At 34.5% G+C, this 72089-nt stretch overlaps 2 protein-coding genes across 2 annotated transcripts; both read right to left on the bottom strand.

The window, feature by feature from the left end:
- Positions 1 to 5868: 5868 nt before the first annotated feature.
- Positions 5869 to 34037, bottom strand: LOC100375260 (copine-3-like). The gene is made up of 15 exons (XM_085500513.1): positions 33894 to 34037; positions 29961 to 30115; positions 26506 to 26685; positions 26088 to 26162; positions 25882 to 25956; positions 25626 to 25712; positions 24966 to 25055; positions 24474 to 24575; positions 23635 to 23721; positions 19128 to 19187; positions 18565 to 18698; positions 14541 to 14647; positions 11223 to 11356; positions 10496 to 10732; positions 5869 to 8016 (listed from the first exon to the last, which is right to left on the bottom strand). Exons 2-15 carry the CDS (start codon positions 30102 to 30104, stop codon positions 7906 to 7908), a joined length of 1623 nt encoding a protein of 540 aa, XP_085356639.1. The 5' UTR covers positions 30105 to 30115; positions 33894 to 34037; the 3' UTR covers positions 5869 to 7905.
- A 6421-nt stretch (positions 34038 to 40458) lies between these two features.
- LOC144344951 (cytochrome c oxidase subunit 7C, mitochondrial-like) lies at positions 40459 to 44706 on the bottom strand. The gene is made up of 3 exons (XM_078006699.2): positions 44550 to 44706; positions 43423 to 43548; positions 40459 to 40688 (listed from the first exon to the last, which is right to left on the bottom strand). Exons 1-2 carry the CDS (start codon positions 44637 to 44639, stop codon positions 43432 to 43434), a joined length of 207 nt encoding a protein of 68 aa, XP_077862825.1. The 5' UTR covers positions 44640 to 44706; the 3' UTR covers positions 40459 to 40688; positions 43423 to 43431.
- Between the last annotated feature and the right edge of the window lie 27383 nt (positions 44707 to 72089).

Genomic DNA, 72089 nt, shown 5'->3' on the forward strand with positions numbered 1-72089 from the left:
AGGTACGGGATCGGGAAAATCACTTATACTTTACAGTCAAATAAGACACACACAACGAAATACGTTTCAGCTCTCGTCTTAGTCGGTCAATCGAGCACTCTGTAAGACACAGCGCCCTGGGGAAAAGTCCCCAAGACTCTCGCAAGGCTGAACCAAGACTCGCCCAAGACTGGACTGCCTCAAGGCTCGCCCCTGGACTCTCTCGGACTGTCGACTGGACTCGACTGTCCAAGGCTGCGTCTGTCGTGGAGTATTCGCCAAGACCAACTCAAACTCTCTTTATTCATTTTCAAAACTCTAACCAATTACAAAACAGTAAAAGACTCTAGGGCGTAACCTTCAATCATAAAGCCAATCAAACTAAGTACTGAATACGTCATATCTTTTGATTAATCGTTCACTACATTAATAACTATGAATGTCAGAATAGCGACGGTATCTTGTAATTAGTTCCAAACCACTGAGCCAAGTTCCGTCCAAAACTTCAAATAGACCTAAACGATGACAGACATAACACAGCAATTCGCTAATAATCAGTTAATTAAGTCGGTTAACAGATACGCAAAAACAAATTCATGACAGTTGTATGTATGCTGCATTAGACATAACAGTGTCTGAGCACACTCTAGTGTAGTATGTATGCTGCATTTGACATAACAGTGTCTGAGCACACTCTAGTGTAGTATGTATGCTGCATTAGACATAAGAGTGTCTGAGCACACTCTAGTGTTGTATGTATGCTGCATTAGTCATAACAGTGTCTGAGCACACTCTAGTGTAGTATGTATGCTGCATTAGACATAACAGTGTCTGAGCACACTCTAGTGTAGTATGTATGCTGCATTTGACATAACAGTGTCTGAGCACACTCTAGTGTAGTATGTATGCTGCATTTGACATAACAGTGTCTGAGCACACTCTAGTGTAGTAAGTATGCTGTATTAGACATAACAGTGTCTGAGCACACTCTAGTGTAGTATGTATGCTGCATTAGTCATAACAGTGTCTGAGCACACTCTAGTGTAGTAAGTATGCTGTATTAGACATAACAGTGTCTGAGCACACTCTAGTGTAGTAAGTATGCTGTATTAGACATAACAGTGTCTGAGCACACTCTAGTGTAGTAAGTATGCTGTATTAGACATAACAGTGTCTGAGCACACTCTAGTGTAGTAAGTATGCTGTATTAGACATAACAGTGTCTGAGCACACTCTAGTGTAGTATGTATGCTGTATTAGACATAACAGTGTCTGAGCACACTCTAGTGTAGTAAGTATGCTGTATTAGACATAACAGTGTCTGAGCACACTCTAGTGTAGTAAGTATGCTGTATTAGACATAACAGTGTCTGAGCACACTCTAGTGTAGTATGTATGCTGTATTAGACATAACAGTGTCTGAGCACACTCTAGTGTAGTATGTATGCTGTATTAGACATAACAGTGTCTGAGCACACTCTAGTGTAGTATGTATGCTGCATTAGTCATAACAGTGCCTGTCAATTGTTGCTTCTAATAAATATATTACTTACATTCATTTGGTTTGATTTGATTTATTCAACCAAAAAAATCTTATCACATAATTTTGAGTGATGAATTTATATAATGACCAATAAGAAAAAACTATTTTTTTTTGTCGCATGTTATGTTACTCTCACATAAAACATGTTTAAAATGATTTTCGTCTTTTTTCCCATTTGTTTTGTTTTGTTAACACAGTAGACTAGACACTGGCTTTCGCATTTGTCTTTCAATAATGTACACATAAAACAATAAAAAGATTTTGCTACAATGTGGCCACATAAAAAACAGAAAATGTTTGACACGTGATATATGGCTCCCTTTTCTGCACTAACTCTCAATGTGGCTGACTTGCTGGCAAAATGATGTAAAACTCCGCTACGAAATCATGACAATGAACCACTGGGGATGGTGAATACATCCTCATGGGTACAGGTAAGTCACTGAGAACCTAGCTTCTTGAGACATTATTAATCACATCAATGGGAAGAAGGATATGTTGCCATGGCAACAGCGTCACACGTTAGCATGGCAGGTGATACAAAACATGTATAAAATATTAATTGTTTAAGTCACGTAATAACTTGTACATATATGTGTTATGAATATTCCCACCTGACTATATACCTCTGGGTGATAATAATCTTACACAAATCACCTTATTAACTAATTCATAACCATATGCCAGGCTTGTTTGCCTTCATAAGGTAGTCATGAGTAAGTCAAGTCGTGGGGATTTTGTATGAAGTGGTCGGCTGTACGTTGAATATAACTATATATGTCTTATTGAAAAGAACACCAGGAACTAGGTTATATTGTATGAATAACAGTCGGAACTTGGGTCATGTATCACAGGGCACCATGAACTGTTGGATGAGAGAATGTAGAAACTGATTCTTATTGGTTGGGGGCACTAGAAATGGATGTTGAGAACTAGGTTCTATTGGATCTTGAATGGCAAGTACTATAGCACAGAACCACCAGAAACGTCCTTCTAAACAACCAGTTCGTACTGGATAGGCGAAAATAGAAATTAAGCTCTACCTAGTACAAACAAGATATACCACAACTAATTGTTATTGCTATTAACTGAACTGATAGAAACCTTATATTTCTTAGGATGCAATATTATTATTATTATTATTATTATTATTATTATTATTATTATTATTATTATTATCACCAAAGTTTTATTATATGGAGACAAAACGAATTAGTTCCTTAGAAACAAAAAAATACTAGGAATCCTGGCCTATTAGACAGGGAACAATGTGAACTAGGTGAATTAAATGAGAGAAGCTATACCAAAGGCATATTTAAATGGGGAACAATTAATACATACTAGGTGTTATTTCTTTAGAAACCTGGACCTATTAGATAGGGAACATTGAATTTGTATTGGAGACCATCAGTATAATTCATAAGATGTACAACTTCCTGATCGAGTGGAAGGAACATGTATACACATAAAGATTGTCCCAACTGATGTCTAGCATAGGTTATGTATCTTTACACTGGTCTTCTGGTGTTCAGTGGTGTGGCAAAGAGATTGGACACTTAAACAGCACTGTGGTGATATGTGGCCAGACCAAGTCCAAGTTCAAGACAGTGTGTCAACTAGGGTGTTGTGGATTCCCCTGAAGTGATTGCAAGATTGATGTTGTGCACACAAAAAACATTTTTCATCTGAAAGCTTGTTGAGAAGTGGTGCCCCTCTTCTTGTTTAGGTAGAATACTGCTATGGCATTGTTGCACCTCATCAAAACAATTTTGTCCTTCACATCTGATAGAAATGTCAATTGATGTTTCTGGGCATACAGCTTGAACGGCACGTCAACCACCAAGCAGTTGGGAATGGTCACCAAAACTGAGCCTCCCTCTTCAGGTAAATTGCCAGTTTAGCTGAAAGCATTGAAGTTCTCTGGTGAGCAGCATAAGGTACCAGAGCTCTCACAGATGTCATCAATGTTTATGATATTTTGTGGTAAATTGCCAGTCCAGCCGAAAGCATTGAAGCGCTCTGGTGTGCAGCGTAAGAAACCAGAGCTCTCACAGATGTCATCAATGTTTATGACATTTTGTGGTAAATTGCCAGTTTAGCTGAAAGCATTGAAGTACTCTGGTGAGCAGCGTAAGGTACCAGAGCTCTCACAGATGTCATCAATGTTTATGACATTTTGTGGTAAATTGCCAGTTTAGCTAAAGCATTGAAGTACTCTGGTGGGCAGCATAAGGTACCAGAGCTCTCACAGATGTCATCAATGTTTATGATATTTTGTGGTAAATTGCCAGTTTAGCTAAAGCATTGAAGTGCTCTGGTGGGCAGCATAAGGTACCAGAGCTCTCACAGATGTCATCAATGTTTATGATATTTTGTGGTAAATTGCCAGTTTAGCTGAAAGCATTGAAGTGCTCTGGTGAGCAGCATAAGGTACCAGAGCTCTCACAGATGTCATCAATGTTTATGATATTTTGTGGTAAATTGCCAGTTTAGCTGAAAGCATTGAAGTACTCTGGTGGGCAGCGTAAGGTACCAGAGCTCTCACAGATGTCATCAATGTTTATGATATTTTGTGGTAAATTGCCAGTTTAGCTAAAGCATTGAAGTGCTCTGGTGGGCAGCATAAGGTACCAGAGCTCTCACAGATGTCATCAATGTTTATGATATTTTGTGGTAAATTGCCAGTTTAGCTGAAAGCATTGAAGTGCTCTGGTGGGCAGCATAAGGTACCAGAGCTCTCACAGATGTCATCAATGTTTATGATATTTTGTGGTAAATTGCCAGTTTAGCTGAAAGCATTGAAGTACTCTGGTGGGCAGCGTAAGGTACCAGAGCTCTCACAGATGTCATCAATGTTTATGATATTTTGTGGTAAATTGCCAGTTTAGCTGAAAGCATTGAAGTGCTCTGGTGAGCAGCGTAAGGTACCAGAGCTCTCACAGATGTCATCAATGTTTATGATATTTTGTGGTAAATTGCCAGTCCAGCTGAAAGCATTGAAGTTCTCTGGTGTGCAGCGTAGGGTACCAGAGCTCTCACAGATGTCATCAATGTTTATGATATTTTGTGGTAAATTGCCAGTTTAGCTGAAAGCATTGAAGTGCTCTGGTGAGCAGCATAAGGTACCAGAGCTCTCACAGATGTCATCAATGTTTATGATATTTTGTGGTAAATTGCCAGTTTAGCTGAAAGCATTGAAGTACTCTGGTGGGCAGCGTAAGGTACCAGAGCTCTCACAGATGTCATCAATGTTTATGATATTTTGTGGTAAATTGCCAGTTTAGCTGAAAGCATTGAAGTGCTCTGGTGAGCAGCGTAAGGTACCAGAGCTCTCACAGATGTCATCAATGTTTATGATATTTTGTGGTAAATTGCCAGTTTAGCTGAAAGCATTGAAGTACTCTGGTGGGCAGCGTAAGGTACCAGAGCTCTCACAGATGTCATCAATGTTTATGATATTTTGTGGTAAATTGCCAGTTTAGCTGAAAGCATTGAAGTACTCTGGTGGGCAGCGTAGGGTACCAGAGCTCTCACAGATGTCATCAATGTTTATGATATTTTGTGGTAAATTGCCAGTTTAGCTGAAAGCATTGAAGTACTCTGGTGGGCAGCGTAAGGTACCAGAGCTCTCACAGATGTCATCAATGTTTATGATATTTTGTGGTAAATTGCCAGTTTAGCTGAAAGCATTGAAGTGCTCTGGTGGGCAGCGTAAGGAACCATGCAGAGCTCTAACAGATGTCATCATGATATTTTGAAGCTAATGTAGGATTGAATACTGAATTGGCATTCGTTGGTATGTCAGTCACTGGGTTGGCAACAATTCGTAATGATCTCATGTGTTTGGTGATTTGTCTCCTTCACTGAGTGATGGAGAAACCAGTCATCTATTATGGGATGTCCCTGGCATGGAATTTGACTCAGCCATTACCTTGAACATCAGAGGTGAACACCAGAGGTGCAGAGCTGAGAACAAAGTAGTAGAAATTCGTATGTCTACATTTACTACAAACTTCAACAGAAGTTGTCTGTTTATATGTATAAGTATGCATTCTTGATAACAATAACACAGTAACAAAACCACTCATCTACTGTGCACTATTAAAAGTGTGATGATAATAGCTCTCAATCTACTAGCTGTTGAATGTGCTAGATAAATTTGAGTTCTGAAATTGAAACAAATTTTCAGGTTAGGTTTGATGATGCCATGCATCAATATGGGCAACCCATTAATTAACAAGTCTGGGCATCAACTGAATTCGAGCGAATTAATTTTAAAAACATCAAAGTGAGATGATTTTAACTTTAACAACAGTGGTAGTAATTGGTAGTCATGAGAATATAAACTAAATCAAACACAGGTTTCATTGATATTTATTTCTCCTAATAATAATATAATTGCAATTTTTGAGTCAAGAATACATGTAAAGAATTACCAAATAAAAATAATCTGCACATAAAAATCTAAATTTGTACATTGAGTGAATTCTGTATTTGCTCTGCCAGGATATTAATGGTTCTTGCATTTACATATTTTAATAATACAAGACAATAAATGCAGTTTTGGTTTGAGTATACTATGATAGTGATATTAAATGATTATAATAACTACAGGCTCAGTAACATTTACCCCATAAAACTTCTCCTCCAGTTTTATTTCTTGAAAGCTATTAAAATGTAAATGAATGTTTAAATTTTAAGTTTTCATCAAATATTAAATTCAATAAAAAGGTTTTATTCGGGAAATATTATGACCTAATTCTGCAGGCACTTGATATAAGGTATCCAGATGAATGATTAGACAATTAGAAAACGGACTGTAATTTTTATTTTACATTATTATAGAAATAAAATGGTCCTCAGCGGAGATTAATGCTGGAGTTCTTTTTTGTTTGATTTTCATTTGAATTGATATTGCTTTCTTAGTACTGTGTTATCACACTAGTATTTGCATAACACTGAAATCATAATATTCTGCCTGTCTGTGTATAATATAGCCCTATGTTGGGAAGTTGGAGTCAAACTAGATCCAACTGGGCATGTGCCAACATTTATGTGTTGAAACGTTTTTAGTAATGATGAATCTAAAACCCAGCAAATACTCACATATATGATGATTGAAATTACTAGAAGATAAAAATGTTTTCAATTTAACGATCATATCTGAATAAACTTATATCCATGACCAGCTGTTCTAAAACACCTATGATATCATGTTGCTATTCATGAAATAGAGCCTGAGCTGAATTCTACTTTCGTTGCTGAATTTATGTTTCGTGATAATAGTAAGCAATTTCGAGCGGTGTTCAAGAAAATTATTATAGTATTAGCATATTCCAAAACTATGCCATGTTCATGAAAATATCTTCCCTACTTTCTCTCAAGTAATTGACCATTGATATGTTACTTCATTACTTTGATCAATGAGTACATGATTTTGACATATGCTGACTAGGTTCTCTTCCTGGTATATAAACATGGCATCAATAATCCTTATACAAACATAAAAGATTAACTATCTTGATCAGAGTTTGCCATTGAGAACATGGATTATTTTTCTCATGAATAGATATTGCAGTCTTAGTATTGTGTTATCATACTAATATTTGAATAACACAGAAATCACAATATTCTGCCCTTGAATTAAAAATAATTCTACCTGCATTTAATTTTCAGGTGCTATTAAATTAATACACTTTGACACAATAAATTTCAAAATATCGCACATGAGTAAATCAATTCTATGAACCTGTTTTTGATTGGCTGAAAGTGCTGTATTTAAACCAATGATGGTTTAATTAAACATTGAAGAGAAATTCTACACAATTGATGTATTCCATGAAATCTATAGAAAACATGCAATCTATAATTTATGATTGTGACTTAAGTTTTTTTTTATTTAAGAGCAGAAACTTCTCTTGCTGACAGAGTTAATGATTTAGGAGAATGGTCCAACCATTCTCAAGATGTTTGTACAACAGCTGTATAATAAAATACTTTTCCTGTAAAGTGCTCATAAAAGTTTTTATTTAGCTTGGCAGTGAAATGAAAAACAGCTGCAATATTTCTGTGTCTACCACTGTATAATTATTATTCAAAGTACAATATTTTATATATGTATTATTTAGTTTTCACATTATTGGAAAGATCAGGTCCACTGAATAATGTTCAGGTGCAAGATAAATATTTATGACATTCTTTTTATTATATAATAATTAAATATTTGTGTGCTTTCAAGAAAAACTGAACTGAACTGAATTTTGATTTATTTTTTCATTTTTTTTTTCAGAACAAAAATTAGATGTTTCTGAAGATGTTTTGAGTGACTCCATAGTAAATATGTTATGCTGCACCTAATCTAAGCAAACTCAAACAATGTCTAGTTACTGTGATACGGTGCGATTATTTGGAGGAATCCCTCTCTTCTTGAAGTAGTCAACCACCTGCTTAGGAACTTCGGCTAAAACTGATTTTGCTAATGCTGCAGGACTTGCCTATAAGAGAGAACAAAAATACTTTTAGAAAGATTTTACACTATTACAGATGTCACAACTTCGTGTTTGAATGAATTATAGATTTTTATAGATTGTTTTTATTTCCAAACACTACATAGGAGGTGTTATATACTGAATATATCCCATAATTTGCCAAGCATAAATTGTGATTTCCATATTTGTTATTTTTCACAATATTTATTAAGCCCATAGGAATCTTGTTATGAGTTGGATTCTTATGGTACATACTTTAGTTGTTTACAATAACTTACAGAAAGACAGACACATGACCTCTATTAGTAACCCATCTATAAACACACTCTGCTAAGAGTACCATTTATTTATTAATGTTTGTAAATTGAATGATGGTGTCCCTGATTAAATAAGACATGGCTTTTACTGTCTCTATGTGGTCATCCTTTCAACAGGTTGCTATGGCAACCTACATACAGCTCATAATAAGTGTATTATTGACTTATCAGTAAACATCAGTATCAAACCTATCAATTTGAATGTTAAATTTATCAAACTATATTTTCTATTAAAGTTAAAATGAAACACACAGAGCACTTAAAACGTCAAGGTTACAAATTTAAGCAAAATGATTATGTTGGTATCCAGGCATCACTATCTATTTAATTGTGTGCGACATTTAAAATAATTACATTTTAGCTTGTCTCACTGAAGACCTGTTACATCATTGCCTGCTGACAATGTTTTTATCCTATTTATTTTTGTCATCTATTGAGGCTTTTAGCAGGTGATATGTGTTATTAATGTCCTTCGTCCCATAGGTGGAAACCACTCTTAAAAACTCCATGAATGTTATTACTGTTGCTATGATAACAAGAATAGCACATTATCATCACTGCGTCACCACTAAAGGTATAACAGTGGGTGATTTGAGAGATTGTCAGTCAGATTGTCATTTTCCATTAACCTTCACATTCCAAATCAAGTTGAAGTGTTTTTACATTTACGAACAAGTGATATTTATAGTTCTTTTGGTAATAAATCTACCTAAAATATTTTTTTGTCAAAGATTTTTCAGAATTGCATATCTTTCTTTATGAACAATATACTAGATGAATTGTATCAATTCAATTCACAAAACCCTGACAAACTGATGTGACTGTACTTTCAATAGATTAAGAATATAGGTAATATGAACACATCAAATGAAATTTTACCTTGGTTCTGACATTTCTATGATAAACCAACAGTAATTTTTAAACTACAAACAAATTTCCACAATAAACTGGTGCAACCAAGATGTAGTAAGATTTAGAATTAGGTGATATTTTATTCCAATTTCAAGACAAACAATACGTGATATTTAAAAACCAAATACATGCAAGTATAATGCCAAATCATAAACTTAGAGAATAGCGACCACAATACAGTACACAGCAATGTTTGCGATTGGAAAATTTAAGGATATTTGCAAGTTTGGGAATTTTTCAGAACTCGCTATGAAAATAGAATTTGAGTTAGGGGCAACAAAAAAATGTTCATTAACTCAAAAATTCTATTACCCCAAAAAATTGCTTGTTATTACCCAACAAATTTTCATATATTTGGTAACTCATTTTGATTGGCCAATTTGTTCTTCTGGTCATACCTAATTGTTTTCTCTATAAAATAGCTTTCTTTGTTATATAACATCCATGATAATTTACACACTAATGTAAACAAATTACAGTTTTCCGAACACCAACAAAACTGTAACATGTATTATATATATTTGGGGGAGGAAGGGTTTTATTACTGAAATGGAAGCGAAATGGAGGAACGCTTCTTGATGACATATGACATTTCCATTTACAGTTATTAACCTTTACACCACCACTTCCCTCTTTTCATCACAAATTCACAAAATAGTCCTGTTTATAGTCTGCATAGTAGTTTATAGTCTTTCCTTCAGAAGATTGCGACAAAAATAGCCACATTTTTTTAGTAAATACTGAAAATTGACTAAAATTTTGTCTGTTGGCTCCAAAATTAGAGTACATTTCCAGGAATATTGAAAATTTTAAGAAAAAAGTGCAGACAAATTTGGGCGGAAAAGTCTGGTGGTGAAAAAGCTTAATCACATTTCAACTTGTGCACAATTATACAATTTTAAAATATTCCTTTTTTGAAAGTATGCAGTGCATACAACATTATACCAGTATTCAAGATAACTCAAATATAAATGAGTTTTAATAATCAAATGTTACAAAGCTACAAATAGGAATTTCCTCTACCACAAAATATTAGAACAATTGTTAATACAAAATTGAAATTTACAACTAAAAAACTATACGGTCAAATTTTGTGTATCAAGTAAATAATGTAATTTTCCCATGTATACCTTTGTATTGGATTCATATCAAACATAACACAGTGTAATGCCTGTGGCGCTTCAATACAAGACACATTCTGTTACAACAATTTAACAGTGGTTGTATTGTATCGTCATGTAATTTAATATACTTACGCTTTGAAAATCTCTGAATGGTACAAACTGCACAATATCCCTAGCAACCTTTTCACCTCGTACAGTTCTGAGAACGCCATCATCACCGTCTAGCACTTTCATATCAGAGAAGTTAGCATTGCCAACACCAATTATAATAACCGACATTGGTAGATTGGATGCATGTACGATAGCTTCGCGCGTTTCATCCATGTCAGTTAATACTCCATCCGTTAACAACAATAACACGTAATATTGCTGGCAAAAAAACAATACATGTTATAGTAGATTGTTATTGAAATTAACACACATTATCACACAAGATACAATTAAATCTCACAAAATGTCTGTGTCTCTCAATAATGAAAACAGTGTAATTTTCACCACTAGGATTTTGTGCAATTTCATGATTTGTTCAAGTTGCTGTGACTCTTTACGACCCATGTCAAATTTTCCCAAAATTTCATGATTTTCAACAATTTGTGAACAATTTTTTTCTCGTAAAATGATAAAGCAGTTATCTATTTTCGTTATCTGAATCACAGTATCCATTTAATGTTAGTATTCCATAAAAATACTCAAGTACTACCTTGACAGTAATCAAATTTCCCCCAAATACCAACTATAATCCTATACCTAAATGCACAGTAATCAAATTTCCACTGAGTAAATTTAAACTGATGTGTACAATTTTCATTGTATGGATATGGCATGTTTTGCATTATTAAGAATGAATGAAATAACATACTGACGCTCCGGGCTGTCTCTGAGCTTCCTGTGCAAATCTAGCCACATGATGTATAATTGGAGAGGCATTGGTTGGTCCCCAGAGTTTTACTTGTCGGATACAATTTTCATACGCTTGTAAAATGCCTTGCACACCTTGCACAGAAAAATAATGTTGTAGAATGAAATTAATGCCAACACTGAATGAAGATTTACAGAAAATAATATTGGACTATAGGCTGAGCAAGTCCATCCATCCATCATAAAATCTATACAATATATATATTGATTTATATGTAAAAATAAAATGCTAATATATGTGTATCTATTGTATGTATAAACATGATTCAGAGAAGCCTGTGTCACCTGTGCCATCTGAGAGAGTAACAATCTCTTTCTCATAGGCATCTGTAATTGGTATTACCTCATTAATATTCATGAGTAGTTGATGTAATAAGACACACAAGCATTGTGGAATGAATGAATGCATGTACTAGACTAGACAGGGCAGTAGACAACAACTGTTGACTCAGAGATTTGAATTCAATTCATCATTGAATGCATAAATACATTTAGAGCCGTGAATTTATGATACCGGTAATTATTGTAATTTTTAGCTCATCCAACAGAACAGTATAAACAACAATGAGTTGTAAATTTCAATAATTACTGGCAATGTAAAAATCATGTCAGTTTTAGTGATTTGTTGTCTGATTCAGTTAAGCAGTTATGTCATAGAAAATCGTTCTCCCTCAGCGTAGCGTGGAATGTTCCAAAACTTGGCGAGTGTTCATGCTTTTGGTTGTGTGTGTTTAACATTCTATAAGGGTATGACACAGCACATTCCATTTTCATTCAAACCATGTAGCCTCTGAGTTGTATTCAAGTTTTACTTATGGCAGTCATTGAGAAGGAACAAACACAAATTGGCCTCAATCATTCAGTAGAAAAAGAGAACATCGGAATTTGTCATTTTTTAAATTTGTTCATGAATCACAGACATAAATCACTATTTTCATCACCATGCAAAATAACGTTTCTTTTTTAGTGGTAACCCGGTTTTTGTTGTAACACTCCTATAAGATATTATTTTTATGAAAAAACAACACAAATAACCAATGGACTGTAAGCAAGACTATCGATATGTTGGAAACTTGCTTGATTGAGCCTGTTCTTCAAACTTTTAAATTGTAACTTGATGTTGGAGGTAGAAAGTATAAGTAGAAGTAGTTGTTTAATGCACTGAATTTAACATTGCAATGACGGAAATCATATAATTTGATAATAAACAATGTTTTTTATTTATTAATTATTTTGCATGCTATTTATAACACCCTCACATTCCAAATATAACAGAAATTTGTACTTCAAGTGGCATTTGTGACATTCAGTGGATAGTAAAAGATTCTATAGTTTCCTGGCTGTGTTGATGAGGTTACAAAATGGTAACATAATAGAATAATGGCCCAGTCTGTGAAAGGTGTCAGTTAAGACAGCTTTCCCTGTATATACTTTACTTGTGTTCATCTTAGAAAGGTGTCAGTTAAAACAGCTTTCCCTGTATGTACTTTACTTGTGTTCATCTTAGAAAGGTGTCAGTTAAAACATCTTTCCTTGTGTGTACTTTACTTTTGTTCATCTTAGAAAGGTCTCAGTTAAAACATCTTTCCCTGTATGTACTTTAATTGTTCATCTTAGAAAGGTGTCAGTTAAGACAGCTTTCCTTGTGTGTACTTTGCATGTGTTCATCTTAGAAAGGTGTCAGTTAAGACAGCTTTCCCTGTATATACTTTACTTGTGTTCATCTTAGAAAGATGTCAGTTAAGACAGCTTTCCCTGTATACACTTTACTTGTGTTCATCTTAGAAAGGTGTCAGTTAATTAAGACAGCTTTGCCTGTATATACTTTACATGTGTTCATCTTAGAAAGGTGTCAGTTAAGACAGCTTTCCCTGTATACACTTTACTTGTGTTCATCTTAGAAAGGTGTCAGTAAATTAAGACAGCTTTGCCTGTATATACTTTACATGTGTTCATCTTAGAAAGGTGTCAGTTAAGACAGCTTTCCCTGTATATACTTTACTTGTGTTCATCTTAGAAAGGTGTCAGTTAAGACAGCTTTCCCTGTATGTACTTTACTTTTGTTCATCTTAGAAAGGTGTCAGTTAAGACAGCTTTGCCTGTATATACTTTACTTGTGTTCATCTTAGAAAGGTGTCAGTTAAGACAGCCTTGCCTGTATATATTTTAATTGTGTTCATCTTAGAAAGGTGTCAGTTAAGGCAGCTTTGCCTGTATATACTTTACTTGTGTTCATCTTAGAAAGGTGTCAGTTAAGACAGCTTTCCCTGTATGTACTTTACATGTGTTCATCTTAAGGTGTCAGTTAAGACAGCTTTGCCTGTATATACTTTACATGTGTTCATCTTAGAAAGGTGTCAGTTAAGACAGCTTTCCCTGTATGTACTTTACATGTGTTCATCTTAGAAAGGTGTCAGTTAAGACAGCTTTCCCTGTATATACTTTACTTGTGTTCATCTTAGAAAGGTGTCAGTTAAGACAGCTTTGCCTGTATATACTTTACTTGTGTTCATCTTAGAAAGGTGTCAGTTAAGACAGCTTTCCCTGTATGTACTTTACTTGTGTTCATCTTAGAAAGGTGTCAGTTAAGACAGCCTTGCCTGTATATATTTTACTTGTGTTCATCTTAGAAAGGTGTCAGTTAAGACAGCTTTGCCTGTATATACTTTACTTGTGTTCATCTTAGAAAGGTGTCAGTTAAGACAGCTTTGCCTGTATATACTTTACATGTGTTCATCTTAAGGTGTCAGTTAAGACAGCTTTGCCTGTATATACTTTACATGTGTTCATCTTAGAAAGGTGTCAGTTAAGACAGCCTTGCCTGTATATACTTTACTTGTGTTCATCTTAGAAAGGTGTCAGTTAAGACAGCCTTGCCTGTATATACTTTACTTGTGTTCATCTTAGAAAGCTAGGTGTCAGTTAAGAAGCTTTCCCTGTATATACTTTACATGTGTTCATCTTAGAAAGGTGTCAGTTAAGACAGCTTTCCCTGTATATACTTTACATGTGTTCATCTTAGAAAGGTGTCAGTTAAGACAGCTTTCCCTGTATATACTTTACATGTGTTCATCTTAGAAAGGTGTCAGTTAAGACAGCTTTCCCTGTATATACTTTACATGTGTTCATCTTAGAAAGGTGTCAGTTAAGACAGCTTTCCCTGTATGTGCTTTACTTGTGTTCATCTTAGAAAGGTGTCACTTAAGACAGGTTATTCTATATGTATTTTCTACTATTTGAAATTAAATATTACTGTTACCTGCACAAAATGGATTGTTCATATCAAAGTTGATGGCAAATTCATGAGAAACAGCAAAATTTGGTGGAATTTTGGCACCAAATCCAAGAGCAGGAAATAACTTGTCACTGAAACAAAAAAACACATAAACTTAAATACTTGGGAAGTTATATTATAATATTAAAAAGTCAATTTTTGAAATGTTTTGAAATTGATTTGACCATTTGATGGTGATTCAACCAGTTGACGATTTTTGATTTTCAGGATGTGCACATTGATTCAAGCAATTAATGGTGTTGGCAGTGATTCAACCACATGATGGTGTTGGCAGTGATTCACCAATATGATGGTTTTAGCAGTGATTCAACCATATGATAGTGCTGGCAGTGATTCAATCATATGATGGTGGTGATTCAATCATATGATGGTGTTGGCAGTGATTCATCAATATGATGGTTTTGGCAGTGATTCAACATATGGTGGTGTTGGCAGTGATTCAATTATATAATAGTGCGGGTAGTGATTCAACCATATAATGGTGTTGGTAGTGATTCAACACATGATGGTGTTGGCAGTGATTCAACATATGATGGTGTTAGCAGTGATTCAACCATATAATGGTGTTGGCAGTGATTCAACCATATGATGTTGTTGGCAGTGATTCAACATATGATGGTGTTGGCAGTGATTCAACATATAATGGTGTTGGCAGTGATTCAACATATGATGGTGTTAGCAGTGATTCAACCATATAATGGTGTTGGCAGTGATTAAACATATGATGGTGTTGGAAGTGATTCAACCATATGACGGTGTTGGCAGTGATTCAACTATATAATAGTGCTGGCAGTGATTCAACCATATAATGGTATTGGCAGTGATTCAACCATATGATGGTGTTGGCAGTGATTCAACATATGATGGTGTTGGTAGTGATTCAACATATAATGGTGTTGGCAGTGATTCAACATATGATGGTGTTGGTAGTGATTCAACCACATGATGGTGTTGGCAGTGATTCACCAATATGATGGTGTTGGCAGTGATTCAACCATATGATGGTGTTGGCAGTGATTCAACATATGATGGTGTTGACAGTGATTCAAATATGATGGAGTTGGCAGTGATTCAACTATATAATAGTGTTGGCAGTGATTCAACATATGATGGTGTTGGCAGTGATTCAACATATGATGGTGTTGGCAGTGATTCAACATATGATGGTGTTGGTAGTGATTCAACCATATGATGGTGTTGGCAGTGATTCAACTATATAATAATAATAACTTTATTACACTACTAAAAAAACCTTCAGAGGGTTTTTGTATGGTAAGGAACATAAATACATACAATACATAAGAGATAAAAATAAAATGTTAGTAAAATAAAATAAAAAAATAAATTAATTACTTTCTGTGGTTTTAAAAATTGTGCTCTTTAAGTATTTTGCTAAAGCTATATTATTCTCCATAATCTTTTTAAATATGGAATTCACATCCATTGTGTAAATATTTATTGAACACTCATCAAACAGTTTTTTTCTTTGTTCTATATAGCCAGTACAAAATAGCAGGAAATGTTTTTCATCTCCTAATGCTTTAGTGTTACATTTATTACAGTGTCTATTTTCTAATTCTATTTTGGGCTTTGTTCTTCTACCTAATTCTATTTCTAAGTTGTGGTCACTCAGACGGAATTTTGAAAGCATTTTCCTGAGGCTGAAATTTGAAATGTTTTGCAAATAATTTTCCATATTATAGCTTACTTTGAATAGTTTGTATGTTCTCAGTTTTGTTCCCCTATTTTCATTGGTTTCACTGAAATTAATATAATAGTGCTGGCAGTGATTCAACCATATAATGGTATCGGCAGTGATTCAACCATATGATGGTGTTGGCAGTGATTCAACATATGATGGTGTTGACAGTGATTCAACATATGATGGAGTTGGCAGTGATTCAACTATATAATAGTGCTGGCAGTGATTCGACCATATGGTGTTGGCAGTGATTCAACATATGATGGAGTTGGCAGTGATTCAACCATATAATGGTGTTGGCAGTGATTCAACATATGATGGTGTTGGCAGTGATTCAACATATGATGGTGTTGGCAGTGATTCAATATATGATGGAGTTGGCAGTGATTCAACTATATAATAGTGCTTGCAGTGATTCAACCATATGGTGTTGGCAGTGATTCAACATATGATGGTGTTGACAGTGATTCAAATATAATGGAGTTGGCAGTGATTCAACTGTATAATAGTGCTGGCAGTGATTCAACCATATGGTGCTGGCAGTGATTCAACATATGATGGTGTTGGCAGTGATTCAACATATGATGGAGTTGGCAGTGATTCAACCATATGATGGTGTTGGCAGTGATTCAACATATGATGGTGTTGGTAGTGATTCAACCATATGATGGTGTTGGCAGTGATTCAACTATATAATAGTGCTGGCAGTGATTCAACCATATAATGGTATTGGCAGTGATTCAACCATATGATGGTGTTGGCAGTGATTCAACATATGATGGTGTTGACAGTGATTCAACATATGATGGAGTTGGCAGTGATTCAACTATATAATAGTGCTGGCAGTGATTCGACCATATGGTGTTGGCAGTGATTCAACATATAATGGTGTTGGCAGTGATTCAACCATACATGTATGATGGTGTTGGCAGTGATTCAACATATGATGGTGTTGGTAGTGATTCAACCATATGATGGTGTTGGCAGTGATTCAACATATGATGGTGTTGGCAGTGATTCAACTATATAATAGTGCTGGCAGTGATTCAACCATATAATGGTATTGGCAGTGATTCAACCATATGATGGTGTTGGCAGTGATTCAAAATATGATGGAAATGGCAGTGATTCAACTATATAATAGTGCTGGCAGTGATTCGACCATATGGTGTTGGCAGTGATTCAACATATAATGGTGTTGGCAGTGATTCAACCATATGATGGTGTTGGCAGTGATTCAACCATATGATGGTGTTGGCAGTGATTCAACATATGATGGTGTTGGTAGTGATTCAACCATATGATGGTGTTGGCAGTGATTCAACTATATAATAGTGCTGGCAGTGATTCAACCATATAATGGTACTGGCAGTGATTCAACCATATGATGGTGTTGACAGTGATTCAACATATGATGGTGTTGACAGTGATTCAACATATGATGGAGTTGGCAGTGATTCAACTATATAATAGTGCTGGCAGTGATTCAACCATATAATGGTGTTGGCAGTGATTCAACATATGATGGTGTTGGCAGGGATTCAACATATGATGGTGTTGGCAGGGATTCAACATATGATGGAGTTGGCAGTGATTCAACTATATAATGGTGCTGGCAGTGATTCGACCATATGGTGTTGGCAGTGATTCGACATATGATGGAGTTGGCAGTGATTCGACCATATGGTGTTGGCAGTGATTCAACATATGATGGAGTTGGCAGTGATTCAACTATATAATAGTGCTGGCAGTGATTCAACCATACAATAGTATTGGCAGTGATTCAACCATATGATGGTGTTGGCAGTGATTCAACATATGATGGAGTTGGCAGTGATTCGACCATATGGTGTTGGCAGTGATTCAACATATGATGGAGTTGGCAGTGATTCAACCATATGATGGTGTTGGCAGTGATTCAACTATATAATAGTGCTGGCAGTGATTCAACCATACAATAGTATTGGCAGTGATTCAACCATATGATGGTGTTGGCAGTGATTCAACATATGATGGTGTTGGCAGTGATTTAACCATATATATATATATATATGTTGGCAGTAATTTTACTATTTGAATGTGTTTGGTGCGATTCTATGGAAGTCAATGTGATTTTAACTGTTACAAAATTAAATGATACTCTTGAGTTTGTGAAAATTCATCTCTCACGTGAATTAGAGCAGTTTCCAGTTTGTGCATAAAAGACAGCTAAATTATTCATATCACTAAGTGATCATTATTGGGTCAAGATGCTAACAATAATGAGATTATATCATCCTAACATACCTGTCATAATCCTGTATAACATTGCCTACTGCTGTGATGGCTTGCGCATACTGATTAGGATAACCTGGATTTATATAATGTAGCGATCTAGAGTCATTTGGATCTCCGTTAGAACCTGTGAAATCAACACCAACCTAACAAAAGATGAAAATAGAATGAACATTTCCAATTTATCTTTCTCGTTCTGTTCTTGACTGCCAAAAATTATAATTTTAACAGTTTTATTTCAACATATCTTGCCTCATATGAAATAAGATATCATTAAATACAATACACATCATTGCATTGTTCTCTCTAAGTCTATTGAGAAATTCTACTATTTTATCTGGGAAATGTTAACATACCACATTAAGTGAAAATTTAAGTTGCTCAAATGATGAAATTTTACTGCACAATGTGGAGTGGTTACTCGGCACAAATAAGACTTAGAAGGAGATTTTTTAACATTGCTACATTTGCAAAAAGGTATCATTCATCACACTAAATCTTGTTACATTGTTATTTTATTCAGCAACATACTATAACGGTTGTAAAACTATTCTCCTATATAACAGTCTACTTACAGTAAAATTTATTTGGCATCCTCCAAGGACGTAATCAAGAAATGAATATTCATGAGTAATCTGTAAAAATATAATTATGCAAATAATCTCATAAATGATCATATTATATTGTTAACAAATTAGAAGGAAATATTTTTTTTGGTCTTGAGATAAAATAAAATAAAAATTGGTGAATGAGCTATTTTAACTGTATTATATATAATAATTATTTTCCGAAAATCTCTCCAAAATAAGCTTGAACAATATTTAAAATTTTCTGCTATTAAGACAGAGATTGGCATCAATAATATGAATTCATAACCTTGATGTTGATGTCGTGTTGTAGTTATGGAATGAAGACAGACTGACATCCAAGAGTCAATTGGGGGAGGGGGGGTGAAAGGTTCTATCAGATCTAGATCATGAAAACAGTTTACACTGTGGTTAATACACATAAAACATTTAGTTACAGAAGATGCATGCAATACTTGAGTGTTTTTTCAATAACATTATATTATAATCTAGATCTTCACATCAGTACATTTAAATTGCTTGACCTTGACTGGAAAACTAGAAGTTCTATTTCAAATTCGGTATGTGTGCAAAGAGTTACCATGGAAATTATATACTTATTACTGATAATATTTGCTGTTAAACTTTGTTTCACTCTCATGATATGTGATAATCTGAGTTTGAGCTGAGAAAAAAACAAGTAATTCAGAACAAAATTGAATCTTTGTGAATCATTAGCAACAGAATTTTGAACACGCTGTCAAATAGCCAAGATACATGTCATTCAGACATGCTGACTTGCATGGAAATATGAATGTTTATAGCAGATATTCCACAATTTAAGACTATCAGAAATGCCACACAATAGTCCCAAGACCCCAATAAAATCCATTAATGCTCTCCATTTCTCTTTACAAATTCAAATAAAATGTTCAGTGCTACAAAATACACACACAAATTTACTTTCATGAAAGATTGACAGAATTATTAGACATATTCTCTGATACCAAACGTTTCAATTCATTTGAGCAAACTAATTTTAGGATACAAAATAGATGTTTTGAGCATTATACATGCATCATTATCGCCTCCAGAGGGGGCTATTTTATTTTATCACCTCGCATAAAAATGTGGTTGAATTGATTTCTTTATGTGATAAGCAAAGCATTTTGAATCTTGGCAAGAAAAATCAATAGTGACTTAATTGGTCTGCAGCATATCATTATTACCGGTATGTTGATTTCAGCCTCTGAATTCAAAACAACTGGACAAAGAAACGAGAGCATATAACAACATCATGTCTGACACCGGCAACTTATATTCATCAGATTTATTGATATGTATATGATCTATTTAGATCGAAATATTCAATATAAATCTTGAATAAAATTGTTTTGGGTTTGCAAATGAGAAGGATTTCGAGCATGGCCACTTGGAGAAGATAATCCTTGATATCAGCCTCAGCCTATAGGTCAGAAGTCAGTGCCATAGTATTTATCATGTTGGTGAGGCGACCATGAACAATCGGTCAGGAGGGACTGACGTTATTCCCTAGATAGGGATGCAAGATTGTAGGCAGAATATATGGCCTCCATCAATAAATATCAGAAAACAAGATTCCCCTACAGATATGTGAGCGATTGATCAATAACTGCTGATAATAATTGCAGATATGGCCTGAGGGGAAACAGAGCAATGAATAAAATCAATACACAAACTATCAAATGGAGTGCATGATAAGAAGCTTAATGATGGCAGATATAGCGATGTTGTTAGATCTATTTGTGGAGGACTTGTATTTCCTAAAGATATATTCACAATTTAGTATTTTCATGCACAATATATTTGTACATAAATTGTTACAATCTGACATTCACTACAAATCTTGATTTAAAAGGTGATGCTGGATTTGTCTCAACTTATATGTTTAGTAGTAAAGTTCCTGTTATTATTCACGATCTGATTCGCATGGATTTGCTGAAGCCGGTCATCAGCATGGCCATCTCTATGAAGCTGTGCGTGACCAGGTTAAGAAAAGCTACATTTGACCTCCGTTAAATTGAATGATTTGATTGGGCGTGCTTAGGAGCTGGATCCACCAATCGTCATTCTTGTAACAACAATTAGCTTCAATTTCAAATTTAAAAATTTTCCTTTCACAACATGTCATAACATTTGACTTCATGTTCCATTTCACCAAAGCATGCACTGTTGTTTCAATTCATCAAGAATTCTGCCAAGGTATAATGGTGCGGTGATGACCAAATAATAAAACCTTGGCTAGCGAAGACAGATACGGTATTATAAAGCAATGTGTAATCATGTAATTTCTAGAACATTCCATTGACGGCTGGTTTTATACCAACAACTAAACTCATGTCCTAAGTAAAGATTAAGATAAAAACCACAGTAGCTCATTCATTGATGGGAGAATTTTTAGGAAATTTTGAGATACTTTTACAACAGTGCCTGATTGATGTCCAATACTCATATTTATGGACATTTAGCAACCATGTTACATCCTTGGTTTATCCACTGTAGAATTGTACTTTACCCAAAACATCTTGTTATATTAAATAATTATCAAGGACTATGATTACTGATACCCGCTACTACTATTTTCTATATTTTATTTATTGGTCCTAGCAGAATGGTACATCCCTGATCGTTAAGGCCAAGATAGTGCATTAAATTGCTGTATTGTTATGGTTTCAAATGTTTAAACTTAATAGCTGAAGTTAACTTTGTGTCTTGAACACCTAAATATGAAGAAAAGGTTACCATATATACAACACTGTTATTTTACAGATTGTTCCACATCATCCTTGTTTTGGGAATACAAAAACCTCTTGTATCAGTGGCTGGTCAAACCAGCCATGAGATAAATAAATGAGGTCAAACAATTTTGAGAAACACAAACTGAAAATCCGGTACTAGTTATTATAGCTAGACTGGCCAGTCGGGGCGTTTTTTCAAACATTGGTGTCAATTTTAATTAAATGTATTTCTCACTCGCCGCGAAATCACCCCTTTCACAGTAACGCTAGTTTTCATGATCACGTTAAAAAGGCCAAATTAACAATTAATTATATTTTTTTTTTGTAAAACAAACAAAGAAGTCCCAACTTTGCCAGTCTATGTTATATATAGCATAGACTTCTCTTTTTATTAGGTTTGGGATTTCATGCAAAAGTTGTTAATCTCTCATGAGGCAGAATTATGAACAAATGGAATTGTTACAGAAATGTTAAAATAAATATTAATTAGTTCCTTGAATATCCACTATTCAGTTAAATGTTACTGGATCACAATTTATAATGGATAGTCAACAAGCATCAATAGAGGGCGCTATTTATCAAAGTATTCAAACAAATTTTTTTTTTCTGATTACATAGCAACAAATATTGGGTGGCTGGGTGCTGAGAAGGAACACTAGAACAATACAGCCCTGTTTACAGTTTATGAAAATGTAGAATTCTTCAATTTATTACTATACTAGCAGTTGAAAGCAAAAGTTTTGATTAATAACATTAAGTCTATAAGTCAAGACATTTAAAAATACCTCTACACATGTACAAATGTTATTCAAATTTACATAAAAATAAAAACAACCACGTATTTATTTTTTATTTATTTCTATAATACAGTAGTACAGAAACGAATTAAACAGATCTTCACTGTGATTAAAACTATGAAATATCACTGTGTCCCAGCATACATATAGTGATGCAGCTAGGGGCTACGTCTTTATGAAGTTTTCTGTAAAAAGAAATATACAATAAGTGATGAATTAGATATAGAATTGGCTGGCATTGTCAAGTTCAAAGTAGATCATGTTTACATGTTCGTTGATGAGAATGAGCACACGAGGTTGAGATGTAATAATTGAAAAGTCAAGAAGATATGAAAAGCACATTTATGAAACATCTTTGAAAGATCATAACGTATGAGACAGAATGACTTGACATTGCTTTGAAAGACAGTTTATTCATATTGTTGATTTATCAACACTAAGAACTTGGTGACTCCTAAAACTATTGTTAATGCATTAGGGATTATGATATGTGAACGACGGGGAGATAACTAACTTGGCTTAACAGAATTATTACAACTTAGTAAAATTTACCCAAACCACAACATACATTTAGGAATTTTACCAATTTACTGAATTGTAGAAATGTTTTAACAAGATTAACCTAACTTACCTGAGTATCTCTGAGTATCTCTTTAACAATACAATATAAAGTATTCGCGCAAGGAAATGCATCATTATTGCGAAAATGTACTGCACGCACTAACTTTAGATTTCCTGACTTCTCCAGAATTATAGTTGTTGTATCATTTGGATGTTAAGAAAAACTCTTCTCTATAAACCTACTATTTATAAATTATGTTAAGATAAAAAAACATGCACATTAATTCTTTGAGAAGCAATGTGCATATAAGCAAACACTTGATATGAAATGAAATGAATGTACACATTGAGTACAACATATTCACTAATTCTTAAAAGTACCTTCAGATTAGTAAGATAGAGTAACCCAGAGTGAACGTAGGACTTCTTCTTTGCCTTTTTTTTGGGATGAACAAGCTTCCATTCAACCTGAGAAAGTATCAAATAACATAGTTTAAGAAAGAACAATAACTGGAAAAACAATATATTGTCAATACAATATCCAACAAGGGTATGTAGACTTTAATAAAGTTTAAAGACTCGTACACTTTTGAGTCACAATAATCTCTTACATAATTTAAAAGATAAAATCACAATAACTCATTTCAGATTATGCAGTCAATGTAACTAAACTAAAGAAGAGTGAAACACTTGTCATGGTAATAAGCCGTGCTGTTGAAACATAAAGAAAGTAAGTTATTTTTGTGTGTACGTCTATAGTGTGCAAGATTTTTCCAGTGTCCCTAGCAATTATGTACTGTCATTTCAATGGTCTAGTTTATTAACAAATCTGAGGTGACCACAACTTTAGAGAACTAAAAACAGCACAATTCTGCAATCAGCCAAAATTAGGAGGTCAAGTTTTTATGGTATGAGTTAAAGAGAAGACATAAACCATGATGGTGAATATTTATACAAAATATTTGAAATCAGAAATAGCAATGTCTGAAATTTACTTTTATTAGTATTTATGTATATGTATATTTTATTACTTTGAAATTTTATAACTATCAAGCAATGAAAATTGCATTTCTAAGAAACAATAAATTTATTATTATTATTGTTATAACTCAGAATGACATTTCTTCTACAGTAAACTATATGTCTTAAATTTGGTATGAAAATAAGTATAAAACTGAATTAATGGTAATTATTTCTTGATTCAAACTAAGAGAGTTTACCTCTTTACCACCGCTGGTTCCATCAATCATTTGTTGTGCTGTTGCCATGGTCTCACCAATCAAATCATGGGATCCATCATCATCCCAATCATGACACAGAATCTGTAACACAGCTTTAGATTGGTTAATCTAATACTACATGTTTTCAATTTGTGTTCTATTGTAATTTTATATATTTATAAACAAATAACATCATCCAACATTAATCTTGATTTTTGCCAGGTACTGTAATGTAGTACATATGTAGTGTCTCCCTATACTCTTTGAAAGTTATTGAAACAGCGGTATTTAGTTGTAATATACCATCAGATACTTAGTAGGTTTATCTTATGGTTGAAAACTCCACCCATTTATTATAGATAATATAGATAGGCAATAATAGGCAATATAGATAATTAAATAATATAGATAATGTAGATAATAAACATTATAGTTATTATAAATAGACAATATAGTTTCTTTCAAAAATCTGGAAGTAAAAAGTATGAATACCTTAATTTGTTTTTCATAGTTACCATTGCAAAGAGACTGCACAGATATAGCAAAAGGCTTCCATGTTGGACTTTGATTGTTTTTGATGACCTGCAAAAAGGGAATTTCATTATTAGAAAAGACATGTCTTATTTTCTACACTGCTAAAAATAATTATTTGAAGGTAACTTTGGTGTATTTTCATAAACTTTACTTGGTCAAAGCACGATCATAACAACAATTAACCACAACAGGTAGAGCCACAAATAACTGAATAATTGCATATTCTTCGCAAATAAATGCATTAGAATGCTTATTTTAATGTCACATGGTATGCATTGAATTATTCATAAGCAATGACAGTTTGGTAATTTCACTGCTAGCTGAATCTTTCCATTCTATCATTTCTTGTAGTACAAGTTCATAGTTCATTTCAAAGTTTTCTGCCTGAACACACTGTCATTGTAAATTCAGAAGCACACACAGACACATGTGCTCATATGGAGAAATTTGTGAAACTTTTGACAGCTGAAACTTGATGTTAAACTATGTATATCTCAAATAAAAAGACGCACTTTTCAAACATGGCAGTCACATCTCACACTAAATGTCTCAAAAGTGTAAAATTCTGGTCATACTATGATATATCATATCACACATGTACTGTACACCATAACTTACCTCTGTTCTATGAACCAAGATCCAATCATCTGGGTTTTTACCAGCCTTAAAAAATTCCAAGAAAGGATCTGATTTTCCAAACATATCCTGGAAAATTTTAAAAAGTTATCATTAAAAAATTTAACAGTTCTTATAGCTTGAATATTGACAGTTATGTTAATGCACTGAATATATCTTTAATCAAATAACAAACAAATTGCAAATTATTATTGAAATGACAGATCTACAAGTGTTTAGTTTATATTTGAATATTTACTTTCTTATCCACTTTGTGAGCTCTGAAATTCAAATTCAAAACTTCCTTAGATTCAGACATCTCTTCTGCAACAATCTGAAAAAAAAATCAAATCATTAAACAGAGGGAATGAGAGATAAAAAAGTGCCAGTATGCAACACAATACTAATATTAATAATAATTATTGATGCAGTAAAGTCAATTAATGAATTAATGTGTGTACATACAGTGATAGTACTATGTCCAGCTTGCTTCCCAGACTTAGTACACAATGGTTTTGTATAGGTACCACTTGACACCACCTGCATAATGCAAAAGATAGGTATTTTAATCATGTTGGTTGAACAAAATATTAACAAGGGCTAAATTAATTGACAATAGAATCAACTCTGAATCCAATATGGCAGTGTTGGTTTTTCATTATTTTATATATGTCATATTGTAATCACTTTAACTACAAGATACAATGTAGATAATAAACAAACAAAAAACAATAAAAAATAAGGAAATTAAAAAAAAATTGGCTATAAAATTGTCTGCATGTTATACATGTACCTACATCGGCTTATAATCAGATTGAAGCAACCATTTCAGTGTTGTTACAACAACCGTATATGTGTACTATGTTACTTGTAGTAAATATACCTGTCCCAATGTACATTCAAGCTGTCCCAGGAAGTCATCATCAGAAAGCTTCTCAGTTTCATTATCAATATCATACACATTAAACACCAATTTCTGAACTTCTTCAAACATATAATCTACTACCAGGGGTTTAGAAAAGTCTGGATCAAGACTGTTCTTGATTTGATCAGTTCTGCCAATCTGAAAGATAACATTATCATTTTCATGTTACTATGGTTTTCTGGAACACCTTGAAAAAATAATGTCCTAATAGCAGATGAGTTTTGAGTTTCCTTGTTGCTTGGCTACCATGAGGATTTGTGGGTGTTGGTCAACATTGATTGAGTCAGCAGAAATACAGTATAGGCAATATTGTTAATACTAAATCTACCATCTGCCTCTACCAAAGTACCACCTAACTCCATCATTAATGAGACACAAGAGTCTTTTTTAGATGTAGTATCTTACTTACCTCAACCATAGTACCACCTAACTCCATCATTAATGAGACACAAGGGTCTGATTTTATAGATGTAGTATCTTCCATACCTCTACCCACAGTCCCTCTATCTCTGGTCTGGAAACGGTCATTGTATTAGATGTGAATTGGCCTCCTTCCCTGGCAAAGGCGCATTGCGGGGTTGGGCAAAGCATTGTCACGTGATCAGTACGCAGCCGGCCACTATTTTTGACATCGTCAGTGTTATGTATCTTTTTACAACTTAGTTGTTTATTCCAGAATTCGTGCTTTTTTACATAATTTTATAATCAGGATGTCTGTATACGGTTATATTTTAGCCGGCCAATTCATCTATTTTACCAGCAGCGACACATTTTCGCAACAAATTTTCATACTTTTACCCAGATTTTTGTCGTTTTTGATTTTGGGGTGATTGAAATGAACTCTATTTTATTTACCATACTTCTCGGCGCGAAACCAATATTTGTCTTCGATTTTGACATTTTATGATCGAAACATATCATTAAAAATTGGTGGGCTGGTTTGTTATTTGTCACACCGCATTTTATTAATGTTAAATTGAGCGACTTTTATGGATGCTTTTTAGATCATAAATGCAAATTGCGACGTTTTGAAATGACAATGTACTCAATTCTGTGCTAAAAAAATCATTTATATACAAGCATTGAAGCATTGTTATATACTTTTGCATAGAATAAAGTCATTAGTTGTTGTATAGTTGACTTGAACTGTTATGAACCCCCAAGAATCAGAAATATCACAGGTTTTTCGATCGATCACGTTAACATGAACGACGCCATTTTGACAAGATTTGTTTAGCGATGTCAGCATGTTGGCACGTGAAGTTTTTTCCCTATTAAAACTAGAAGATGAATATAATTCCCGATATTAATCTTTACATTGTAGGAACTGGATGTTTATGAGCTGGTAGGCTGGTTTTGATGCGCATCACAGTTAAAAAAACTCAAATTTCATAGTGATAATTTTGTTTACATGTTTGTTTACGTTGTGGTTGCCCGAATTTGAAGTCAAAGTGAAGTCATACAATGAGGTATCGCTTTGCATGACGGTAAATTTTCCGATTTTATAGAATATTTTGACAGTATTGTAATCTGTCTGACTTCCTGATCCCCTCGGCCCGGGTGTGAACGGTTTGTTTACCCGCACCGCGGGTCGAGACAAAAGAACGCTAGTCGTTTCCAGATCGGGGATAGAGAGACTGTGCTCTATTATAGTACCACCTAACTCCATCATTATACGAGACACAAGGGTCTGATTTAGATGTAGTATCTTACTTACCTCTACCATAGTACCACCTAACTCCATCATTAATGAGACACAAGAGTCTGATTTAGATGTAGTATCATACCTACCTCAACCATAGTACCACCTAACTCCATCATTAATGAGACACAAAGGTCTGATTTAGATGAAGTATCTTACTTACCTCAACCATTGTACCACCTAACTCCATCATTAATGAGACACAAGAGTCTGATTTAGATGTAGTATCTTACTTACCTCAACCATTGTACCACCTAACTCCATCATTAATGAGACACAAAAGTCTGATTTAGATGTAGTATCTTACTTACCTCAACCATAGTACCACCTAACTCCATCATTAATGAGACACACGAGTCTGATTTAGATGTAGTATCTTACTTACCTCTACCATAGTACCACCTATTCCATCATTAATGAGACACAAGAGTCTGATTTAGATGTAGTATCTTACTTACCTCTACCATAGTACCACTTAACTCCACCATTAATGAAATACAAGAGTCTGATTTAGATGTATCTTATTTACCTCTACCATAGTACCACCTAACTCCATCATTAATGAGACACAAGAGTCTGATTTAGATGTAGTATCTTACTTACCTCTACCATAGTACCACCTAACTCAGTCATTAATGAGACACAAGGGTCTGACTGAGATGTATCTTACTTACCTCTGCCATAGTACCACCTAACTCCATCATTAATGAGACACATGAGTCTGATTTAGATGTAGTATCTTACATACCTCTACCATAGTACCACCTAACTCCATCATTAATGAGACACACAAGTCTGATTTAGATGTAGTATCTTACTTACCTCTACCATAGTACCACCTATTCCATCATTAATGAGACACAAGAGTCTGATTTAGATGTAGTGTCTTACTTACCTCTACCATAGTACCACTTAACTCCATCATTAATGAGACACAAGAGTCTGATTTAGATGTAGTATCTTATTTACCTCTACCATAGTACCACCTAACTCCATCATTAATGAGACACAAGAGTCTGATTTAGATGGAGTATCTTACTTACCTCTGTCATAGTACCACCTAACTCCATTATTAATGAGACACACAAGTCTGATTTAGATGTAGTATCTTACTTACCTCTACCATAGTACCACCTAACTCAGTCATTAATGAGACACAAGGGTCTGATTGAGATGTATCTTACTTACCTCTGCCATAGTACCACCTAACTCCATCATTAATGAGACACATGAGTCTGATTTAGATGTAGTATCTTACATACCTCTACCATAGTACCACCTAACTCCATCATTAATGAGACACATGAGTCTGATTTAGATGTAGTATCTTACTTACCTCTACCATAGTACCACCTAACTCAGTCATTAATGAGACACAAGGGTCTGATTGAGATGTATCTCACTTACCTCTACCATTGTACCACCTAACTCCATCATTGTATGAGACACAAGGGTCTGATTTAGATGTAGTATCTTACATACCTCTACCATAGTACCACCTAACTCCATCATTATATGAGACACAAGGGTCTGATTTAGATGGAGTATCATACTTACCTCTACCATAGTACCACCTAACTCCATCATTAATGAGACACAATGGTCTGATTTAGATGTAGTATCTTACTTACCTCTACCATAGTACCACCTAACTCCATCATTAATGAGACATAAGGGTCTGATTTAGATTTAGATGTAGTATCTTACTTACCTCTACCATAGTACCACCTAACTCCATCATTAATGAGACACAAGGGTCTGATTTAGATGTAATATCTTTGTTTTGAAGTTTTCTGCATGATATTCTCAGCTCAACTTTGCTGACTGGTCCACTACCTGCTGCCACACTTGCCATTATTGAAATTACTGCAATGAAGATTTAGTGATATATTTATAATAATAATAATTATAATTGATATGGTAATAATAATAATGATATGAGGTTATTACGAGGATACTGTAAAGTATGCACAAAGACAGTACAGCGGGAGTATCGACCAACATGCAGTGGAGGTCAATGTGACAGCGTTCTGTCAGAGTGGAATTCGCATTTGCTAATATGGTAGGATGAAATTACCCTGTGAAATACCGCAAAATTTATGGCATTACGGTGTCAAATGTATAATAATAATCTTTATTGCATCTTTAGAAATACAAATCTATCAGTGACTAGCAAATAAAGAAATAAAAATAATTTGAAAACTAATAAGTATCAAAATATAGATAAATAAAAGTTAAACAAGAAAGCCATCTGAGATGGCAGATCTCCCATCTTCATATTGTGATTGGTTCAAGCAATTTCTGTTGATGAAAGGGAGGAGTGTACATAGTAATAAATGTGGGTATAGTCGGCTTATAGTTATTTCAGAATTTGCAATTGTTATTGACGTCACATGCCATAAAACAAGGCTGTGTGATTAGTCCAACATTATTTAATATTTTCATTAAAGATTTAAAAGACCGCCTTGACAAAACAAACACAGAACCACCAACATTGAATAATACACCAGTAAACTCATTAATATATGCAGATGACACGGCTCTCATTTCCACTACATCAGATGGACTTCAACAAGCTTTGAATGAACTTGAACAATATTGCTCAAATTGGCAACTTAAAATAAACATATCTAAAACTGAAATAGTTATTTTCAATAAATCACCACTGCAAAAAGATACTTTTTTTACTATTGGCAACTAATGCATTAAACGTGATCAGCAGTATATTTATTTAGGGATTATTTTCAGTTCAAATGGTAATTTCAATGAGACAACAGCCAATATAGCAGAGAAAGCTGGAAAAGCACTTTTTGCTATGAACAAAATACTATGGGATAATAAAAATATTAAACTTTCTTTACATTTATTTAACATTTTTATAAAACCCATCCTTCTATATGGATCAGAGGTATGGGGACAAAGTTTCATCAACAACAACAAATAGGAAAAAAACACGATAGAAAAAATTCATTTGAAGTTTTGTAAGCAAATCTTGCAGATTAACAGGACCTCATGTAATCTAGCAGCAAGAGCAGAATTGGGGCAATATCCTCTTTTAATTGACATCAAAAAACAAATAATAAAATATTGGCTGCATATCGTAGAATTACCAGATGATAATCTAACTATAAACAAGCATTCTATGAATAGAAAAAGTCATCTATATCAAATAGTTGGTTCATTAATCTTAAAACCATATTACAAGAAGCATCATTAGATTTTCTTCTGAAAAGAAAAATCCTCAAAACACAAACAGCAACAATTTGTAAAATTTTACGATCAAATTTACAAAGCAGGTATGTGAACAAGTGGAGAACTGCTATATCAAATGAAAATTCTAAACTCAGAACATATTCAAAATTTAAAACAAAGTACAATTTAGAGCCTTATATTTAATTAATTTAAATGGTGAAAATAGGAAAATGTTCACTAAATTCAGGGTTAGCGATCATAGTTTAGCTATTGAAAAAGGCAGACATTCTATCCCTAAAGTACCAATAAATAACAGACTTTGTCAATTTTGTAATAATTGCATTGAAGATGAGATCCATTTCCTTTTAGATTGTCAAAAATATGAACAGCAGAGATCTCAACTGTTACATAAAATTAAAGTCCCGGCTGACAATAACATTTCTTGTTTCACATATTTACTTTCACATCAAGATAAATTAACAAGAGATATCAAACTTTATTTTAGCTGCGACCAAAATTAGAGATTAGATTTCTTTAATAATTTATTTGTGTATTTATTTTTATACATATTTATTTATTTGTGAATCTTAAGTACATTCATTCTAGTTATTTTCAAAATATTGTCTTGTTAACAAAAACTCTTTATTGTTGCAAACACCCTATGTAACCTACTCTTTTTTACACGGGAACAATAAGTTCATTCATTCATTCATATGGTCATTAAATATGTTGATCAGTGTCTTCAAAAAGACTTAATGTATGGAGAGACAGACAGATTGATTGACTTATGCTGAAAACCACTGTATCCCTACCAGCACTAAGAGCCTGGGCACAATAAATGAAGTTGTATTAATCATTAATATTTGAGTGTTATTGTAAATAATGCTAATAAATATATGAACTTGACTGTATCATTTACTATTGTCAGTGGTAATGTTATTTTCTTTGCCACATCTTGTCATAAATTGTATCACACCATGAAAAAATGTCTTTCATCCTCAATTTATTGGACTGTACTCGTAGTCTAGTATTGTTGATTTAGGTCATGTATCTGCCTGATTTAATATGTAAATCATGGATCCTTGTCATGAATTTGGCCAATTTGGCGTTTAATGTTTAAAATTTTTAATTGATAAAAATGTTTGATAGCGGTATTCTTGTTTAAACTTGGCAAATGTCCCCAGTTTACTTTCTTTCTTTGTAATTTGATTTCGCCAAACTTCTATGTATTTTTGTTTCAAATTGTTTGTAATTGCTTTTCATACATTTTTAGTGTTGACTTTTGGCGGAATTATTTATGGCAAACTATTTTCTTTCAAGAGATTGCAAGTGTAATACTATGGTGGATTAGTTTATTCATAATATGCTAATTTTGTCAGACTGTTTTCCAGGAGATCTATTGAATCTTTGCCAGTGTTAAAAAACAAATGCTTGAATTTTAATCAGCAAAGAAAATTGTCCCATAATTGTATTGGCAGTTATCTATTCAAGTGTATGTTTACACATAGATCTAAGGTCTATGGTTTACAAAACTTTAGATGCAATTTGCCAGTTGGTATTTTATCCCATTTAGTTAAAACAAATCTATTATTTCTGAGAATTCAGCTCCATAACGAGATGGTTTTAAAGTTGAATTGAATAGTATAATAGCATCAATGTTGATATTAATTCAACATATACAGCAACAAGCACCTTCAACTGTTTTATTTTTTTAAATATATTTTGTGTACTCATTTATTCATCTCCCTTTTCATTCCTTCCAAGGGTTATGTTTGATAAATAATTACCAAAATATACAATTATGTAACATTTGAAATTGAGTACCAAAAATCAGTTCATTTAACAGTGCTGATATCCAACTGCACTCTCAAACGATTGTAAAACACATTTACAGGAGGGGGTACAAATTCAGCACAAGTAACAGATAAAAAAATCAATGGAAGTGTAAATCAATGGAAGTATGTCCACGATAAAACCATTGGTTACGAACCAAAGTTTGATGACCCCCTGAGTCTGTGATGTTTCGTACCAGTCACAACGATCTCGTACGAGGTGCGGTGCACACCTGTTGTGTAACAATCAACTACAGTTAAAATTAAAAAAAAAATAAAGCACGACAAAATTGCGTTCGGTAAGTACAAAATAACCCATGTAACCAAAGACACTTCTTCGTAGCATTGGAGGTAGCTCCATGCTCGTAGTAGCGCGTCGTGTAATCTGCCCGATACGTCAGGCACTATCATTGTTGGTCCCTTTCTAGCCCCACCGCCCCATGGTCAAACCATGGATGCCTAAACATTCATGGTCAAACAAACGTGGAATGTAAAAGACCTATCCCATTTCTGGATGACACAGTTTACCAAAACAGTATGCAATTTTCATATACATAGTCTGAACGATAACTATCAGGTTTTTGTCTCAGATTTGTATCATGCAATCGTAACACACTCACCCTAAATCGTCCGCCAATAAACTAGTCACCGCCACGCCCATGCAACTTGTTTACTTCCGTGTGTGTGTTTGATATAGCTTCTCTCAGTTGAAGATACGTATAACTGGGCACGTATCTGTTGTACGCGGTACTGGGGTGCGGTCCTGGTGGGCTCAGGGAATGGGTCAACGGTGGTTCATCGTTGTTTACCACGCCCTCTTGTGGCGCCACTACTGTGTAAATATAAAAAAGACAAATGCAATGGTTTTTAACACAAGTAACAGATTGATAAAAAATGTAAAACAAAAATTTGACAATCAAGAAGTTACAGCAGTTAGAGAATGTTGCTACCTAGGAACAGTATTTACTCCAAATGGCAAATTTAAACTAAACCGTGTAATGCTCAAAAACAAAGCAATGAAAGCACTATTTACTATACGACAAACAATCCTAAGTCAGACAAATATTTCAGTATTACTGAGTCTAAAAATATTTGATCAGTTAATATCTACAATATTAATGTAGGGATCAGAAATCTGGGCCCATGAAATAAAAAAGGACAATAACAGCTAAGAGCAAATTTGTAATTACTTTAGCTCCAATCAGGGGTATTCAGGGTGAAATTGGTAGACTCCCAAATAGGATCAAAGCAGAAAAAGCTCACATCAAATACTGGTATAGACTAAACACACTGCCAGTGAATCATTTACTGCATTAAAAGAAAACATTACAAACAATACAAACTGGAAAAAGAAGATTGAACATATCTTGGGGGATAACCAATTTAATGACACTAAAGGTGAACGAGATAAAAAAAAAACATCAATCAGTTCTCAAAAAATATCGAAAGTAAAATGAATATAAACAGACCTGAAAAAGTCAAATAGTTAGTTGTAGTAACAATCAAAGCAAGGGAAATAAATTACGAACTTACAGTTTATTCAAAACAATATTTAAAACTGAAAAATACCTAGAGGAAATAAAGGACTTCAGCATGAGAAGAATATTAACAAAATTCAGAATAAGTGACCATAATCTAGAAATTGAATTAGAACGAAGAAGGAAGCCAAAAGTGGAAGAAAAAGATAGAATATGTACAAAATGTAATGATAAAACAGTGGAAAATGAAATCCACGATATTTTAGAATGTGAGCGCTATAAATAAGAACGAAAATTGCTGTTTATAGAATGTAACATACATGTAATAAATAAACATGATAGAATAAACAATTTTATAAACATATGCAACAACAGTTTTCCTCTAGTTAAATACATTAAACAAACAATATTGATACAAAAAGTAACGTTTTTTTTGTTAATCTTTTCTTTATAGTATTATTATTGTAATTTTCGTTTTATTGTAGTGTTTTCTTACCATGCATTACCCACAGATGATAATTGTTGAGTAATAAAGTTATTATTAGTTATACTACTGCACCTTCTTTGACCCAATGCAACTTGAAGAATGACGACGCTATATGTATGCTGGTAGTTTAGTATTGAACTTGAAGCCACATTTAATTTATAGATAGAAATAGCATTGACAAATCAGAGGAAATGTGCTAATCGATTTAAATGGTTTTTCAGGCTTGGTGTGACCGTGATCGGACTTGAGCGGTTGTTATAGGAATGGTACCGCAATTCCAACAGTACAAGGGTGTCGTTCTTTTTTGCTTAGTCACCGAGAGCATCTTATTTTCTTTGCCTGCCGTTGGTTCTTCATTTCATTATCAAAGATTTACACTGATAACTTCAACAGTAATAGAAAATGATAGTAATTCGATTGTACTGGGTAGTACATGGAATAAAGTAAATAAAGCGCTCCGTACAATAGATTTCTACCATGAACACTTGCACTGGAATGAGCATAATGGTATGACTTCAAATTAAAAAAAAAAACAATTTTCTTATAAAATCACAATAATATTCATGTGACCTGTAAGAGACCAATAGAACTTGGATATAAAATGTGAACAATAAATCAAATGAAATATAACCATTGGAACGAAGATGTTAAGCCGGAACCAATGATGAATGCTATATTGTCTTTGTTTGGAACAAAGTATTTAAATTGCTTGAAACTCGTATATTTGCATTTCTTTCTTCTGCTGTTCCCGACTCTTTCTGACACTTGCAGTCATATTCCAATATATTTGATTTACCTTGGATAATTTACTCTCAATACGACGCCTACCCATTAAAACATGTTTCGACGAAGGATACCATCATGTAGATAAGACAGAGGAATGATAGATGGGTTACTAGGAAATAATGAATTTTGATTTGTCATAGTGTTAACCCATCTATATCGTGTGCATTTAAAATAGAAAGGTAGTCAAAATTCTTATAACTAAGTTTCATGATTTTCTTTAGACTTTTAAATAACCTGTCGCAGGATATAACTTCCAATAAATTATATTAATTGTTGTGTAAACAGAGTTAGTTGTGACCACCCTATGATAGAATGTTGTTCTTAGAATCACTTCATAGATTGCTGTATGTTGTTCAGCATCTACAAACATAGTACATTCTGTGAAAACTGACATGGTATAGCAAGCTGAAGAAGCTTTGTGGGGGGCGATAGTTTGCGATTATGGAAAATAACTAAAATTAGTATGCAAAATTATCTGTTAAACTATCAGAACAATCATCATAGTAGAATGACTTGTAATAAACTCAAGATTTATTGTTAACAGAAAGCCCACTGGCAAACTGGAAACTTACAACGCGATATAACACAAATTGTGAGAATGACACAGAACTTGAAGTTTGCTTTTGATATATATCGACAAGATTTGTAGAAAATTATCGGGAAAGCCTCTGATTGGATGAATATAAAAATTGAAACAAAAGAACACAATGTGGTGGTTTCTACCACGTTCGCACTCATATCGTCGCCTCACTTCAGAATCCGTATTTTGAAACATATTATTTAACTTGTATAAAACGAAATGAAAAAAGCGAATAACAAATATTGCACGTTTCAATTACAATGCTTCACAGATAAATGATTCAGAAATTACTCAAAGAAGCTTACTCATAAATGCAAAAACTCAGAATTTATTTATTTTACAATAAATTGTACTCCTGGGCAATACAATGATATTGACTTAAGAAGTTGGCGGTCACCAGCATAATTTTAGAGAAAATGATGGTTGTATTTTAGTAGATGGTGGCCATGTTGTCAGTATTATAGTGCTTTTACCATAGGTTCCTATGAAAGAAATACATATATTGAAAAGTCAAAAATGCATTTTTTTAAAAACATTGTGTTCCTAGACTATGGAATTGTTCAAAAATAGTTATTTTGAAAAGTATTAGTGTCAGTTTATCAAAAAATATCGGTGTAAAACACAAAATAATGCTATTCCATGGTACCATGATTTTACATAACCCAATTAATATTGTCATGTGGTTTATGACAACATGTCCGACTTTTAGGGACACTCAACGAAAGATGGTAAATTTCGAGGGAAACACTCCTGAAAAGATAAACAAAAAACCAAGCACATACTTAGAACGTCAAGATTGTGTCGTATACCATTTACCAGCCAGGAATGTCCGAGAAATGACGTCGGTAGACACACAGACATCAAAAATATGAATGCAGTTCACATGGAAATAAAACGATCAGGACGTCGAGACAGACCACTCTCCCTTGCACCGTTCCCTCCATTCACATTACGGGCAAAGGTATAAGTAAGACGTGCTGACAAAAGATGGATAAATTGGAAGTAAATTATACAATTCATATCATTTTTGAAAACATACGCACATTTATCATACATTCGAATTGATTGGCCACCATGATCCGCAAATCCTGTTTTTAGTTTGCGATATACTACACGACCAGTCAATTGTACTTAAACATTTCTTCGCTCTAACTTCTAATTTATAATCATAGAAGAAAGTCTATCCTGCCGCATTCCATTCAGACACATACACGGCAAATATAAGAGGGAATGATCCAAGACATACAAAATATAAGTTTTTAATCAAACTAAACTAATAATCACGACAATATGGTATGGGAACTACAACATATTCGGGCTTGATGCAATAAACGGTGGACGAAATCATACGAGGAAGTACGTCTTTGTACAATTGGAGAAAACACATAGGTATTTTAAGCAATCCACGTCAATACACTTTTTTATATGTTACGCTATTTGGCGAAGAAGCGGTTTCGTATCGTCAATTTAATGTTAATTGATCGAAGCAATGTCGTTCGAAGTGACCATAACAGTTTGGCTGTATGGCAATTTGTCGTTACTCGGCCAATGAGCGCGAATAGTTTAAGAAATGTGGGAGGTTTTTTTATGGGCCTTGGATTTCCACTGAAAACTATGGTTTTGCAGAAGGTGTGTTTGTATTTATTTTCTCCTTTGGGCAGTGACCATACCCCAACAAAAGTGCCTCAGTTTTATCCAAATTTGTTAACTGTATTGAAGAGCGGTATCATTGAGGTGGGCTTGATTGTACAAGTTAAGTCGTCTGCATACATTACTAACAATTTTTTTTAAAGTTGGATTATTTCGAATACTAAGGCAAGTAATGCCACTACTGCTATGAACTAATGAACAGATAAGGGGATAAGAGGTCTCCCTTTTGCAATGGGAAAATAACCAGTTGACATTCCATGATTTATAACGCAGAAAGAGATGCTACTGTAAAACGTTTTTACCCAATTTATAAAGGAGTTACCAAAATTAAATACCTCCAATGTGACCAACAGAATCAAAAGCTTTTTTGAAGTCCAGTGATATTAACACGCCATGCGTATTTTAATGTCTAGTTAGCCACATTACATCAACAACTGTGCGAATTGCATCACCTCTAATAAGTCTGTCCTTCACAAACGCACATTGGTCTGGGTGAATGATAGTTGGCAGGATGGCATAAATGCGTTTTGCAATTGCTTTAGAGGCTATCTTGACATCTGTATTAATGAGGGAGATTGGTCTATAGTTTTCAAGGAATGTTTTATCTTTGCCGTTTTTAGCAATCAGGATTATGACCCCTTGTCTTTGCGACTCTGTTAATTGTCCCTTTCTACGAGAGTAATTTAAGCTATTGAGTAAATGTGAACTAATAATGTTCCAAAATGTTAGATAAAATTCAGCTGATAAGCCATCATTACCAGGTGTTTTATCTTTTGGTAATAAGGTTAGGGCTCTAAAACATTCAAAGTTAATGCTCCCTCACAAGACCGCTTTGCTTCCTCACCTGCCAACTACAATTTCTCAACCTGTGTCCAGTGGCCATTTTACACTAATAGTGACAAGACAAGTTTAAATTGACTCTCAAATTACCTTAGCACTCATGTTACGAATGCATCCCTGATTAAAATTAACACTTTAGTTTTTGAGACTTGAGAAGCTGCAAAATAGATACATTTGTAAAACAGGATATCAAATTCGAGACCCTACAATACTCAAAATTCATTAAGCTTTGATAATATTAAATAAATCTTATAAGGGTCCCTCACAAGATATCCTGCATTTATCCCATGTGATACTGCTCATCGATATCCTATGTATTATGCCTGTTCCATGTGATAACTACCCATTGAAATCCAATGGCAGATTCATCCGATTGGTCAATGCACTCAATTTGAAATCTTCAAAAATACCAAAACTTGGCTCAACTGATAAGTTAGCAAAACTTTTTAATAGCTGTTTGAAATATGGTAAAACTAACAATTCCTTTATATACTGGTAATTTCAAATATTCTCCAGCATTTTGGTGTCAAGTTGCATATACAGACTTTGCAGTTTCTAAATTTCCCATTCTCGATTTGGCAGAGCACGGAATTAGTTCCACACCAAGTTGACATAAACTTGTCCAAATTTGCTGCAAGAATTATAATAAATTATACAAAATAGGTGCATTATACATAAAATTGAGGATCTCCAATGTGGGACATTGAACTCTAGTAATCATTTTTGTAATTTCTGTGCCAAAAGCTCTGAACATACAAAATTGTTTAACAAGTTTGATATCTGTTATACATTTTCAAATTTGTTGAGAAATTCATATCAGTCCCTAAAATTATTTTGTGATACTTTGCTTCAGAACAGGATGCACACTTAGAGTTTCAACATGCAACATCTGAGAGAAAGTTGACAGGCTACTTAATTTTTTTTTTACATTATATCAACGGGACACAGCATCTGAATATGGCAACCCCTGCAGGCAATCCATCTTGCTGTTCAAAAATTGTCAATACAGCAATACTGTAAATACATGGTCTTCGTCTGCTTACAAGGCCAATTTGTATTTGAAACACCACAAGCAAGTGTGGGTTTACAAAATATAGACTGTTGAGTAAATTGCTCAAGGGCGCCAGTCGCTCAAAAAATTTGAGGCTCCACCTGCTGTGCTTGATGTTCTGGTTTCATATTGGGAAGAAGGCTATCTCCTCGTCAACTCAAGACATACGACTTAGAATATTGGGTCACATGACCAAAAATGGTGTAATATAGATAGACAAATATATGCAGTGTGAGCATTGGATATTGATAGATTATCTAAGAGAGTTAACATACAAATATTTAGAACAATTAATGAAATGTGTTCAGAGGGGTTTTTAAACAAACATTTTAATACAATTAGGAAATAAATCAACACTTGACATTTAGTACTAATTATATCATTGGAATAATGTCTTGGTCACTTGGCAGTGATCTTGAATGCCATCTTGTTGTAGTTCTTGATCAACAATAGTGACAAATCCTTAGGAATACTAAAGTTGACCCGGTAGTATGGATAGATAATGTACACCAATAATAAAAACACATCAAAGTAAAACAGCATCTGAAAATGATAAAACAAGATTGTAAAACACAGTGGAGCAAGCATTGTGTGCCAGTTGCCTTACTCAATTTCTTAGCTGCCAATCAACTTCAAGTATTTGGAATCAGAGCACGAATCGATTAATGGAAGAGTAGATAATGGCGATGTATTTTCTGATATTACGCTAATGGTAGTACCAATGACATGTTTGGGGGTGTGGGGGTTAAGGTTTATGTAAACATACGAGGATTGGTCATTTACTAGAAAATAAGACCCAAAACACTGTTTAGTACTGTTGCCGTAATTAGGTAATACTGCAAATCTGGCAAGTTTAAGGTGTTTTTATTGCAGTTCATTGCCGATTGTGAGTTGTTATTGCGTACAACCTTTCGTAACTCTTTTTATATTGAGATAAAATGACCTGTAGAATCACACATCTTGTACATGTCATGGTACACTACATGTTGCATTCAACCACCTGCTTGGCTCAATCAACAGAGTGACCATGCATCAACATAACTTGTTGATCTGGAAATTGTTAGTTCAAATACAGGCTGCTGCTCTTCAAAAGTGAGAGGGAAAAGTTGTACCAGTAAACAGTTACTGTTTGGAACAAAGATAAAGTACTTTCTTAGTAAATACTGAATAAAGGTCAGTCGACTGTTTGAACAATAAGAAATATTAGGTAAGTTTAACATTTTCGTTGCAAATACAAGTTGGTTTTTAGACTTCAAATGATCGACTAATTTTCAGTCCTTTACCAGCGCAGTTTGCCAGCAAAAACACATAGAGACCAGTGTTCTCCCCAGGCCTTTCAAGCACTGCGGGCCCACGTCGCTTAGACAAACAGCCGCGTCGCTTTTGTTTCGCCCGCGATCCTTGAAATCCTGCCCGCGATGCTTATTCACGTTGTATTGTTTACAAGTGTCAGCCTCGTCTAGCACATCTTTAAAACAATAACATGTATTGATCGAAAGGTAATCCCGCCTTTGTGCATAGTTAGCCTTACAAAAACAGTGATAAAAACGGAAGTCTACAAGAAGTTACCAAGTCTATCAAGGGTGCGGAGCTGGCAAACCCAAAATACTAGGGTAGTAATAATTTGCCCATTGCGTCGGGATGGTTTATGCCGAGTTGCTGCACTGCGATTAATTGCGTTTTTACTACTTCATCGCCAGTGACACTAATTACCAAGAATTAAAAAAACAAGTGAAATTAAGTCGCATCGGAAAAAAAACTAAATAAATCGAAGTAAAAATTATTCAACTGCAGACGAGACGGACGAAGAAAAAACGAACCCTGACCTCTAGAAATACCTCATTCATAGTGCGTCATTACCGGGGAACGCCACCCTAAGGCGACGTAACGCATGTAGTGACATCACAACCGATGCATGCTGGGTTACAACGGAGATTTTGATTGAGGTAGCAAAGATGGCGGCGCAGAGTGCATGTTTTTCCGCGATATTTAAAAACAACATTTCGTTGGCGATTTTGATGTAATTTGTAAGTTAATCATCAATGAATCGTTTTAATTAAGCAAACATTCTAAGTTTGTGTATTTTTAAACAAAAAAGTCAGGGACCGATGATCGCAACAGCAGCGGTGAATACCCGTTCAACACAATGCCGCACAGTCACTTGGGGGCTGAAAATCAATAAATACTAATTTTCAATAAAAATCATCCGCTATACGTATATAAATAAACAAGTTGTGAAACACGGCACCCAGTAAATCGACACCCTGTCGGTTTCAAATGTCGATTTTCTTACCTTAAAATGCGAAACAAAATTTTTAGAGGGGATCAGGTGTTACGTTAATAACCATTGCTCATAATCGCTAACTTGGATTTATTCAAAACTGCACAAATCCCGCGTTTTCTGATGATATCCGACGATTTCATGAGCGAAAATGGCCAGCAGCCAGAATCAAGGAAATACTCGCTGTTACGGCACGCCTGATTGGCTGAAAATGAGTATGCGCACTTGATTTACCCAGAACTCTGTGCGAATCCCCCTTGATTCTGGCTGCTGGCCATTTTCGATCATGAAATTGTCGGATATCACCAGAAAACTCGCGATTTGTGCAGTTTTGAATAAAACCAAGTTAGTGATTATGAACAATGGTTATTAACATAACACCTGACCCCCTCTGCACTTTTTGTTTCGCATTTTAAGGTAAGAAATCGACATTTGAAAACGACAAGGTGTCGATTTACTAGGTGCCGTGTTTCACAACTTGTTTATTTATACACGTATAGCGGATGATTTTTTTTTGAAAATTAGTATTTATTGATTTTCAGCCCCCAAGTGACTGTGCAATGCCGTCAGCTGACAATGTTACGGTGATCGTAGCGTTACACAAATAATAGATAGATCAATGAAAAACCGCTGACTTTAGTTTTGAAATGCTGTTATAGAAAAAAAATGTCATTATTGATTTATTAATTTCTTCATACAGATTTTACAAATTTAACAAACAATTTAACAAGTATTTCCATTTCTTTCCTGTTCTATTTCAAACTGTATTTGACTTGATGCACACATAAAACACAATGAATGTAAATGATAAAAAATATATGAGATATGTATCTCTTCTTTATTTCAGTTATAATGTTTGTTGGGGAAACTAATTATTATGCAAACAAAATTATGCAAATAAGATGTATTGTTATGTAAATTAGCCGCGATGCTTGGCTTAGAGTCTGGGGAGAACACTGGAGACCAGTAACCTAGAATAACTAAGGTGTGACTTACCATTCAAATTTATTTCTTTTTTAACTGATGCCGGACAAGAAGAAATGGTGCAGTAAGTCCTGAACCAAAGAATAATGTCATGGTAGCAAGCAGTCTCCATTTATTCTGTATCTTAAATGGCAGGTTCTGAAAGAAAATTAATAATCTAAAAGTGAGTGCATTTTCATGCTAACTACTTAACTATAAGAAAAAAAATTTAAAGCTTTGGACAACAAAACAAGAGTGAATAAATCTGTTGACAAAATTATGCCACTCGTGAGATTGAATTTTGCAGTATTTAAGCTACTACAGTGTGCACACAAGAACCCACATGTTCTCGCTAGTGTTTCGCTTGTCGATTAATAGTTTTTACCAAAAATCATGCTTGAGTTGTGTGAAGCGGATCAAAATATAATTTCGAAAATCGTGTTATTTTCGGACAATTTCGATGTCATATGAATAGATAGGCGAATATACCGGCGACTGACTAACTATGCTGACCCTAATTTAGGCCTTTTTTTATTCAAGCGCCTGTGGGTACATGTATCGTCGTTTAATAGTAGCACATTGTTAGCGTGTTAATTTTGAGGAAAAAAAATAAAAACACTCTGAAACCCAAGTGACAACCTAATTTCAATTATGTACGTGCTAACATGTTGTTTTGATGATTTAAGAGTACCGGGCATGCGAGTAAATTGAATTAATTTGGCCATTCATGTGGATCAGTCGAACCCTGGTCTACGATAAGATTACCAATGTCATGTTGAATCACTCACGGATCTGTAAAATAGGTGTCATTAATTACGTGACAAAATAATCGTCACAAACGTTGTGTTCTTCTAAATTACAATGTACAAACAGTCATCGCGACGTTCATAATGTTCTAGCTTTCAGATTTGAGCCAAACATTGACAAATACACCACATATAAACCACATAGTTTTGAAAGCCGATATTTCTTATTTAAGAATGAAAACCAGGACCATTATACAACATGTGTGTGTTCAACATGACCGGTGCCCGTGGTGAAATTTTAACGAGGTCACACGAAAAAGTGCAGCCTTGAAAAAAACGTTATAGCAGTGGTACGACTGAAACTAAAAACATCTGCGTGACATCAAAATTCTGTAGCAATTCAATTATACTTACACTTCCAGGGCCCTCGGGATAATGTTCCCCTAAACGAATAAGAGAAGTCGAAAACCGGCGACGTGCAATAATCATACGACCGAGCGCCATCTTGAACTCTGCTGTGACTGTCGCAACGACCCGGATGTTTAACTGTAGTATGTTGTCGGTAGGTGGCGCTTTGTTTGGTGGACAAACTCGTCACGTAATTCTTAGTGCCTTGTTCTCGCCGCAGACTACCCGGATTGTGACAGTGACCCACAATATCGACAGATAAATAAATATCAAATTATATCATTATAGTTTCTAACTCTACGGTGTTGACTTTTCAATAATCTCTCGCAACTCTCAATCGCTGCAAAAAACATAGATAGATAGATGGTTAGATTTTTATTTGAAACGTGCTCAGTGCCAAAAAAACCTTGAGTAATGTCCAATAATAACAAAACAAAACAAAATAACATTCATGAAACATATGTAAATTGACTGATTTAAACATCGGGAAACCGTATCATGAAGACAAGTGATAACACACAACTGAATATAGATATTGATATTAATTTTTAAGTATTGCCCCAATTTCGTGGTTTGAAAGTGTGTAGCACTGTCACGGTCATACCTCCGCCATTGATCTTCGATCAATCAGTGGAAGTCTACTTTTCCGATTTGGTAAAAATAACCTGAACATTGTGTTAATAATATGCTTTTATGTAAGTAACAGAGGTGTTTCTATGGTCCAAATAAATATAAACCAATATACAATGCAACTGTTGGCTTACACTTGCTTCTATTGGAGATGCTCTTCTAATAGAGCAAATACGGCAACTGTTTTATTTGGAATAAACAGTGATGACAGAAATGGTACTTTAGTATAAATATGGGTATAGATTGTGCCACTATCTAGGTATAATAATGGTCACACTTTTGAGAACTCAGGGGCACCTCCCTACCCAGCTATGTCCCCCCGGGGGGGGGGGTCGGTGGACAATTTACTCGGAAAATTAAGTGACAGGTTCACGGTTTACATACATATTGTTTCTAGAAGCACTGATACATTTTAAGGGTTGTGGTCGTCGCAAACAAACAATGCATTTTACACGCGTTGTGTACGTCGCTATGAGTTTCACGTCGGACAGGGCGTGACGCGACGACCACCGCCCTTTAATGCAATCTTCATCAAAATGTCAGATAAAATGCTGCCTCTGGTTTGAAACTCAACATTTGAGTTTATCATCGGACAACTAATAATATCCACATAACTTCTGCTAGTTATCATTGTTTTAGCTTTTTTTTTGTATTTAAGGTCATAAAATTAAAAATATTTCACCAATTCCCAGTGTGACAGCAGCTTTATTCTTCAATTTTACCTTTAGAAGTTCTTCAAAGAATATATTTCACCATAGCTATCTGATAAGCATGTCCTTCAATGTAGTCTACATTTTTTCTCTGCATATCATATAAATATTGAACCTAGACCACCCGGTCTAAAAATAAATCAGCACTACCGGTAAGTACTTATCACAGTCCCGGTATGTATGGAGATAAAAAGAGCTATATGTATTGAGCATGTACCTTCCATGGTGGAAAATAGGGTTTTGATATCCTCGTGGAAAGTTGGCTCTATACTTAAGGGCAATTTGCATTGCATTTGACATATATACGGCGGAGTGTATTTTTTTCATTATATTTTTAACTACTAGTAATAATTTGTTATCCCCTTTTTTTTGTCAATTTAAATATTGTGGAATTTCACAGTCTTGAACATTTTTAAGAACTACAAGCAGATATGTAATAAATTAGAAATCAAATTGAATAAATAGAAAAAAGAAAGATTCAATGCATATTTAAACAACAAATGCACTGAGGACTAACAATCTAAATAATATGATCAGTATTATTTACTATGATAATTTTTTTTTCCGGTGAAATAACGAAACAAAATTCTATGAGTTGTTTAGCCCTCGAGTAGGCTGGATGCCGTCTATGACTGAACAATCTACGAATATTCTTTGATGTAGCCAGAGTAGCTGAGTCCCAGGCTAGCCCTCAAATCTGATTGAAATCATATCTTTTCGAGCTTTTTAAAAAAATTTTTTAGTTATTTTAAATATAAAAATAAATATACAAAGCTACTTGTAATCAGATTAGGGGAAGCTTGGCTGAGCATCCTGGGATACCAGTAATCTTGTGACGTCACTGTAATGGCGGCACATGAAAACAAAAGCAACGTGTTTGCGACAGTTGTAGATTTGTCGTTTTATTGTGTCGTCTGTTGTCGTTAAAGTATGGAAGAGTTTCACCTGACTTTGAAAGAGGATATCTAATGTGAAATACAGTTCTTATATGACTAAATAAGGTGAGCAAGACCCTACACTCACGTTAGATGAGGTTTTCCCGGCGATTCGCTGCTTTGTTGCAATCAGATTTTGATGCAAACACGTTTAGGGGCAAATCACATTGTGGAGTCCGTGTGCGAACGTAATAGTATATTATTAAACAATGATACACTATATTGTATATAACAATATAATAAACTCAGTGAAGTCCTAGAAGCTCATCTGTATTCCAAATCTAGTGTTTTCTAACGCAGTCTGTGTTTCACTGGTTAATACTAACTTTATTACACAACTAAATCATCAGAGGATCTAATAAGGTAATGAGAATAACAAGACAAGAATAAACAAATGTAATAAAAACAAACAGTAAAACTGAAAAAATAAAGAAATATCAAAATAATAACTTCAATATTCTCGCAACTTTTAATTAGTTTATCTGATATAGATAGTATCTTTAAGGTATAGATAGTGGAAGGGCTTTTGCATTTTTCATTACAACAAGAAAAATATCGTCTGGTAAATTAGACTTGAGATCACAATCTTCAAAAAGTCTTTTTCTTTCACTTTTAAAAGAAGGACATTTAAGGATAAAATGCTTCTCATCATCAAGAGAATTTATATTACATCTTTAACATGTTCTGTCATCTAACAAAATTGTTGGTTTGTTCCTTCTCCCTAGTTCAATCTCTAGATTGTGATCACTGAGTCTAATAGTAATACTTGCATTGCACAGCTATTAATTCAAAGGTATTAGTTATTCTAGAATACTGTGTTAGTCGTTACGTATTTGTAAAACAGTTTAGTTTAATGCATATAATGTAGGTTAGAATTAGATTATGTATTTGTTGATTAAACCACTGTGGTATTCTAATACTTGGATGATTAAATTGTGCAGCTATTTGAAACAGCAGTCAAATGATTTCATGTTACCAAAATACCTTTAGAAGACAGAATCTGTAAGCAATGTTCCCAGATCAAAATTGAAAATGAAGAACATTTCTTCATGGAATGTCTTAGGTACCAAACGGAAAGACAAAAGCTATTTAATAATATCAGTATTCCAGAAGAATTGAAAAGTGATAACCAGATATTTAAATATATTATGAGTTCAAGAGAAGACGTACTAATAAGACAAGTTGGTGAATACTTATACAAAATATTTGAAATCAGAAATATCAATAACTGACATTTTACTTTTACTTTAATTTTATATGTATTGTACTTTATTACTAACATTTTATTGCTGTTCAACCAATGGAAATTATTTCTAAGGATGCAATAAATTCATTATTATTATTATTATTATTATTATGTTATATCCACCTTGCTCAGTTTTGTGCAAAAACAATGTGCCATTATTATGACGGTTCAAGCTTGTATTATCTTGATACTCTGTTTGGTCAGAGTTCCTCTAATCACTGTGGATGGACCAGTTTGAGCCTTTGTTTTGATTTATTCTCTGATACCCATTTTTGGTTTGGCCCACACCGTTGAGGGCGCTTTAACCCCTGCTACAAATGTACTTGTCCTCAAAAGTGGACAACAATGAAAGTAGGCAGGTAAATTGTACACAGAATTAAAAAAAGTAGGTGGCTGATGAGTCATTATAGACATTAGTGGAAAGCTAATTTAAACTTTAGCCACATTCTTAGATTTTACATACCAGGGTAATGTACACTCATGACAACTGATCTGACTTGTTCTGACAAGTAGCCACTCAATTCATACTGATACATACTTGTGTACTTGTTGTGGGAAAGGGACACGTCCTTGGGCAGCAAGAAAGACTTAAAACGAAATGTGTCTAGTTTGTGAACAATAAACAGCAACTGACTTTGGTCATGAAACTAAGTAACTTAATACTGTCACAGTAAATAGTAGTATCACTTGAAGATGATGGCTAGCAAGATATTACGTTTAACTGTTGCTAAACCTACATATACATATGGCTAGGTGCTTATTTGTCTTATCTGAGTGGTCAAAGAAACCACACATTCAACAGTATATACGAAAAACCAAAATCATGATTTTTATTCAATCGAATAAACTTTTAATAACAATATTTTCTTTTACAAGGGCGTCAAAATTTAGCGACAAATGCTATGATTCGTTGGAGGTGATAGATGATATTTCTTCAACAGGAAACTTGCGATATAACGGCCCTCTGAGGTGCTAGTTAGGCATTTGCATTTTTCCTATTTGTTATCTTTATTGAAAATACCAATCCTTTTATCTTGCAGTGGTACTATTGAATAACAATCATTAAACAAGTATTTAGCAGTGTACTCCCCAGGATACAACAGCCCCATTACTGCCATGCTTCATTTCTTCACATTTGTTTATGTCTTTCGACAGCTATTGTTCTATGAGATGTGTCCTCGCTGTTCAAACAATAACCAGCAGAACAGAAGTCAAAAGAAGGCTAAGTTTATTTGGGTCAGCATGTACTCATTGAAAGTTTTAGTCTATTTACGTAATTCACTCATCATGTCAATAGCCAATGTCAGAAATTAAATATTCAAAGAAAAATTTATTTTGATATCAAAAATGTTCAATATGCTTTTCCATTGTAACTGGTTTATAGGAATTGGTAAAGAATCACAAATCATCAAGCAGTATGTTTGCTATTTTAATGATCACACCACGACAACAATCGTTCAAAGAAATGCTGATTCCAATGTTGAAAATTAAACTTGTTTTGAAAAACATTGATAAAATACAAGAATTTTTGCAGGCTTCTCATAAGGCCACGAAAACTTTATGTCAAAATTCAACTTGCTTTCCATCATGGCTGGTGACCTTTTGACCTACGTCATTTACAGACTGTAGTCTATCAGCCATTGGGAACAATCTTAACACTACTGTGAGACAACTGAAATGCTAAATCATACGTTAATTATTATGCAAATTAGTCGCCATCCTTGACCAAAATCTTGGGGAGAACACTGTTTGGTATTGATGTTGATCTTATAGAAGGGTGACTGTTGGCTCAGGACCACAAACTACTTCATTTTGAATGATAGAGCAAGAGAAATCTATACCAAGTAAAAGTTCTGTTTCAAAAGTGATCAATTTAATGTGTGGTATGAGAGGTAGTGTTTGTAGGTAGTTGTATTTTAACACCGTCATATTGACGTAATTTGTTTGACTGGCCACTGTTTCAAGAGAGCTAAGTGCTAAAAGTAATTTGTGCTGGTTAGCAGTTCCTCTACTGTTCTTGCAGCATTGCCACTAAGTTGATTGGTCAGATATTGAATATGTCTTCTCAAACTTGTGCCATTATTTACAATCGATGTAAACGTATCAATGAAGGTGGTCCATTTTAAAATATTACTTTTGAATCTCAGTAATCTGTCTTTCGTCCAGTAGTTGTTGTCATGAAAGCATCAAGTGTTATCCATCGTTCCGCTGTTGAAGTCAGCCTTTGGTCACTGTTTTATTCTAGGAAGTTTTCAGATGTGTCGTAATTGTCTTCTTCATTGAAGAGCCATGCATATTCATTTGTTTCTTAGTTTCTTTAGATAGTTTGTCATCGCAATCATGGACGATTTGTATGTTTCTTTATGTCTTGAATTGTTGTCGCTATCATGATTTTGAGTTCTTTGTTGTTCTCACAGTTTCTTCTGCTTTGTTGAGTTGCTTGGTCATCTAGCTTCTGTAGCTTGTGAGCATTTTGGCGTTCTGTCTCTTGCTGGATCCGTACATCTAGGTATATATTCTTGACTGGGGACTCCTGAACCAAATTTGTAATGTGGGAAAGATGCAGGTCACACTTTTCCTGACAGTTCTCTAAATCCTAAATCTTTATTGAGGTTTTTGGACTGTGCTGACACATGGTGCATTTTTGCCACAGAAGTCATATTCATGTTTGGGAATACATGACAGGGCTGTGTGGCCATTTCTCTATCAAATGGCAATTTTAATGCGCTATCCTGGCGTCGACCAGGCTCGGTCGAACACAAGCACCTGCGGACCTTAAAGTGCCTGTGAAATGGCTGCTATTTTCACGCCTAAAATCATCCATTGATACATAAATATTATTATTATTTCATGTTTCTAAGCATGAATTATTTTTTTCAGTGAAAAAATGTGTTTTAAACTCAATCTACGGCAACTTTATTTTTGTGTATTTTAAAACGAGGCTCCTCATTAGCTTCTTATTTGCATACAGAAATTCCCCTTGTGACGTCAGAAGGGGAAGTCGCATGGCAGCTTGCATTGCCGATACGTGTAAATAAGGCAAATTTCTTCTGCAGTTTTCTCGTCTTTGACTAAATTTTCACTTATGTACTTGTTCATCGGGGAGGAATGGACCATAATGAACACATAGTATAAATTTTTGTTGCATGGGGTTGAGTTAGATGCGAAATATGTTCGTTCTGGTGTAGCTAGTTACCGTGATCGTCAGCGGCGCATGTTTGTACACTGTCGCTGGACAAAATAGAATTTGATGTCAGAATTATCTCGTTATTTAGCAGGTTACTAGGCACGTCACTACACTGTTTTATTTCATCGATCGTCTGAGTAAAACTTTCAAAATTAAAATAAAAGAGAACATATTTTGACATTCTAAACATTAGACCATAGTGATCACTATAAAATAATTTAAAAAACGACAAATCACAGTTACTAAATAAATGACAGCCGCGTGGAAATAAATTGAAATTTTGTTGAAATACTAGTAGGTGAACGCGTCGGGTCACGACGAGGGCAAGTGCGTTAAAAGCGGCGTTTAATTGGATAACAAAAATAATCGAGATCGACACACATACAGATAAATTCAGAGTGGATTCGAGTTAGCGTGATCCATGGCGTGATTGTCATAATTATAACATCATATTAAAACTTTATTTGGTGGAAACACATTGACCAAGCCCGGATTCTTATTTCAGAAATGATTACGCAGATCAAGCTGCAAGCATGGAAGTAAAAAAAGAACAGAGGTGTGAATTTGACATTCAACACAAACCACCAAACAATTCAGAAACTTTTAGCCTTCGAAAATGAAAACAATTAGCAGTGTGTAAGGTCTGTGTAATTACTTGTTTGTTTGACGCTACCTTACTTAACAGGGACTAAATGGTCTTTATAAAATGATAATCAGGATCGCAAAAAAGTCAACTCATTTGAAACACTTGCTGGACGTCTCTTTCTCTTCTGAAATCCGCCTCGGTGATCATGGTCCAGAATCTATTTCTTTCAAAAGTGTTGCGCCAGGTTTATGTTGTCGGCGTTTCTCTTTACACCTAGTTGTTTTTTTCTTGGATGAGGACACTTTTTCCAAAAAATGAATCTGAGGTTAAGTGGCTTTCGTCCACTGATGTCGCACCTTCGGATCGATTAGAAACGTGTGAATACTTACATTATGACTATACGTTTCACTGCAACTGCCCACAACACATCTAAAAACTCTCTCTCTCTCAAAAAAAAAGAAAATAGACAAAAAAAAGAAAGAAAAAAAACGCCGACTGAAAAATGTATATCGTTTAAAAGTATACTGAATGACCAGTGTTATTACGGCTCAGGGGTATGACTTCCTCTCACATTTTGGCATTTGGTGGCGCACTTTCGGCGAAAGTCAGAAATCCTTAAACAGTCGACCGTTTCAGGATAGGTGGGCGTGGCTACAACACAAGAAATATCCCAAATTTACTTGGATACGAGTAATCATTTTCAGCAAAAAAATTAATAACTGCCCATTTCAGTGGGATACAGATCTAAAATGGGAAACGTGAGGGTGGGCGTTGCACAGGCACTTTAACCAAGGTTCCCCCAAAGTCGCATTCGTTAGTGAATGAATCTCGGCCAGTGGAATAAGCCTTCCTTTTGAGTCTGTGGCACACTCACCCAGGGTAGGGGTCGACCATTTTGATGTTCAGCCTAAGATTTCAACTTAGGTCTACCGGTCATGAGTCTGATGCGACAACCACTAGGCTACCAGTCACCGGTGGTTTTGAACTGTTACCAACATGTGACATTTTTGATGGTCTGAATCTGCTACAGAAAACACCGCCGTACACTGGTATTGGTGTCCTAAACTGAATTTTTGTTCCTGAACAACTGTATTTAAGTTCATCATATTTCAAAGTAAGAAGCTGACAATGTGTGTCAAAATTTTAAAAAGTTTAGGTTGTTATAGTGACCTGTTATTAAACCCGAAATGCTGAATCATTTCAGCATAGAGCTATCAAGAGATTAGTTCCATGTTCAAACAAGTTTATATGTATGTGTACGAGTCTGCCATTGTGCACATTATTTAGTGGCTGTCATATTTAGGCCTCTTGTAAGAATTAGTGTGAAGCAAGTTCCTTATCTTGTTAATTACCAGGCACAACTCTTGCTGATGTAACTTTTTCTAGTGGTAATACAATATTAGATCATTCCTAAAGCTTTATTGAGGTCATGTGACTATCATGTGAAATATTTGATGGTTTGAATATGCATTCTGAGGTAATTACTAAATTACTCATGTATGTAAATGTGTCGAAATGGGCGTAGTGCGAGTGGTTAGTGCTAGTAGCACTAATCCGAAAAAGTACTAGATCTAGTGCTAAAATGACACTAGATCTAGCGCTAAAATGGCACTAGATCTAGTGCTAAAATGTGCACAGTGCGAGTGGCATTGTTATCGCATTGTCAACAACGTCGAATAATAGGAGGGGCATCAACAACCACTTTCATATGCAAACTGCAAACAGTATAAAACATTGGCAATATGCGTGAGATGTCTATAATAATACTTTCTTTATATAATACTGGATTCTGCCGTAAATTCGCCCATCCGAAAAATCGCCCTGGGGATTTCACGGCTGATGTGCGCTTATTTGGGGTTCAAAATTTAAAAAAATAATTATCAAATATTTTGGGGGGACATTTTCATTGTATCCAACTACACAGACTTTCTACGCCGTGAGTTGGGCCACCCAAGACGAAAGAAACTATTGCAGAATTAACAATAATTAATAATTATTGCTGAATTAAAAAGTAGACCACCTGAAATGTCATTAAAGTGTCGCCCAGTGTCATTTTTCAAGTACATTTGTTTTTATTTTATTGGTAACAAAAGTATATTTTAAACGACGTTTCTAATAAAAACGAACACAACTGCATTAACAATCCCGGCAAGCGATCACAGATGCTCAATCCGGACATGCTACGTTTCACAAACGTTGATTATTAGTCAGTAGTGATTATAATAACGCAAAAAAAGAAAATTCGATAATTTTTATGAAATTCAAATAAAATTCAACTTAGTTTCATCGTAAGCAACTGATATAAACGGTCGATGCGGTAGGGTATCCGCCATGCGCTTCTCTTGCATGAGTTGAGCTAATAGGTCAAATCGCAAATTAACCAATCAAAATGCTGGACGATGCCAACGCGTTCAAATCACCATAGCTCATTTAAATATGTTAATGTTATTGAACGCAACGCGGAAGAGATTTGACGATGTTGTAGTACGCTCTTTTGGCTTGGATTTTGATGGGAAAATGGCATGATTTTTTTTAAAATAAAAAAATAGTTGTTTTCAAAGATGAACTTAGCATAAGAAGAATAATTTCACATTGTTTACAGTGATAACAGCTCTTTGTCCAAACGGAGCTTACGCTAGTCAAAATAAACACGCTCTTGAATAAAAACTTAAATAGACTGATTTAGGCGTCAGGAACGATTGAAATGTCCGATAAATTACGACAAAATATTTTAAAAAATAAATTTAAAAACTGCCGAAAAATCACCCTGGACGATTTCTTGGTCCCATTTTTTTTTAACGCGACCATACACTGGGTTTGTTTAGCTGTGAGGGTTAAAATACGTATTTCACAACCGGAAATTCAACAGATGAACTTGTTACTTCACATGTTTTAATTATTAGCAACTGTAACAAGAACAAGATTTCGAGAGTCTACAACAAAAAATCCTAAGGGCTTCTAAAAAATATTATTGCAGAGAAAGTGTCTAGACATACATAATATGATCACGTTAAAAAATTAAAAAATCGGCGAGGTTACATCATATTCCGTTAGTTCCTCCATGATACAATGTAACAACAGGATTGCGTGAAAATCGCAGTACACGCACAACCCACCAAGCTTTACTGGGACCCGGGACTTCCCCACAATACCATTTCATACAGTATATCTATTCACAATTTGTAAAAATTGCGCAGTTCGACCTGCAGTTTCACTGTTTCAGCTAGTTTCCCGGCCGATCGCGTTGTTCCAAAGGTCTATTAGTATTACGACAAACGTGGACAATGACATTCTCAATTTTCCCACTGTAGCACATTTCCAATGAATGAAAGATACAACAATTTTACGTAAATATTAATTTATTTTCAGAGAATCACGGGATGTCTTGACGTCGTTGACAACGCAATATCAATGCCACTCGCACTATGTACATTTTAGCACTAGATCTAGTGCCGTTTTTGCACTAGATCTAGTGCCATTTTAGCACTAGATCTAGTGCAATTTTAGCACTAGATCTAGTAGTTTTTCGGATTAGTGCTACTAGCACTAACCACTCGCACTATGTCCATTTCGACAGATTTACATACCTCAATTACTTGAAAAATTATTTTCATACAAAACAGCCAATATGTCTTCAGCAAAAATTAATTTTACATTAATGCTTTTATAGTACATTTAGTTTGATCAGCTGACCTTTATAGTGTGAAAAATGATGGAGCCTTCTGTCAGTAAGCTATTTGTTGATGGTCATACAGTTATTATTTGTAGTAGCTCTGCTCACCTGCCACCCTTGATCTCACCTGATGTCACAAGGGCCAACTATGCTATACTGTTCATTTATGCAAAAAATACAGGTAGTCACTTTGCACGAATTAAATTCTTAGGTTTGCTGTATACTAAGTGCTGCTCTATAAATATTGACTGTACCAGCAATTGTCATGTTTTTATAACAAATATTTTGGTATATTCAAATGTAATGGTACTTTTGCCTTCTGTGTTTTGTTTCAAAATGAATGAGTTTGCAATATGGGTGCATATTAGAATTACACTATCAGTACACAGTGGTGCTGTGTATGTGAATCTAAGGCATAAGGTCATACATCCCTTTTCTTGGAATATTATGATTGTATAACTGTAATATTATGCCTCATTTTTTCCATTTCAAACTGTTTTGGACCCCCAATAAGTACCAGGATGTGTGACCTTTAGAGGTCATCCATAAGGTTTATTTAAATTATTAATATTATTGATTATCATACTAGACTCCCATACCAGTGGCCCATCTCTATTGTGCCACCCATGCATCCATGTGTGATTGTATAGACACTTTACATTTTGTACTAAAAATGCATTTGTTAAGAGCAGTGTTTCCATGGTAACAAATATTTTATATAATATACCTTATATTGGAGTGTATTGGTAAGTAAATGTAATATCTTGGGATTTGATGTTGTTTGGTGTACAATGACAGACTACAAATTAATTTAGGTGAAATTGTTGATTAGAGAGTATTCCCACATGAATATTCATACCTACCCTGAGAAATATGCTTTTGTGAATATAAGGGTCTCTGGGTCCAATGCATTTTGTTCTGACCCATTACTGTTATGTACATCAGTGTATACTGCTATAGTCCGTATGGTCTTCTGAGAATTACAAACATTTACAGACTGTAGGTATTGAAGGTAGATAGAAAGCTGATCCACACACTAGTGGAGATGAGACAGTGAAGGTAAGTCATTGTATATGTGCATTTGGGGAGCCAGGGATTCCAAATCAAGAAGTCTGTTTGAATCCAAATCAGCAGCTTTACATTTGAATGAAGTTAAAATCTGCTTATTCTCTGGAATTTTATATTATTAAAATTATTTAAAATTAATGTTGTGCATAAATTTGCATAACATATTTTATACATTTAAATGACATCCAATTTTAAACAGAAAAAGCAAGGGAACTTAAAACATTGCTTGATATGGTAAATAGGAAGAATGTGGTATTGTTCTAGAATCCAAGATGTATTCAGTACATGTCCCAACTGTATTTACTATATGAGGGGTTTCTGCCATTGAAGGAGCTTTAATAGTATTTATATCATGCATTGTTACCCATTGTTACCCATTGTTATCCATTGTTACCCATTATCTGACAACTTTTCATTTTTGACTTCTTCTAGATATTAGCAACCTGATTGCTTTGAGTTGTAGTACCGGTACTGTTGTAATTTTTCAACCCGAACTCTATTTTCAACTTGTTCTTCAAACCATCTGCCTAATTGCTTTGTTATCCAATATGAAGGTACCTTGAATGGAATGCTATCAAATCTGTTCATTTTGTTAATGACAATTTTTGCAAAATTTATAATTTCTTGACAACTACCTACTAAATTGTTTGATACCTTAGTTTCAGAGTTCTATCTGATTTGTTTGTTTTCTGACAATTAACTATTTTTTGTTATCAATTGGAATGAAATTTGTTTTTGAGTAATTCTGGAAAATCCATATTCTCTATTTCTTATGAACTATTTTGTCAGGCATTTGGTGAATAATTTCATCAGTTTTGGGAAAAAATTATATTTTTAAGATCTTCATGAATCCGAAAAGCTAGATTGTACTGAAATGAGATGTGTAGGTACCTGCTTTTTTGAAATATAATTTAAATGAAATATGATGCATCATGGGAAATGGGGTGGTGGTGGTTTCAGTTTTCAGTTTCAGTCCCTTGGCATTAGGAGAGATGCAAGCATGCCCTGAACTGCAAGTATGAAGCAGAGTGTCTGAACATATAAAATCAACATTACAATTGAACCTGCATCTGCATCATATATATAACAGACTTCATTTGTTATTACTGTTGTGTTGTAAATCGTAATTGTTTTATGACTGTAAACTGATGGTTATTCCATCCCCTAATCACAAATATTATGCAATGTAAAAAATATGAAAAATATGCAATAAATAGAAACGAAAATCTGGTTTTCTTTTTGGAAAAATAGGAAAATTTTTGCTCAGGAAGAACTTATCTATACACAAGAAAGTATATATTTACATCATTCCAGGGCAGTAACTTGGTGCTCCCCTTATGACTTAAAGGCAAACATTGTTAATATTTCCTTAAAGTTGTGAAGAAAATAATTGACTATTTTGAGGTGCACCTACGGTAGGTTCAGTTGGGGCCCAAGACAATTACATAGCCTCTCTGAATTTAGAGTCGTGTCATTCTACCTGCATTTCATAATAGCGCTTGTCTTGATTACGAGATGTTACTAAAAATACATCTGATGTAAAAGAACGTTGTTCAGTACGTTAACAGATCGAATGTGGTCAAAGCGTGCAGACAGTAACTCCAACTCAATTCCTTCACTGTGGCTTTTCAGTCATTTGTTGTGAGTAAGAAGCAAATTATTGCCTGGAAAAAGCCCTGGTGAAGTTATTCAGTGTTCCTTTGGGAAAAATAATGTAATAATGTCTAATTTACATAACAATATAATATGTTAATCATCTCTGCTGTACTCAATGTTATGCTAATTAAGTTATATTGTTAATCCAAAATCATAAAGCAGGGTTGGGGGAGATGCTATTCTATAATGCTTTGGGGTGAAGGCTGTTATTTTACAAAAGTTATAATGCTTTTTTTAAGTATTTTTTTAAACTTAATTGTTTGTCTGAATGAATAATTAATCACAATATGCAATACTTAGTGATGTAATCTCCCAAAAGTTTTAATGCTATTTTAGTTTTTGTTTACTTTTTATTTTTTCTGAATGAATAATTAATCACAATAGGTGATGATGTCATGTGATGTCATTTAAAACGGCCGCTTTTAGATATGATGCTGTACCAGTAAAATATATTTGGAAAGTGAGAACCACCAGTACATCTATTGATGTCAATTTTAACCTTATGCTTGTCAACAGCCCCTGACATGGAGTAATTAGCTCACGTTTAGTTCAGGGTATACCATTGTTTATATCAATCTAGGTCAATGAAGGGCTGTGTGCAGCGTCATTTGCAAAACATCCTCACATCAACCACTGTATACATACATGTATATCTGGTTCTGTATCCTCACATCAATCACTGTATACATATATCTGGTTCTGTATCTTCACATCAACCACTGTATACATATATCTGGTTCTATATCCTCACATCAACCACTGTATACATATATCTGGTTCTATATCCTCACATCAACCACTGTATACATATATCTGGTTCTATATCCTCACATCAACCACTGTATACATATATCTGGTTCTATATCCTCACATCAACCACTGTATACATATATCTGGTTCTATATCCTCACATCAACCACTGTATACATATATCTGGTTCTATATCCTCACATCAACCACTGTATACATATATCTGGTTCTATATCCTCACATCAACCACTGTATACATATATCTGGTTCTATATCCTCACATCAACCACTGTATACATATATCTGGTTCTGTATCCCCACATCAACCACTGTATACATATATCTTGTTTTATATCCTTACATCAACTACTGTATACATATATCTGGTTCTGTATCCCCACATCAACTACTGTATACATATATCTGGTTCTATATCCTCACATCAACCACTGTATACATATATCTGGTTCTATATCCTCACATCAACCACTGTATACATATATCTGGTTTTATATCCTCACATCAACTACTGTATACATATATCTGGTTCTGTATCCCCACATCAACCACTGTATACATATATCTGGTTCTATATCCTCACATCAACCACTGTATACATATATCTGGTTCTGTATCTTCACATCAACCACTGTATACATATACATGTATCTGGTTTTATATCCTCACATCAACCACTGTATACATATATCTGGTTCTGTATCCTCACATCAACCACTGTAATACATATATCTGGTTCTGTATCCTCACATCAACCACTGTATACATATATCTGGTTCTATATCCTCACATCAACCACTGTATACATATATCTGGTTCTGTATCCTCACATCAACCACTGTATACATATATCTGGTTCTATATCATCACATCAACCACTGTATACATATATCTGGTTCTGTATCCTCACATCAACCACTGTATACATATATCTGGTTCTGTATCTTCACATCAACCACTGTATACATATATCTGGTTCTATATCCTCACATCAACCACTGTATACATATATCTGGTTCTGTATCCTCACATCAACCATTGTATACATATATCTGGTTCTATATCCTCACATCAACCACTGTATACATATATCTGGTTCTATATCCTCACATCAACTACTGTATACATATATCTGGTTCTATATCCTCACATCAACCACTGTATACATATATCTGGTTCTATATACTCACATCAACTACTGTATACATATATCTGGTTCTATATCCTCACATCAACCACTGTATACATATATCTGGTTCTATATCCTCACATCAACTACTGTATACATATATCTGGTTCTATATCCTCACATCAACCACTGTATACATATATCTGGTTCTGTATCCTCACATCAACCATTGTATACATATATCTGGTTCTATATCCTCACATCAACCACTGTATACATATATCTGGTTCTATATCCTCACATCAACTACTGTATACATATATCTGGTTCTATATCCTCACATCAACTACTGTATACATATATCTGGTTCTATATCCTCACATCAACCACTGTATACATATATCTGGTTCTATATCCTCACATCAACCACTGTATACATATATCTGGTTCTATATCTTCACATCAACCACTGTATACATATATCTGGTTCTATATCTTCACATCAACCACTGTATACATATATCTGGTTCTATATCTTCACATCAACCACTGTATACATATATCTGGTTCTATATCTTCACATCAACCACTGTATACATATATCTGGTTCTATATCCTCACATCAACCACTGTATACATATATCTGGTTCTATATCCTCACATCAACCACTGTATACATATATCTGGTTCTATATCCTCACATCAACCACTGTATACATATACATATATCTGGTTCTATATCCTCACATCAACCACTGTATACATATATCTGGTTCTGTATCCTCACATCAATCACTGTATACATATATCGGGTTCTATATCTTCACATCAACCACTGTATACATATATCTGGTTCTATATCCTCACATCAACCACTGTATACATATATCTGGTTCTGTATTCTCACATCAACCACTGTATACATATATCTGGTTCTATATCCTCACATCAACCACTGTATACATATATCTGGTTCTGTATCTTCACATCAACCACTGTATACATATATCTGGTTCTATATCTTCACATCAACCACTGTATAGATATATCTGGTTCTATATCCTCACATCAACCACTGTATACATATATCTGGTTCTGTATCCTCACATCAACCACTGTATACATATATCTGGTTCTATATCCTCACATCAACCACTGTATACATATATCTGGTTCTGTATCTTCACATCAACCACTGTATACATATATCTGGTTCTATATCTTCACATCAACCACTGTATACATATATCTGGTTTTATATCCTCACATCAACTACTGTATACATATATCTGGTTCTATATCCTCACATCAACCACTGTATACATATATCTGGTTCTATATCTTCACATCAACTACTGTATACATATATCTGGTTCTATATCCTCACATCAACCACTGTATACATATATCTGGTTCTATATCCTCACATCAACCACTGTATACATATATTTGGTTCTGTATCCTCACATCAACCACTGTATACATATATCTGGTTCTATATCCTCACATCAACCACTGTATACATATATCTGGTTCTATATCCTCACATCAACCACTGTATACATATATCTGGTTCTATATCCGCACATCAACCACTGTATACATATATCTGGTTCTATATCCTCACATCAACCACTGTATACATATATCTGGTTCTGTATCCGCACATCAACCACTGTATACATATATCTGGTTCTATATCCTCACATCAACCACTGTACACATATATCTGGTTCTGTATCCTCACATCAACCACTGTATATATATATCTGGTTCTGTATCTTCACATCAACCACTGTATACATATATCTGGTTCTATATCCTCACATCAACCACTGTATACATATATCTGGTTCTGTATCTTCACATCAACCACTGTATACATATATCTGGTTCTATATCCTCACATCAACCACTGTATACATATATCTGGTTCTGTATCTTCACATCAACCACTGTATACATATATCTGGTTCTATATCCTCACATCAACCACTGTATACATATATCTGGTTCTGTATCCCCACATCAACCACTGTATACATATATCTGGTTCTATATCCTTACATCAACCACTGTATACATATATCTGGTTCTATATCCTCACATCAACCACTGTATACATATATCTGGTTCTGTATCTTCACATCAACCACTGTATACATATATCTGGTTCTATATCTTCACATCAACCACTGTATACATATATCTGGTTCTGTATCTTCACATCAACCACTGTATACATATATCTGGTTCTATATCCTCACATCAACCACTGTATACATATATCTGGTTCTGTATCCTCACATCAACCACTGTATACATATATCTGGTTCTATATCTTCACATCAACCACTGTATACATATATCTGGTTCTGTATCTTCACATCAACCACTGTATACATATATCTGGTTCTATATCCTCACATCAACCACTGTATACATATATCTGGTTCTGTATCCTCACATCAACCACTGTATACATATATCTGGTTTTATATCCTCACATCAACCACTGTATACATATATCTGGTTCTGTATTCTCACATCAACCACTGTATACATATATCTGGTTCTATATCCTCACATCAACCACTGTATACATATATCTGGTTCTGTATCTTCACATCAACCACTGTATACATATATCTGGTTCTGTATCTTCACATCAACTACTGTATACATATATCTGGTTCTGTATCTTCACATCAACTACTGTATACATATATCGGGTTCTGTATCTTCACATCAACCACTGTATACATATATCTGGTTCTGTATCTTCACATCAACCACTGTATACATATATCTGGTTCTATATCCTCACATCAACCACTGTATACATATATCTGGTTCTATATCTTCACATCAACCACTGTATACATATATTTGGTTCTATATCCTCACATCAACCACTGTATACATATATCTGGTTCTATATCCTCACATCAACCACTGTATACATATATCTGGTTCTATATCCTCACATCAACCACTGTATACATATATCTGGTTCTGTATCTTCACATCAACTACTGTATACATATATCGGGTTCTGTATCTTCACATCAACCACTGTATACATATATCTGGTTCTGTATCTTCACATCAACCACTGTATACATATATCTGGTTCTGTATCCTCACATCAACCACTGTATAGATATATCTGGTTCTATATCCTCACATCAACCACTGTATACATATATCTGGTTCTATATCCTCACATCAACCACTGTATACATATATCTGGTTCTATATCCTCACATCAACCACTGTATACATATATCTGGTTCTATATCCTCACATCAACCACTGTATACATATATCTGGTTCTGTATCTTCACATCAACCACTGTATACATATATCTGGTTCTATATCCTCACATCAACCACTGTATACATATATCTGGTTCTATATCCTCACATCAACCACTGTATACATATATCTGGTTCTATATCTTCACATCAACCATTGTATACATATATCTGGTTCTATATCCTCACATCAACCACTGTATACATATATCTGGTTCTATATCTTCACATCAACCACTGTATACATATATCTGGTTCTGTATCTTCACATCAACCACTGTATACATATATCTGGTTCTATATCCTCACATCAACCACTGTATACATATATCTGGTTCTGTATCTTCACATCAACCACTGTATACATATATCTGGTTCTATATCCTCACATCAACCACTGTATACATATATCTGGTTCTGTATCCTCACATCAACCACTGTATACATATATCTGGTTCTGTATCCTCACATCAACCACTGTATACATATATCTGGTTCTGTATCTTCACATCAACCACTGTATACATATATCTGGTTCTATATCTTCACATCAACCACTGTATACATATATCTGGTTTTATATCCTTACATCAACTACTGTATACATATATCTGGTTCTGTATCCTCACATCAACTACTGTATACATATATCTGGTTCTATATCTTCACATCAACTACTGTATACATATATCTGGTTCTATATCCTCACATCAACCACTGTATACATATATCTGGTTCTGTATCCTTACATCAACTACTGTATACATATATCTGGTTCTGTATCCTCACATCAACCACTGTATACATATATCTGGTTCTATATCCTCACATCAACCATTGTATACATATATCTGGTTCTATATCCTCACATCAACCACTGTATACATATATCTGGTTCTATATCCTCACATCAACCACTGTATACATATATCTGGTTCTGTATCCTTACATCAACTACTGTATACATATATCTGGTTCTATATCCTCACATCAACTACTGTATACATATATCTGGTTCTATATCTTCACATCAACCACTGTATACATATTTCTGGTTCTATATCCTCACATCAACCACTGTATACATATATCTGGTTCTGTATCTTCACATCAACCATTGTATACATATATCTGGTTCTATATCCTCACATCAACTACTGTATACATATATCTGGTTCTGTATCTTCACATCAACCACTGTATACATATATCTGGTTTTATATCCTCACATCAACCATTGTATACATATATCTGGTTCTATATCCTCACATCAACCACTGTATACATATATCTGGTTCTATATCCTCACATCAACCACTGTATACATATATCTGGTTCTGTATCCTTACATCAACTACTGTATACATATATCTGGTTCTATATCCTCACATCAACTACTGTATACATATATCTGGTTCTATATCTTCACATCAACCACTGTATACATATTTCTGGTTCTATATCCTCACATCAACCACTGTATACATATATCTGGTTCTGTATCTTCACATCAACCATTGTATACATATATCTGGTTCTATATCCTCACATCAACTACTGTATACATATATCTGGTTCTGTATCTTCACATCAACCACTGTATACATATATCTGGTTTTATATCCTCACATCAACTACTGTATACATATATCTGGTTCTATATCCTTACATCAACCACTGTATACATATATCTGGTTCTGTATCTTCACATCAACCACTGTATACATATATCTGGTTCTATATCCTCACATCAACCACTGTATACATATATCTGGTTCTGTATCTTCACATCAACCACTGTATACATATATCTGGTTCTATATCCTCACATCAACCACTGTATACATATATCTGGTTCTATATCCTCACATCAACCACTGTATACATATATCTGGTTCTGTATCTTCACATCAACCACTGTATACATATATCTGGTTCTATATCCTCACATCAACCACTGTATACATATATCTGGTTCTATATCCTCACATCAACCACTGTATACATATATCTGGTTCTGTATCTTCACATCAACCACTGTATACATATATCTGGTTCTATATCCTCACATCAACCACTGTATACATATATCTGGTTCTATATCCTCACATCAACCACTGTATACATATATCTGGTTCTATATCTTCACATCAACCACTGTATACATATATCTGGTTCTATATCCTCACATCAACTACTGTATACATATATCTGGTTCTATATCTTCACATCAACCACTGTATACATATATCTGGTTCTATATCTTCACATCAACCACTGTATACATATATCTGGTTCTATATCCTCACATCAACCACTGTATACATATATCTGGTTCTGTATCTTCACATCAACCACTGTATACATATATCTGGTTCTATATCCTCACATCAACTACTGTATACATATATCTGGTTCTGTATTTTCACATCAACCACTGTATACATATATCTGGTTCTATATCCTCACATCAACCACTGTATACATATATCTGGTTCTATATCCTCACATCAATCACTGTATACATATATCTGGTTCTATATCCTCACATCAACCACTGTATACATATGTCTGGTTCTTTATCTTCACATCAACCATTGTTTACATATATCTGGTTCTGTATCCTCACATCAACCACTGTATATATATATCTGGTTCTGTATCCTCACATCAACCACTGTATACATATATCTGGTTCTATATCCTCACATCAACCACTGTATACATATATCTGGTTCTATATCCTCACATCAACCACTGTATACATATATCTGGTTCTATATCCTCACATCAACCAATGTACACATATATCTGGTTCTGTATCTTCACATCAACCAGTGTATACATATATCTGGCTCTGTATCTTCACATCAACCACTGTATACATATATCTGGTTCTATATCCTCACATCAACCACTGTATACATATATCTGGTTCTATATCCTCACATCAACTACTGTATACATATATCTGGTTCTATATCCTCACATCAACCACTGTATACATATATCTGGTTCTGTATCCTCACATCAACCACTGTATACATATATCTGGTTCTGTATTCTCACATCAACCACTGTATACATATATCTGGTTCTGTATCCTCACATCAACCATTGTATAGATATATCTGGTTCTGTATCCTCACATCAACCACTGTATACATATATCTGGTTCTGTATTCTCACATCAACCACTGTATACATATATCTGGTTCTGTATCCTCACATCAACGACTGTATACATATATCTGGTTCTATATCCTCACATCAACCACTGTATACATATATCTGGTTCTGTATTCTCACATCAACCACTGTATACATATATCTGGTTCTGTATCCTCACATCAACCACTGTATAGATATATCTGGTTCTGTATCCCCACATCAACCACTGTATACATATATCTGGTTCTATATCCTCACATCAACTACTGTATACATATATCTGGTTCTATATCCTCACATCAACCACTGTATACATATATCTGGTTCTATATCCTCACATCAACCACTGTATACATATATCTGGTTCTATATCCTCACATCAACCACTGTATACATATATCTGGTTCTGTATTCTCACATCAACCACTGTATACATATATCTGGTTCTGTATCCTCACATCAACCACTGTATAGATATATCTGGTTCTATATCCTCACATCAACTACTGTATACATATATCTGGTTCTATATCCTCACATCAACCACTGTATACATATATCTGGTTCTATATCCTCACATCAACCACTGTATACATATATTTGGTTCTATATCCTCACATCAACCACTGTATACATATATCTGGTTCTGTATTCTCACATCAACCACTGTATACATATATCTGGTTCTATATCCTCACATCAACCAATGTACACATATATCTGGTTCTGTATCTTCACATCAACCAGTGTATACATATATCTGGCTCTGTATCTTCACAACAACCACTGTATACATATATCTGGTTCTATATCCTCACATCAACCACTGTATACATATATCTGGTTCTATATCCTCACATCAACTACTGTATACATATATCTGGTTCTATATCCTCACATCAACCACTGTATACATATATCTGGTTCTATATCCTCACATCAACTACTGTATACATATATCTGGTTCTATATCCTCACATCAACCACTGTATACATATATCTGGTTCTGTATCCTCACATCAACCACTGTATACATATATCTGGTTCTGTATTCTCACATCAACCACTGTATACATATATCTGGTTCTGTATCCTCACATCAACCATTGTATAGATATATCTGGTTCTGTATCCTCACATCAACCACTGTATACATATATCTGGTTCTGTATTCTCACATCAACCACTGTATACATATATCTGGTTCTGTATCCTCACATCAACCACTGTATACATATATCTGGTTCTATATCCTCACATCAACCACTGTATACATATATCTGGTTCTGTATTCTCACATCAACCACTGTATACATATATCTGGTTCTGTATCCTCACATCAACCACTGTATACATATATCTGGTTCTGTATTCTCACATCAACCACTGTATACATATATCTGGTTCTGTATTCTCACATCAACCACTGTATACATATATCTGGTTCTGTATCCTCACATCAACCACTGTATAGATATATCTGGTTCTGTATCCCCACATCAACCACTGTATACATATATCTGGTTCTATATCCTCACATCAACTACTGTATACATATATCTGGTTCTATATCCTCACATCAACCACTGTATACATATATCTGGTTCTATATCCTCACATCAACCACTGTATACATATATCTGGTTCTGTATTCTCACATCAACCACTGTATACATATATCTGGTTCTATATCCTCACATCAACCACTGTATACATATATTTGGTTCTATATCCTCACATCAACCACTGTATACATATATCTGGTTCTGTATTCTCACATCAACCACTGTATACATATATCTGGTTCTATATCCTCACATCAACCACTGTATACATATATCTGGTTCTATATCTTCACATCAACCACTGTATACATATATTTGGTTCTATATCCTCACATCAACCACTGTATACATATATCTGGTTCTATATCCTCACAACCACTGTATACATATATCTGGTTCTATATCCTCACATCAACCACTGTATACATATATCTGGTTCTATATCCTCACATCAACCACTGTATACATATATCTGGTTCTATATCCTCACATCAACCACTGTATACATATATCTGGTTCTGTATTCTCACATCAACCACTGTATACATATATCTGGTTCTATATCCTCACATCAACCACTGTATACATATATCTGGTTCTATATCTTCACATCAACCACTGTATACATATATTTGGTTCTATATCCTCACATCAACCACTGTATACATATATCTGGTTCTATATCCTCACAACCACTGTATACATATATCTGGTTCTATATCCTCACATCAACCACTGTATACATATATCTGGTTCTATATCCTCACATCAACCACTGTATACATATATCTGGTTCTATATCCTCACATCAACCACTGTATACATATATCTGGTTCTATATCCTCACATCAACCACTGTATACATATATCTGGTTCTATATCCTCACATCAACCACTGTATACATATATCTGGTTCTGTATCCTCACATCAACCACTGTATACATATATCTGGTTCTATATCCGCACATCAACCACTGTATACATATATCTGGTTCTATATCCTCACATCAACCACTGTATATATATATCGGGTTCTGTTTCCTCACATCAACCACTGTATACATATAACTATGACTATTTTTATGGTAATGAGAAGCAGAAGTTGATTTGTGTTGTTCCATGTGGAAGCAAAATATATGTGGCACACAGTGTATTGTTGAGGGGTTGTTTTACGACAAAACACGCTTCCCAAACTGTAAAATTTCTCAAACTAATGATTAAATTTGTTGAATGTGCCTTGGTAGTCGAGTGTGTAATAAAATGTATATTTTGCATATGCTTTCCAGATTTGCCTGTCTATGTTAATAGGCAATCCATCATGCAGTCTCACAGTGGTAATATTTGAAGAGTGCCCTCACACATTGTGTTTGAGAGATCGTATGAAAGAAAGGTTGTTACTGGTTATGAAGACCACAACTTCCCATTGGCTAAAACCTGAAGTGTGTTAATTGGTTTATTATTGTTCAAGGACATTCTGCAATTCTTTTCTGTGCTCCAGCAGGGTTAACCCATTATTAGTATTGGTAATCTCTGTCTGGTCCAGCAGGGTTAACCCATTATTAGTATTGGTAATCCCTGTGTTCAGCAGGGTTAACCCATTATTAGTATTGGTAATCTCTGTCTGGTCCTGCAGGGTTAACCCATTATTAGTATTGGTAATCCCTGTCTGGTCCAGCAGGGTTGACCCATTATTAGTATTGGTAATCCCTGTGTTCAGCAGGGTTAACCCATTATTAGTATTGGTAATCTCTGTCTGGTCCAGCAGGGTTAACCCATTATTAGTATTGGTAATCCCTGTCTGGTCCAGCAGGGTTGACCCATTATTAGTATTGGTAATCCCTGTGTTCAGCAGGGTTAACCCATTATTAGTATTGACACTTCCTGTCTGTGGTCCAGCAGGGTTACCCCATTATTAGTATTGGTAATCCCTGTGTTCAGTAGGGTTAACCCTTTAGTGGTATTGGCACTCCCTGTCTGTGGTCCAGCAAAATTAATTATTTAGTATTATTTGAAAAGCAGTCATTAACATTGAGTGTCCTATTTTCTACCAACTGTTTAGTTCTCGTAAATTTCAGTTAGTTGGGTGTGACGTCAACCACTTTGATAGTTGTGATGTATCGATATACAAATACAAATTTATAATGGTGTCATGTGAATAGCCATCCAATAGCACCTTGTACACCCCCTCCATATAATGGAATCATCTAGGTGACATATGTACTAACAGCTGAATGCCATCTGTTAGTTCTGTAGGTAATTACATTTCAGACAAAACATTTTGCTATAAATTTTTTTTATGTTACCATTGTGCTGTTGACAGATTTTTTTATATTTTTTTCTTTTGATCTTGTCACTAATTGTTGAACAGTAAGATTAATCCTGTACACATGATTTGAAATAGAATATTTCGTTGCTCTGGAAACACTCAGTATGGTGTTGTTTTTTGTAGTGAAAGTTTGTGACATTAATTATATATTGTAAAGTAAATATTTCGTTGAAATATTGTTGCATTTGACAGTTTTTGTTTTTCCATCAATGGCCATTACTTGAATTTGTCTTTTTTTGTAATTCTATTTCGATAAATTATTTGACAATAAGTAATTTGATTGCCTCGCGTAGCAACTGTACATCTCTTTATTAAAAATAACACCAAAATACAACTATAGAGGGCGCACTCCCTTCCATGCTCGAGTTCCTAAAGTCTATTGAACTGCTTGTTTTTGCTCTACTTAGGATTTCATAGACTTCTAGCAGTAAATGGTTTTTGTCTGCTATGTAAGGCATAGACTTTGTCTGTTTATGTGTCGTTTTTTTAGAATACTGTGGAATGCTTTATTTTCGCCGGAATTAATTTTCGCTGAAAAGGCTTTTTGGGCGTTTTGCTTGAAATTTATTTTTGATGAGATTAATGAAAAATATAGGAAAGAATGTATATTCGCTGGATTTTATTTTCACGGAATCATCCCTTCAGCGAAAATTAGTGAAAATAAATTCCAAGCGAAAATAAAGTATTCTACAGTACTCAAATTTAGTATTATGGTAATATTAAAGCATGGTGGTCATCGCGCTGCGCATGTGCGACATTTGTGTTGATAAACATTGATTTTCCCACAATCCAATGCGCTCTCCAAATAGAAATCACAAGTATGAAGTTTTTACCCGGGCGCGACTTGTACTGAATACCGCCGGTGACTCCTTAGATACCTTCCAATCACCTAAAAATTACATAGTTAAAGCTTAGAAACGTCCCAGTTTGTACTCGTTGATCTGCGCAACAGCCAAAGTCGCCATCTTTGTTTATATGACACCCATATATCTCGCGCATGTGTGGCACAACGACTACCGCCTTTTAATGATAGAATGTTTTTTTTTTGTTTGGGAAGTTTAATAACTTCGATCAAGACTTGCTTGTTAGAAATTATATCTAGTTGGTCTAAAAGTATAAAGTATGCAAAATGTTTGTTGAGAAAGTGGTGTTCAGATGATGTAATTTGAAAAAAAAAAACATTTTAAAAATACTTCATAATATGTTTGATTTTAAAACTGTGTAGGGGACTGGGTCATATTATGCTTGATTTGGTTACCAATGAGGGACCATCATAAGTGTATGTACTCTTCAGGGAAATGGCCCAAAGTGCTATAGTTAATTTGCATAACAATTAACTGTGATAATCATTGTATTCAGTGTGTTGCAATAAGTGACTTCTATTGTTTATCCAAAATTATATTGCAGGGTGCCCTTTATAATTCCCTGACGACAACACTGCTGCCATGGTAATAATGTGATACTGGTACATAACATGATTTTTCTTCACCTTTAAAACAAAATATTTTCATCTGCTATTACGACTAGTGGATTAATTACATAAACAATGATGATGTCATTCTGAAGTGATGTCATTG

Source organism: Saccoglossus kowalevskii, chromosome 6 (assembly GCF_978046115.1).
Source record: "Saccoglossus kowalevskii chromosome 6, keSacKowa6.1, whole genome shotgun sequence".
In the NCBI taxonomy this organism is placed as follows: Eukaryota; Metazoa; Hemichordata; class Enteropneusta; family Harrimaniidae; genus Saccoglossus; species Saccoglossus kowalevskii.

Bases quoted from the DNA above. Each gene is read 5' to 3' on its own strand.
- LOC144344951 (XM_078006699.2), bottom strand. From the start codon at position 44,639: ATGGCGCTCGGTCGTATGATTATTGCACGTCGCCGGTTTTCGACTTCT. The intron at 43,549-44,549 runs GTAAGTATAATT...ATTTTCTTTCAG, and splicing joins ATCCCGAGGGCCCTGGAAGT to AACCTGCCATTTAAGATACA.
- LOC100375260 (XM_085500513.1), bottom strand. From the start codon at position 30,104: ATGGCAAGTGTGGCAGCAGGTAGTGGACCAGTCAGCAAAGTTGAGCTG. The intron at 26,163-26,505 runs GTATATTTACTA...TGCATTATGCAG, and splicing joins TTGAATGTACATTGGGACAG to GTGGTGTCAAGTGGTACCTA. The intron at 14,648-18,564 runs GTATGTTAGGAT...TTTTTGTTTCAG, and splicing joins GTTATACAGGATTATGACAG to TGACAAGTTATTTCCTGCTC.